Source organism: Mauremys reevesii, linkage group 12 (assembly GCF_016161935.1).
Source record: "Mauremys reevesii isolate NIE-2019 linkage group 12, ASM1616193v1, whole genome shotgun sequence".
Classification (NCBI taxonomy): Eukaryota; Metazoa; Chordata; order Testudines; family Geoemydidae; genus Mauremys; species Mauremys reevesii.
The window spans coordinates 37,462,255-37,532,200 of NC_052634.1; the positions used below are offsets into that span (position 1 = coordinate 37,462,255).

At 54.2% G+C, this 69,946-nt stretch overlaps 1 long non-coding RNA gene and 8 other non-coding genes across 9 annotated transcripts in view; 3 read left to right on the forward strand and 6 right to left on the reverse strand.

Moving 5' to 3' along the window:
• Nucleotides 1–5,615: 5,615 nt before the first annotated feature.
• TRNAN-AUU lies at nt 5,616–5,689 on the reverse strand. The gene has a single exon. It is a non-coding gene; the product is annotated as a tRNA-Asn (tRNA).
• Nucleotides 5,690–25,011: 19,322 nt separating this feature from the next.
• Nucleotides 25,012–25,175, forward strand: LOC120376240. Its single transcript, XR_005587144.1, has one exon. It is a non-coding gene; the product is annotated as a U1 spliceosomal RNA (small nuclear RNA).
• Nucleotides 25,176–27,104: 1,929 nt separating this feature from the next.
• On the reverse strand, nt 27,105–27,220 carry LOC120375990. Its single transcript, XR_005586917.1, has one exon. It is a non-coding gene; the product is annotated as a U5 spliceosomal RNA (small nuclear RNA).
• A 3,701-nt stretch (nt 27,221–30,921) lies between these two features.
• LOC120376193 lies at nt 30,922–31,085 on the forward strand. The gene has a single exon (XR_005587100.1). It is a non-coding gene; the product is annotated as a U1 spliceosomal RNA (small nuclear RNA).
• Nucleotides 31,086–48,097: 17,012 nt separating this feature from the next.
• TRNAK-UUU lies at nt 48,098–48,170 on the reverse strand. Its single transcript has one exon. It is a non-coding gene; the product is annotated as a tRNA-Lys (tRNA).
• Nucleotides 48,171–49,417: 1,247 nt separating this feature from the next.
• On the reverse strand, nt 49,418–49,490 carry TRNAM-CAU. The gene has a single exon. It is a non-coding gene; the product is annotated as a tRNA-Met (tRNA).
• Nucleotides 49,491–52,536: 3,046 nt separating this feature from the next.
• On the reverse strand, nt 52,537–52,608 carry TRNAA-UGC. The gene has a single exon. It is a non-coding gene; the product is annotated as a tRNA-Ala (tRNA).
• A 1,218-nt stretch (nt 52,609–53,826) lies between these two features.
• TRNAE-UUC lies at nt 53,827–53,898 on the reverse strand. Its single transcript has one exon. It is a non-coding gene; the product is annotated as a tRNA-Glu (tRNA).
• A 14,406-nt stretch (nt 53,899–68,304) lies between these two features.
• Nucleotides 68,305–69,946, forward strand: part of LOC120375610 — a 3,338-nt gene continuing 1,696 nt past the window's right edge. Inside the window, exon 1 of the long non-coding RNA XR_005586665.1 lies at nt 68,305–68,360. This is a non-coding gene — a long non-coding RNA (uncharacterized LOC120375610). The remainder of the gene's footprint in view (nt 68,361–69,946) is intronic.

Below are 69,946 nucleotides of genomic sequence, written 5' to 3' on the forward strand. Positions count from 1 at the left end.
GGTGCCCTAGGCGAGATTATGAAACTGGTGCCCCTGTGCCTGATCTGCTCTTAGCAACACAAATATAAGCATACAGTATTGGAAAACTTGCCACATTCACGTTATTAAAACCAGTTTAACTTAATGAAGCACGCTGTAATGCTGATGCACTAGCACTAAAGAAGTAGCACTATAGAAAAAATTCTGATTTGACAGAATGATGCAAATAATATAATTTTTTTAATTTGTCTAATTTTTATTGGAAATTTATATGAAGAGGTATTGAACCAAAATTTGTTTTTAATTAAAAGCAATCTTTCTGGCTTTTTTGGCTGCAAAATCAGTTTAATAAGCTGGGTTTCCAAACAGTGGGAAAATATAACCCTAGTTTTACTGCTAGGTAAAGCACAAAGTGACCAAAATGAAGTCAGCACAGAATCATCTCATCTAGATTAAGGTAGCACAGAAATGTTACAGAAGTCCTATTGTGCCTTATTTTGTTTGGAAAGACATTGGCAATAGCAGCACATTCACATGATAAAATACATGATCAATCACTGCCTCTAAAGTTCCATCAAAAACTGACATTTTCACAGCTCTAGCATGATCTGCTGTACAGATTCTTCACAAGGAAGTGTCCCTGGCCTTTTTAACTCATAATGAATTTACTTTATGAAAGTTGGAGAAAACATTGTGAAAACGTAAAACATTGGCTGCCCAACTTCTGGGCTGGCAAAAGCTATACAGACTCACAGGGAGAAAAAAAAGCAGGAGAATCTTAGTACAACATATGGTCAGTCTATACCAGGGGTCGGCAACCTTTCAGAAGTGGTGTGCCAAGTTCACTGTAACTTAAGTTTTCTCGTGCCAGTAATACATTTTAACGTTTGTAGAAGGTCTCTCTCTATGTGTATATTATATAAATAAACTATTGTTATTATCTGAGGTCCTGGGCACTGGTCCTGCTCAGCCCGCTGCCAGCTGAGTAAATGGAACCCCAGACCGGGTGCAGGCTGAGCGGGGCTGGTGGCTGGAACCCTAGACAAGGATCCCAGGCCCTGCTCAGCCCGCTGCTGGTCTGGGGTTCTGACCACCAACTCCTGCCAGCCAGGATCCCGGCTGCCAACCCCCCTCAGCCCGCTACCAGCCTGGGATTCTGCTCACCCAGGCTGGCAGGAGGCAGAGTGGGGCCGGTGGCTGGGCTCCTGACCGGCAAGGGGCCGGCAGCCGGAACCCCAGAGTAGCAGTCGGCTGAGTGCTGCCGGCACCCCAGACTGGCAGCAGACTGAGCCACTCAACCCCCCCACCGGCCCTGCTCAGCCCGCCACCAGCCCACTCAGCCCGCTGCCGGCTGAGTGAATGGAACAGGGGGTGGGGGTGGGGGGGTAAAAGGAGCCTATATAAGAAAAAGACCCCCAAATTGGGCCTGGTCCTATAAAATAGGGATATCTGCTCACCCTACCCCAACCCCCTGTCCTGATTTTTCACACATCTGGCTAACCCCATCCCAGCCCCGTGTGACATTCCAATCCTGGCTCACTGCCCAGGAAGTGAGTTACTTTCACTGTCATTCCTCAGCAGCCAGCCAGCCAGCCTCCTCCCCCACACCTACCCCCCAGCACCTCACCCAACCCAGCCCTGACGGAGGGGAGGGAGGAGAGAGAGAGGGATGCTCCTGAGGAGGAGGGAGAAAGGAGGGGGTGCTCCATGGGGCAGGGGGGGAGAAGAATGGATGTTATGGGGGACAACAAAGGATACTGGTTCCAGAGCTGCAGAGCCTGCCTCACCTCACCTCAGCCGGGGGGAAAGAGTCACACTCACAGATGAACTCCTTCCCCAACCCCTACCCCAGCCCCTTCCCAGAGACCCCAGCAGCCAATCCCCTCCCTCAGACTGTGCTGCATTCGGCTCTCTCTAGGACAAAGCAGCCCTGCTCTTACATGCTGTAAGAGCCCTGCTCTTCCCATCTGTCCGGGCTCCCAGCAGAGCGGTGCCCCCAGACCTAGTGGTGCCCTAGGCAGCTGCCTATAGCTAATGATGGCCCTGGAGACATGAGAGAGAGATCAGGCTAGAGCAGAAAGTGGTTGGGGGGGGGGTGAAGGGTTTGAAATGCAAGGAGAAGAAAAATCTTTCTCCTGCTCCCTCTCATCAGAGCATCTAAAAACCAGATGAGAGATACCTCTCCCCCACTGCAACATCAACTCTGGTGGGCTTGGGCTGAGGGAGAATCTTCTCTCCCCAGCAGCTCCAGCTCACCTGGGCTGGGCCATGGACATCTGCCCCCACAGATCTGGTACGCCTGGCCTGGGACAGGGGAGGGGCTCCTCTCCTCTCCATTGGGGACATGGCGGGATGAGAGATGTGACAGGGCTTTACAGGAAATCATTATTTGCCTGATTCATGTGCCAGTCCTAGTCCTTGCTGACCCAAACGAATGGTTTATCCTGCATGCTGATGCCAGTTTGGAGGGTCTGGGAGCACTCTCCTACCAGGAAGTGGAAGGTAAATGTAAATCTGTGGCCTTTGCCAGCTGAGGACTGTCTGATAGCGAAACTCGCTATCCCATCCACCAGCTGCAGTTCTTGGCCTTGAAATGGGCCATGACTGAGAAATTTCCAGACTACTTGTCCGGTGCTCAGTTTCAGCTATGGACAGAGAACAATCCACTGACTTCTGTGTTAACAAGGGCTAAGCTGGAAGCTACAGGGCAGAGATGGGTGGCTACTTTTGCTAGCCATAACTTCAGCATTCAATACCAATGAGTTGGTATAACAGGGAGTGTGATGTATCAGGACCACCAATTCTTGGCTGGGGGGGAGGGTGTAAGCAGGGTCAGAATGAACTCTACCCTGCCATCTGTTGGTGATGTGATGCAAAGGCATTTAGTTGCTGATGTGCATGGTCACACCCACCCCGCATTGCATGATGGGGGTGCTTGTCCAAATGGTGATTTTGGCTGCTGTGGGATCTCCAAACTCTTTCTTATTAGGGCAAGAGTAATTAAGTGTAGTAATCCTGGTGACATGAATCAAGAACAGTAGAACGGTACTTAGCAGTTCTTGATTTCAGAACTCACCCAAACCAACATAAACATCTTTAGACAAGGCACATGGGTTCCAAACAATAGCAAGTTAAAAGAAATTGAAAATCAATATTTGTATTTTGCACCATGGGATTCTTTAGCAATCTCTAAACACATATTTTATGGTTTTCTTCTCTTTAGTTTAAAAATAGAATTAATTATTATTCTTTTTAAATAATGTGTTATAGCATACACTGAAAATCTTCAATGCAGAAGCAGGAATTTTAGTTATACTTAAACAGGTTGTCTTTGATGGTACTTAAAAGCTAAAGTTGGTAGAAATATACCGCTGCATAAGAACCTGGTAAAAAAGTTTTGCTGGAAGAGTTAGCAGAGCGAGAGTGTTAGTCACAGGTCAGTGGGTGGGTTTAGGGAAACACTGGACTCTTGGACCGGAGCGGGGGCAGGGGGGGCACACGACTTCTGTGGCATATGCACCACCTCTGCAACTGACGTTTGCTACCTCACTCCCTCACAACACACCTTTTACCTCAGAACTAAAATTACACCGTGAAAGAGATCTAACGGCATAAGCTTAGGGTGAGCAACTGCAGCACTCACAACAATTTGAAGAGATTCAAAACCACCTCTGCCTCTGTCTTTCCACACCAGGGACAGCAGAAAGGAGATCAGCAGTACCTGCAAGACACCAACAAACATCCATTTCTACCTCCCTCCACGAGCGGCCGTTAGGAACCCATACCCCTAAATGGTGAGTACTTTTGAGGAGAGGGTGACGCTCTCAGGCCTCAAATGCCAGGTACAGTTACTCTGTCCTTGATCCAAAATCAACAGGAAAATACACTGGATTACTCCTGCCCCAATAACAAAGAGACTGGGGATATCGCAGCAGCTGAAATGACCATTTGGACAAGCACTCCCATCATGCAATCCGGGGTGGGTGTAACCATGCAAATGACATCAGCCCCAAAAGGCCTTGACAACACATCACCAACAGATGGCAGGGCAGACTTCATACTGACCCTGCTTCAACTAGATTGTGGCAAAGATTCCAAAACACCGAACGTTAAAATCACCAAACGCGGGTCAATCCATCCTTATCGTCGTAACCGCTCGTTATATTCCACACCCGAACGTAGCCCTCATATGGACAACATACCCTCCTAACTCAGTATCTGTACGTTAACCTTTTACCCCCCAGTCAGGGCTATTGTAGATTATGTATTCCTTATGCCACCCGATCTTAAACTGAATTTTGCATCCCTTGGGTAAGCTGTACGTTGTTCCCTGAGCACCAGAAACTTCTATGCCAAAACTCTGTACCGTACACGTTTTTTTTCTTTGAACGTCATCTTAATAAAAAGTTGACTTTTGTTTGAGATCCCGGCTCCTGTTCCTTTGCAAGGCGTGTGCGTTTGCTCCGGGTTTTAGTCTGCTAATTCAGCGGGGGGGCGATTGAGCCAGACGCGCTTGCCTGCTGCAGACACGGATCCAAGGCTGAACCTTGTCCCCCACAAGCTTGAAAGCTTAACTGAAAACTGTTTAAGAAGTGCTCCCATCTCCGGCACTCAGCTACCCAGCTCCCAATGGGGTCCAAACCCCAAATAGATCCCTTTTACCCTGTAGAAGCTGTAAAATCCTGTGACCAGGGCAGCTGCCTAGCAGCCTGCGCATCTGCCTGCCAGCACGAGAGCTCGTAAGGCACTAATCCGGATAGTGGCAGCTAGGTGGCAGGGGGCAGGTGTAAAGAGCCAGCAGAGTGGTGCAGCAGGAGCATGCTGGGCCCATAACCCAGAGGTCGATGGATCGAAACCATCCTCTGCTACGCGTGCGCTTGTTTCTTTTCCCTCTGGGCCTTCAAGCGAGCCGGTGACCAGCAGAGCACCAAGAGCCTAGGCCATGAGGCAAGAGGTGGCTGAGGCGAAGCGGCGGCCTGCCAGGGAGCTCCCTGGCACCTCTGGCTGCCTGGGCTGAAGGCAAGAGGCAGGCCTAGGCGTGGCGAGGGCCTCCTGTCCAGGAATGAGGCTGCAGTGCTTCCTGGTCCCCTTTTCCCACCCACACCAGGAGGCGGCTGCTGCGGGAGAACACGAGGGAGGCTCTGGGGGCGCTAGGCAGCGCTGTGTGTGTGGCTGTCAGGGGAAAGAGCCGAGGCTCCGGACTCGACCTGCCATTGACTCGCGTGGCTCTGCGCGGCCGTCAGCCGGGGCGGGCCAGGCTGCGGACGTGACTCAGGCTTGGGCCGCATGGCCGTGCTTTCCTGACGAGGCATGAGGCAGGCCAAGAGCTTTGCACAGCGTACAGGGAAGTGGGAGGGAGACGTCTTTGAGCCGGCGTGTCTCCTCCGCTTCTCCCTTGCCGCTTGGGCGGAGGCGGGAAGGGAGCGAAATGTTCCCGGCTGAAAGTTTTTGTGCTCGGCCTTGAGGATTAAGCCTGAGCCTCCGGCACGGCTGCTGGCAGATGGGTTTCTGAATGGCATCCAGCCCGCTCTTTGGACCACCAGCTGAAAGCACTGAGGCCAAGAGGCAGCAAAATGGGACCTTTGAGGCTCCCCCACAGGCCTCGGGGAAGCAAGGAAGCAGCACGGGCTTAGCATCGTCCCCGGGTGGGTTCGAACCACCATCCTTTCGGTTAATAGCCAAACGCGCTGACCCATTGCGCCACAGAGACACAGAGGGGCAAGGCTGTATTGAGCACAAAAGCCGGGCATCAGCTCAGGGTACGGTATAGCACATGCATACAGTGGATAGACAAGCAACAGCAAGGAACTGGACTGGTATGGAGGGGTTTTTGCCCCACTTGCCCCCCCCGGGGTGTCCCTGCCTAAAAGTGGTGGCCACCAGAGCCCAAGCAGTAGCCCCACCCCTTCCACTTGAGGCCACGCCCCTGCACCACCCCCTCCCCAAGGCCCCGCTCCTACACTGCCTCATACCCCAAGATCCTTCCTCCCGCTCACTGCTCTCCACCCCCTCCCCGCCCTTACAGTCATTACAAAGTGGCAAGGCAGAGCCCTCCCATTTTTTAAAGTCCTGGGGTGTTGTTCCCCCCTGTTCAGGCACCCCTGGGGCCCTGCACTTCACACAGCTCTCCCTGATTTCAGCTGTTAGTGAGGGAGCCTCACTGCTAGCGCAGACTGGGCAGTTTCTTGCATGAGAGACACTGTCGCAAAGCAGGACTAATGCTTAGAGCTGGTTATCAGCGATTTCAGATCTGTTGGGCTGCAGCAAGACTCTCCATTGAGTCTTAACCAGCTCTGTTATTACACAGGGAAGAACAAAAGGGTCAAATGGTGCCTGGAACCCTTAAGAAGGATCCACCCCACCGAGTACAACACTTGTCGCTACCTGCTCTCAGCCCCACTGAGAATGTTTTGGGGTCACTCCTTGCCTGTATCAACCTAGGGGTTTTAGAGAGTCACAGCAGGTGCTCCAGTGGTGCAATTGTTTAGCGCACAGTACTTATAGGGCAGTGCTGAGAGGAGTTATGCTGAGGTTGTGAGTTCAAACCTCACCTAAAGCACTGGTTTTCATTAACCAAGTGGCATCACCCCCTCATTTGGCCCTGTGGAATGTAGACTTCCAGCCCTGGGGACACTGAGGAGGGGAGGAGTCAAAAATGCCCCCTTCATTTATTACCTCCTCTCCAGAGCGCAGATGAGAATCTACCATCCTTTCTCCCCCACCAGCCCCTGTGCCAGGATCCCTCAAGCAGAGCCTGGAGTCCTGCCCATCCTTGACCCCTGAGCCTGGAGTGAGAGGAGCAAGGAGCTATTGTTACAGGGCTTTCCCTTCCCCCGCCCACTTCCCTGGCTCTTGTCACGCAGGCAGCAAGCAGCAAAAGACCAGAAGTCGGAAGCGCAGACAAAGGGATGTTTACAAGTTTCCAAGCAGGCAGATTCCGATGCCCTTCACACCAGTCGGGCTTATCTCTATAGACCGACAGAGTCTGTTCCCCAGTGTCCCCTTTCCCAGCTCTGACACCACAGAGCATTTACCCCACATCCCTACAGACAATTCTTTCCTGGGTGTCTGGCTGCTGAGTCCTGCCCACATGCTAAGGGTTTAGCTGATCGCCATATTTGGGGTCGGGAAGGAATTTTCCTCCAGGGCAGGTTGGCAGAGACCCTTGGGTGGTTTCACCTTCCTCTGCAGCATGGGGCACGGGTCACTTGCTGGAGGATTCTCTGCACCTTGAAGTCTTTAAACAACAAGTTGAGGACTTCAACAGCTCAGACATAGGCCAGGGGTTTGTTACAGGAGTGGGTGGGTGAGAGTCTGTGGCCTGCGTTGTGCAGGAGGTCGGACTAGACGATCACAATGGTCCCTTCTGACCTTAAAGTCGATGAGTCTATGAGCTCTGACACTGCAGAGTGTTTACCCCACATCCCCCTTCCCAGCTGTGACACTGCAAAGCCTTGTCTGTGTCCCTGTTCCCTATTCCCATCCCCCCGTTAGCATGATTCCAATTTCCTCTTCCACTTCCTGTCTGACCCCAGTTTATACAGTAATATTCTCAGCTAGACCTTAACCAGTCATTGTAACTAACCAATTCTAACCTATTGTAACAGAATTCTCTAACCAATTACATCCCACTCCCCTAATTAATTTACACCCAGCAAAATTAATTCTGCAGCAGACAGAAACAATTAGCGAACCAGACAGATTGACAATAGAAAAGTGGGGGCCAGAAAGCTAAACCCTACAGAAATGAGGGTTTCACAACCACAACCATTGAGAAGGGATTTCTTGCCAGACCGGATGCTCCCTTAAGATCTGTTTCATTATCTGGTGTTGATGGGCACTATCGGGACAGGATCGTCTTCCTAACAGCCCAACCCCACCTTAGTTCAGTGTGACGGGTTTGGGAGGTGAGGATGGGACCGTTCGCTTCCCAGCTTATGGCTGCCCCTGCTGCTTAGCCAAAGGCCTTCGCCTACAAACAAGGCTCAGACTCTCCGAGGGAGAGAAGGCCCAGACGCAGGCAGACTGGGATTTTGGGTCTTTCTTTTATAGCCCTGTCACTAGCTAAGTGATAAAAATACACCTGAGTTCTTAAAGTCTAGGCCTGTACAGGCAGCCTGAATATCTCTAGTCTAACAGCCATCGGTCCCTGTGGGAAAATGATCTATTCAGGGTTGTCCCTAGACATTTTGGTGCCCTACACGGCACCCCCGTCCCCCAGCCCGAGCTGGCAGAGCGGAGCAGGCTGGGGCCAGGTCACTCCACTTCCCGCTGCCCGGTAATTGCAGGGCAGGCCCGACCCCACACTCACGGGGCGTCGGGAAGTGGAGTGATCCGGCCCCAGCCTGCTGCACTCTGCTCCCAGCCTTGGAAGTTGGGGGGGGTGGGGTGGAACCACCCCCCAGCACTCACCAGTGGCGCGGCTGGGAGCTGGTGGAGCAGAGCAGCCTGGGGCCAGGTCGTTCCGCTTCCCACCGCCCGGTGAGTGCCGGGTGCGCCTGATCCCTCCTGCAGTCCACCAGGATGTAGCTCAGGGGAAGGGGTGGGATGGGGTGGGGCAGGAGCAGGGGCAGCTTTCCTGGCCGTCTCAGCCAGCCGGGGGATCGGGTTCGCCGCTGGAGCAGTACACAGCTGCGTGGGGCACCAGGAAATTTGGGGCAATTTGGTGCCTCCACATCCCTTAACCAGGCAGTGTCCCTGTAGTGTGGACTGTCTGCATAGGTCCTTTCTCAATCTTTCTCACCCTCTTGTCTGGAGTCTCCTGTGTCTCTGCTGTCTAAGCACAGACTAACTCTGGCTGTTCAGAGGAGGGGAGGCCCATGCCTATGCGTGGCCAGCAGACAGCGACAAAGACCCCCAGCCAGCCTGCTCCCTGCCATGCCAAACACCCACTGAAGGCCACCCATAGACCAGCATGCGGGGGCGGCTGCTGATGCTCTGTGGCCAACATCAGAAGACGGTAGGAAAGCAGGGAGAGCCCCCTTGGTGGGACCTCTCACCGTTTCCACTCTCCATGCTCACTTTTGCAGTGGGGCAGGAGATTTTACCCCAAGAGGCTTTTCCCCAGCTGGTGAGAAGCAGAGAAACACCCAGGCTCCCAAGGTGCTATGTAGCAAGTACCCTCCAGCACAGGGACAGGCGCACACTTGGAAGAGGGAAACTACTCCACACTCTAGCCCGGGCAGCCGCCCAGTTTCTTTGGCAAGTCAGGAAGGGGAAAGGCGAGACTGGAAGCACCTGGGGCTCATGCCCCAGCCTTTGTGACACCCAACCCCCAACTCCTTCCTGGGGCTCTAGCTGAAGCCTGAGCGGCCAAGAAGAGGTTCCAGCCCTGAAGTGAGCAGGACTTTCAGCACAACGGTAAAACTGCACAAACACAGCCACGAAGGGACTCGAACCCTCAATCGCCTGATCTGAAGTCAGACACCTTAGCCATTAGGCCATGTGATCACAAAGGCAAAAGGCCCTCCAGGCACTTCTTTGGAAAAGGCCGACACTGACGCATCCGACGAAGTGGGGATTCACCCACGGAAGCTCATGCTCCAATACGTCTGTTAGTCTATATGGTGCCACACGACTCTTTGCTGCTTTTGCAGACACTGTGTTTCTCAGGTCAGCTACTGAGGGGGGCCGAGACTCCCAGTGAGATGTGAGACTTAATTCTCTGGAGCCAGGTGCAGGGCTTTGGCAGGGAGGCTCTGGCATGAGGGACTGGGGTGCAGCGGACGGACCGGCTGTCTAGGTGTGGAGAGTTAGTCTCACTGAGGAGGAGGAGGAGGAGGAGGAATCCTGCTGACAGGCAGTGGCCAGGGCCGATGCAACCACTAGGCGAACTAGTCGGCCACCCAGGGTGCCAGATGGTTGGGGGCACCAAAAATCGCACTCAGGGGAGGCAGTGGAGTGGAGGTGAGCTGGGGCAGGGGGCTGGGAGGTGCGGGGGGAGGGCTGCCCACAGCAAGTAACTGGGGGGGGCGTGCAGGGGACCCGCTCCCTGTCGCAGCTCACGTCTGCCCCATCTTCTCCCCTGAGCACGCCGCCCCCGCTCTAATTCTCCTCCCCTCCCAGGCTTGCTGCACTAAACAGCTGATTGGCACTGCAAGCCTGGGAGGCGGGAGAAGTGGAGCAGCGCCGGCGAGCTCAGGGGAGAAGGTGGAGCGGAGGTGAGCTGGGGTGGGGAGCTGCTGCGGGGGGGGGCTGCCCGGCTCTTCCCCATGGCCCCCGCCCCTGCACTCACTGCATGGTAAGTGGAGTGACCCAGCCCCAGCCTGGTCCACTCCCCTGGCTCCCAGCCTGCCGCTGGAGGGCCTTTTCTCATGTGACCACATGGCCTAATGGATAAGAAACTGGGCGTCTGCCTGGGCTAGTGTGTAGAGCAGTTTCCCTCTTCCAAATGTGCACCTGTCCCTGTGCTGGAGGGGTTTGCTACATAGCACCTTGGGAGCCTGGGTGTTTCTCTGCTTCTCGCCAGCTGGGGAAAAGCCTCTTGGGGTAAAATCTCCTGCCCCACTGCCAAAGTCAGCACCTTGAGTGGGACCAGTCAGGGGCCCCACCAGGGGGACTGGCCCTGCTTTCCTACCATCTTCTCTTGTGATGCTGGCCGCAGAACGAATGCTGGTCTGTGGGTGGCCTTCAGTGGGTGTTTGGCATGGCAGGGAGCAGGCTGCCCGGGTGTCTCTGTGGCTGTCTGCTGGCCACGCATAGGCATGGTTCTCCCCTCCTCTAGCCCTGACCTCAGTTGCTCTGTGGCTTTTAAGCCTTCCCTTGGAGCTGTCAGCGCCAGCCGCCTCTGCTCCAGGTGCCCAGAGGAGGAGAGGGGCTGGGCGCCAGCCTGGGAAGCCTGGCCCTGGCCCTGCTTCGTTTAAATGCCATGTGGGCAAGAGGAAGAGCTGCAGCTACAGGGACCAAAGTTGTGGGCATCAGGTGAAGCAGGAAGAAACCCAACATCAGGTCAACCCGCAGGAATCTCTAGCCAGACGGTTAAGTTCTAGGACCCCAACCTATAGCGGCCCAGCTGGACCAGAGACCTATCTCCAGTGGGCAGCAGTGACCCAGGAGGAGGAGAAAAAAAAGATCACTCTAGTTCAGCCAGGGAGAAGGTAACCAAGCACATTGAGCTCCAAGGCTTTGCAGCAAACCAACATATTTCCAGGAGGTCCCATGGAGATTTGAACTCAAATTGTAGGATTCATGGGACCTGCTACCCCTTTCTTTTCTAGACCCCTGTGACTCTCAGCTGGCTGGTTTGCACTCTGCACTTATTGCTTCCCACCAGCGGCTTCCTCTCGCAGGACTCTCTCTCCTCCTCCAGCGACTGTGGTCCTGCTCTACCGGATTTGTGGGTCCTGCCCTGAGTCCCTGCATCCCCCTGCTTTGTCTCCATTCCCTGCAGGCCGCAAATATGTCAGGGGAGGCTGCCCCTCCCTTCACTCGGTGCTTCCGCTCATATCGGCCAGCTGCAGCCTCATCTCCTGGAACTCGGGCAGCTGTCGCTTGATCCGATCGTACAGTCACACGCTGACTGGCTCCCCTGCCTGGATGCTCTTGTGGAAATCCCACAGGTGACACTGCAGGACTTGGCACTGTTGGTTTCTTTAATGTTGTGGTGTTTCCCCAGCCACTGGAACAAAGCCGCCAACTCCTCCCTCACCGACTCCCACCAATCCCCCTGGTAACCACAGAGCCCTCTGATGCTTTCCCGTTCTGCCAACACCGCCAGGCCTCACCCCCTGCTCCTTTATCTTGCAAGCTCTGGATGTTCAGTTTCCAATATCCTCTGCCCTGGGTCAGGGACAGGGGCAGCTCCAGGCACCAGCGCAGCAAGCTGCGGGGGGCGGCCTGCCGATCGCAGTGAGGGTGGCAGTCAGGCTGCCTGCAGGAGGTCCCCTGGTAATGCGGATTAGGCGGCATGCCTGCGGGAGCTCCGCCAGTCCTGCGGCTTCAGCGGCAATTCGGTGGTGGTTACGCCGAAGGCACAGGACCGGCAGACCTCCCACAGGCATGCCGCCGAATCCGCCTTACCAGCGGACCTCCGGCAGGTGTTGGGATAGATCTGTATTACATTATATACTAATGTTAGATGTGTGTAGACAGTGTGACTAGAAAGGAGCAGTGTGACGGTGCTGCCCGTGGGAGCCAGCTGAGGTCACTCAATCAGGGTGAATGCAAACAAAATGGGGCAGACAAACCCCAAATGCTGGTGGTTATTCCAATACTTAGATTTACCAACCAGCACAAAACAGCTTCTGTAGCACCTCACTGGTTACTCAGAAGTCCAAACAACGCAGTTCCCTTAAAGTGCCCAGCCTCAGGCCTCCGTCCAGACACACACGTCAGATATGATGATGATTCCTGAAAATCTGATCTCATCATATAAAAGAAAAGGTTCTTCCAATCCCAAAGGATCAGCCACATACCCAGGTCCAATTATAACTTAGATCTTACCCAAAATACACGCTATAGCCAATTGTTATTAACTAAGCTAGAATTTATTAAAAAAGAAAAGAGAGAGAGAGAGTGTTGGTTAAAAGATCAATATACAGACAGACTTGAATTCAATTCTTGAGGTTCAGATGCATAGCAGAGGTGAGCTTGTAGTTGCCAAAAGTCCTTTTAGAAATAGTCCAGAGGGTACAGTCCAATGTCCATATTCAGGGTGACTCCAGTCAGTGACTTGGGATCTCAATCCTTATGGCTTAAGAGTTCCCTCTCTTGAAACCGAAAGCAGATCTGAGATGAAGCAGGATCATGTCCCAGGGTTCTTATATATTTCCAGCAGCCTTTCAGCCTGAGAAAACAATAGGCTTAACTCTTTCTCCCAAACATCCTGGCAATTAGCACAGGGTAATTTACCCATTAAATTACCCAGTTCAGATCCAGGTTAGCACAACCTTCAAAGAGACACAGAGACAATAATACTATTTCACTCAAGTATGATCATAAATGTTAATATTCCTTTTCTGATCTTTGAATTAAAACTACAGCAATAGCCAAGACTTGTTTGCTTACATCACAAGCCCTGAGCAAACATCTCCCCTTCTACCTCTAACAATGCAGACTTGCATTTCAAAGCTCTATTCATTTACAGATCTTCCTAACCAGCCCTCAAGGTTCACCCATGGGTCAGGTCAGTGGGTGAGGTGAGTTAATTAACTCTTTCTGGCCCTGTCACCTTTCAATGAAATATATTACACTCATAACGTCACAGGAGGTCAGGAATGGGATAGCAGGGGCTGCGGGTCGGGAATGAGGAACACCAGCAGAGCTGGAGGGAGCCCAGGGGGCTACGGATCAGGAGTGAGGGGCACTGTCAGAACTGGAGGGAGCCCAGGGGGCTGTGGGTCAGGAGTGAGGGGCACCAGCGGAGCTGTGAGTCTGGAGGTCAGGACTGGGATAGCAGGGGCTGCAGGTCGGCAGTGAGGGGCACCGTCAGAGCTGGAGGTAGCCCAGAGGGCTGCGGGTCAGGAGTGAGGGGAACCGGTAGAGCTGGGGGAAACCCAGGGGGCTGTGGGTCGGGAGTGAGGGGCACCAGCAGAGCTGTGAATCTGGAGGTCAGGGCTGGGATGGCAGAGGCTGCGGGTCGGGAGTGAGGGGCACCAGCAGAACTGTGAGTATGGAGGTCAGGACTGGGATAGCAGGGGCTGCGGGTCGGGAGTGAGGGGCACCACTAGAGCTGGGGGGAACCCAGGGGGCTACAGGTCGGGAGTGAGGGGCACCAGCAGAGCTGTGAGTCTGGAGGTCAGGACTGGGATGGCAGGGGCTGCGGGTCGGGAGTGAGGGGCACCAGCAGAGCTGTGAGTCTGGAGGTCAGGACTGGGATAGGAGGGGCTGCGGGTCAGGAGTGAGGGGCACCAGCAGATCTGTGAGTCTGGAGGTCAGGACTGGGATGGCAGGGGCTGCGGGTCTGGAGTGAGGGGCACCGTTAGAACTGGAGGGAGCGCAGGGGGCTGCGGGTCGGGAGTGAGGGGCACCAGCAGAGCTGTGAGTCTGGAGGTCAGGACTGGGATAGCAGGGGCTGCAGGTCGGCAGTGAGGGGCACCGGCAGAGCTGGAGGGAGCGCAGGGGGCTGCGGGTCAGGAGTGAGGGGCACCAGCAGAGCTGGAGGGAGTGCAGGGGGCTGCGGGTCGGGAGTGAGGGGCACCAGCAGAGCTGTGAGTCTGGAGGTCAGGACTGGGATGGCAGGGGCTGCAGGTCAGGAGTGAGGGGCACCAGCAGAGCTGTGAGTCTGGAGGTCAGGACTGGGATAGCAGGGGCTGCGGGTCGGGAGTGAGGGGCACCGGCAGAGCTGTGGGTCTGGAGGTCAGGACTGGGATAGCAGGGGCTGTGGGTCAGGAGTGAGGGGCACCGTCAGAGCTGGAGGTAGCGCAGGGGGCTGCGGGTCAGGAGTGAGGGGCACCAGCAGAGCTGTGAGTCTGGAGGTCAGGACTGGGATAGCAGAGGGTGCGGGATGGGAGTGAGGGGCACCGTCAGAGCTGGAGGTAGCGCAGGGGGCTGTGGGTCAGGAGTGAGGGGCACCAGCAGAGCTGTGAGTCTGGAGTTCAGGACTGGGATAGCAGGGGCTGCAGGTTGGGAGTGAGGGGCACCACTAGAGCTGGGGGGAACCCAGGGGGCTGCAGGTCGGGAGTGAGGGGCACCAGCAGAGCTGTGAGTCTGGAGGTCAGGACTGGGATGGCAGGGGCTGCGGGTCGGGAGTGAGGGGCACCGTTAGAACTGGAGGGAGTGCAGGGGGCTGCGGGTCGGGAGTGAGGGGCACCATCAGAGCTGGAGGTAGTCCAGGGGGCTGCGGGTCAGGAGTGAGGGGCACCAGGAGAGCTGTGAGTTTGGAGGTCAGGACTGGGATGGCAGGGGCTGCGGGTCGGGAGTGAGGCGCACCAGCAGAGCTGTGAGTCTGGAGGTCAGGACTGGGATGGCAGGGGCTGCGGGTCGGGAGTGAGGGGCACCGTTAGAACTGGAGGGAGCGCAGGGGGCTGCGGGTCAGGAGTGAGGGGCACCAGGAGAGCCGAGAGTTTGGAGGTCAGGACTGGGATGGCAGGGGCTGCGGATTGGGAGTGAGGGGCACCATCAGAGCTGGAGGGAGCGCAGGGGGCTGCGGGTCGTGAGTGAGCAGCACCAGCAGAGCTGTGAGTCTGGAGGTCACATCTGCAGGGAACAGTTCTGAACTTGGAGCACTTACAACTTGCAGAGTCTTTGTAGGGCATCCCAAATGTTTCCTGTATTCACAGACAGTTGTTGAGATGGTTCACCCAATTCCTCACCTGTGCACACAGCTCTCGGGAGCACTTTTTTTTCAGAGCCATAGAGGTCTGAGACCCACGGCTGTTCCCCTCATTCCAGCTGCGAGATCACATCCGGTTTGGAAACTGGAAACCCTGGGAAGGGAAAGAAAACAAGGGAGGTCAGTGGAATTTGTGGGATACTTGTCACAAGGAATATTCCATGGTTTTAACCCCAGCTCATTTTTAAGACGTAACACCCCAAGGCCGGCTTCCTTGGCTCAAAGTGGCAGAAGAGTTATTATTATAACTCATATTCATGACCTTAGTGCCTAAGATCCAATGAACCGTGGGCCCGTTGTGCTGGGCACAGCACAAACTCAGAATAGAAGATGGCCCATGCCCTGAAGAATTAACAGTCTAACTAGACAAGACAGACACAGATGAGGGAAGAGGTGGAACCCAGCAGCAGAGTGAACATGTGAAGGCAGAGGGACAGATCTGATGAACACAGGTATAGAACTTGAGACTATTGTATTTAATGTTATGACTAGGGCCAGTGTTTTCCGGAAATTGCTGCTATTACTGCATTTCCCCCTGAAATTACTCTTCATTTCTGGAATCATCCTTCGTATCCAGAATAGCTGAACAGAAGGTGGTTGGGGATGCAGGGTCACAAACCCCACATTTCTGCCTGGAGACCCCTGACTCCTCCCCAGGGCACGGGGCAGAGGCTGGGGGCTGGCTGCTTTTGAGACTTGCTGCCAATTTCTTCCCTCCTCATACAAGTCTGGGCTCAGAAAAAACACTGGAGCTTCCCCTTGGGAGACGGGGCACTTGGCAGTGGGACGCTGGGCACCCTCATCGTGCTGCAGCGCAGACGGTGCTCGCACCTGCTCTCGGCTGCGTCCACAGCACCTCTCCCCTGCTCCTCTCCCCTGCACACAGCTGGTTCATGCCCTGTCTCCCCAGCACACAGCCGGCTCTAGGCTCTCAATGCCCAGTGTCTGGGCCCCACCTTCCCCACACAGCTGGCTCCTGTCCCCTCCCCCAATGCACTTTCCGGCTGTAAAGGATTATATATTGCTCATGCTTGTCAATTACTCTGTTTTCGCTGCCAGCAAACACTGGCCCTACTTATGACTGTTATCTGTATCTTTGAGCCAGCCCTTGAAAGCACGAATACATCACAGACTGTGGTGCTGAGATGGGCCAGATGATAGCGGGGAGGGCTGGGATGGGTTTCCTGTGCAATCTGGTGTCACTAAGGCTGGATCTCAAGGCTGGTTATGCAGAACTCCATCTTCTGAAGCTTTGCCCAGCACAGAAAGGGGCAGTGACTGATTTTACCTCTTTCGGGAGACTGAATATGACAGACTTTTTGGGGAGAAACAGTTGAGTTTGAGCTGACTGAGAAGGGCCTTTTTGGGCTACAAACTGACATGACCTGAGAACCCAGACGTAAGCTTTTAAAGAAGGTTTTTAATACACTTTGGAATGATCGGGGATTCCCAAGAGGACTGATGGTAAATAAACATTTTGATGCTTTTCTTGCTTTATATCTTTTCCCCATAAGGCACAATGCCACTGTCATGGATCCACAGGATCTGTGCAATGCCCTGGCTTTTAAACTGTCCTTGGGAGGTGCCCCTTGAGTGCACTAGACCCCCAAGGGCTCCCACTCTTCCACAAGGACAGGCCATGTAGCTTCAGCACCTGAGACTGAGCCTCTGGCTTCAACACTCCTATTTCAACCTGTGAGCTCTGCCAGCAGGTCCAGCCGAACTACACTCCTGTTCAGTGACTGTTCCTCAGTCAATGCACAGAGCAAGTTTGTGCTGTGACACTGGGCAGACTTTTAAAACATAGCAGGGTTCATTAGTCAACTGAAACACAGCACTGAACGTCTTTAGATTAGCACAGAGAAGCAAAGACGACGATACAGTCCATACTGGCCAATGCCCTTGAGCCAGGCTGCTGTAGAAAACAGTTTGGTTTCCTTTCACTGAGCCTGTCCATTTGTCTTTGCTCCAGTAGAGCTCCCTGCATCTGCAAACCCAGTTCTTCCTGCTCCCAAAAACATAACGAGTCCATGTGTGTTTCACTCAGCCAAGCTGAGACCCTCCCATGGACAGGTGACAATTATTCCCTTGTCTCTGTCAGGTATTCCACTGATGTAGGTTGGTCCCAGCCAGTCCTTAATGACCCATTCATATCACCCCGTGACAGTTCCGTGACAAAACACCTCATGTCTCCTGCTCTTTATAATCATAGCAATACCAACCACAGAGGGAAACTGAGGTGTGTATTGGCATCACCAAAATTCCTGCCTCTCTCACACACACACTGCTCACAGCCCTTGGAGAGAAAGCAAAGCACGGGAACTGGAGGTTAGTCCAGTGAACACAGTGGAGGACAAGCTGCAATCCTCACACCCTGGTCAAACAGGAGAAGCATGTGGGTCCCCACCCATAGAGAGGGGCTGGCTAGAGGCCTGATACCCGAGAGGCCATTGCTTGAGCAGACCATGGAGGCAGGTCAAAGGCTTCGCTACCCCAGAACAGTGGCATCGCAAAAGCACATTTTGGGGAATTAGGAAATCTAGTGACTCAGGTGTAATGGGAGGGAGAATTAAACTCCCCAGTGTGTGGAGAAGGCTGGGGAATTAAACACTAAAATTCAGGAGCAACAGCCCCTAATTCTTCCGAAAAGAAGGAAGTTTGGGGTGGGCTTTAGCAATTAGGTTGCACCACATTCATAGATTGGAATTATTAATTAATAAGTGATGTAAATCATGAGTATTAATGCTTGATGCTTATGGACTTCCCAAAGGCCACGTATGGGTTGGGGCAGCTATTGACATTCTTGTAATCAGAGAAAAGGAGCAGATATGGTATATAGCCATCCTATTACCATAAGGAAGTGGATAAAATTCCTCTCCTAGTTACCAGGTTTGCATTTTGTCGGGTCACTGAGACAGTGTAAACTGAAGCAGGGCTCCCTTCTGATGGGCTCCCTTGCCCGTCGATCTTTCTTTCCAATGGTGTCCGTATCTTGTAAGTATGCACAGTGCAAAACCCTCTTTACTGTACTTACCTTAGTTTAATCGTTACGTGTATTGAGCCTGGCCTATGATTTCAGTTATAACTGTCTGGATTAAATCACGTTTCTGTGTTTCACCAAATTCCATCTTCTCAATTAACTCTGAGTAGCCATGTACAAGGGCAAGTTGTGCCCCAACCTGTAATCTTATAGGTGTAGAAACTGTCCAGGCTACACCACCGCCCTGTGACATCATCAGCCAAGCGCCCATTGGTGCCAGGGAAGTGGCCCTGGTGTGGGAGGGAGGATGCAGCAAGGACTCAGGGTCGGAGGCCGGGGTCACTGTGCATTGAGATGGGGAGGTCATATGGGGAGGGGGGGTAATGAGTGGGAGAGGGAGGTCAAGAGTTATAATAATAATAATATTGGGGGGGGATGTATAATGAAGTGAAACTGAACAGAAAGGAAACTGGAGTGGAGGCTCTAAAGCAACAAGGTTTGGGTAGGGATTCGGGGTTAAAGGTCTGGGATCCCCCAGAGCTCTGGATCCCCAAACCTCTCCTCCCTCCCACTGACCCACCCAGCCCACTTCCCGGGTGCCCTTCCCCCACACTCCCCTCCCCTTCTTCCCATTACTCTCAGCTGGCACCACCTCCCGGCACCTTGGGAACTTCTTGTGTTCCCTCCTCGTCTCTCACAACCTCCTCCCTCCCTGCTGCTTCTTAGCTCTAACCCTGCACACACCCTCCCCATGTCCTGGCACCCCAGAATTATCTACTCCTCCCTTCTCCTCCTCTCCCATGGCTCTGTTCTCCCTTCACCTGTGGGGTCCTGAATGGCGACATTATACACTCTCGTATCAAAAGAGGAGCTCACCTGACTGTCACACAAGCCAGGCATGAGTCACACACCTATTAACTCAATTTAGAATTCTACAGGAGGCGTATTTTCTTCCTAAAATGAGGAAACGGCATGAAAGCTACAGTGATTAATGTAGTTCTTAAGGTATCCTATAAGGATACATTAAATGCAATTTTAAAATGACTGTTGGCACCAAAAAGGCAAATGTCCAAAAATTATTCTAGTGGGTGGGAGATAAGGCAAAAAAAAGGAGGGCAAGGGAACTTGTCAAAACTTGTATGACAAATCAAGGTATAAAGTTATCACTGCTCAGGTTTTTTAGAGCCCCCACAGCTTCTAATACCCCAGGGGACAGGACTCCTCACCCAGCAAGACCACCGTCTCATAGTTCTCCTGCATGACGTCTCTGTAGAGGGCTCTCTGAGCAGGGTCCAGCAGAGCCCACTCTTCCCTGGTGAAATACACAGCCACCTCCTCGAAGGTCACCGGCCCCTGAAAGAGCGAGAGTCCAACACTCAGTATCTACTGCACCACTCACAACCCCACCACTCACGGGGGAGAGGAGCCAATCAAAGGGAAGCTCTGGGTGGCTCACAGGCAGGAGTCCCACCCCCACCCTGCTCAGAGCAGCCAGGAAACACCAGGGGGAGGGGACGAAGCGAGAGCCCCTTGTCTCTCCCAGCAGATCCATCACCCCGCAACTAGCCACAGCCGGACACAGGGGATGGAGCCCCTAGCAGGGCGCAGGGAGAGCTCGCTGGCAGAGAGCCCAGCGCTGTTCTCATTGTGAAGAGTTGGACAGGACCAGACTTAGTGGGGGGCAGACGACATGACGGTCCAGGGGGGCCTTGCTGAGGGGGTTCCTCCAGCAGGGGTGTCCTGTCTCTCCTCCCCCCACTTCTCTTCAGCTGTCTGCCCCTGCAGCTCTTCCTGCAGCCCTGCCCCCTCCCCCCCCCACTTGGAGCTGCCCCTGCCAAGCTGCTCCCAGGAGCCTCCCGTGTGCTGTGCGGGGGGCGGGGGGGGGAGTTTGCTGATGTCAGGGTGGCCCCACCCTCCTGCCTCTGCCCAGTCTCTGCTGAGCTGAGCAGGGGGGACAAGAGTCTGTGCTGCTGCCTCTGGGTCAGGAGTGGGAGCCGCTGGCCCCTGCTGCTGTGTGAACGAGCCTTCGGACTAGTGAGTGCCGCTGGGCTGGGAGTGACAGCGGGTGTGTCTCTCCCCCGCCGCCCCCCACACACTCACCCCACAATAGACACTTCAATTACTGTTATTACTTCTTTTTACTTCCTGTCAAAATGCGCAAAGTGCACATAGTCTCTGTAATTTTATTCTTTCACATTCGGTCAGGATGACAGTGCTGGTATTTTAGCTTTCTAACTGGTCTGTGCATTTCAAAATTTTATTTCTGTCTTATGCTTAAATTCAATTCTTTGAGTAATGAGTTCTAAAATGCCTCACCTGTCCTGGCTGGAGTAATTATCATTATTACTGTTATTACCGTATTGTGCTTTGTCATTCATTATTTAAAATGGTACAGTCAAATAACAGACTCTACATTTTGCATGTACTTACCTTAGCAGGGCTCATTTAAAAAAAAATTAGCTAAACTCAAAACTTTAGACACTGTGCAGATGAAGATCATTTATCTTCAGATTGTATTTTTAAATCTGTCTGTAAAGTAACTTAAAATGTCTATGAAAATAAATACAGTTCCAAGTAGGATACTAATAGCAATGATGGAGTGAAATGTTAGTGAGTCACCTACATGATAGTGACCAGTTAACACAAATGCCAAAATAACTAGAGAAATAAATTCCCATTCGTAAAAAAGAGAAAAAAACTTTAATCCCCTATGTAAACTAAGTAAATATGTTTTCAGTGGAATGAAAAACAATTGACTAAAATAGAGGAGATAATGGCAGTAACATGGAGCGTGTCTGTTAGAGAAAGTAAGCAGATTTTATTTATTTTTATTTATCTCTACTAAAGATGGGGTAAAAAGAATCAACCTTGTGTTTCTGATACCTGCATTAAAGCTCCAGAACTGATACCTCAAGGCTTGGGATAGGGAATATCTTGCTGTATTGTCTCCTGATTGTTCTAAATTTACTTTTAAATTTAATATGTGGCTGTATTAAGATTATGGGAAAAGAGGTACCAAGTGGTAACAGGGTGAACAATTAGCAGGAAGATTAATTTTAAATAAATTTTTTTTTGTAAAGGCACCTCTGTTTCCAAATGTGCCTTAACCACAGGATACAGGTTGTGTGTCAATGCTAATGAGGTATAATCAGAATCTCATTGTAAAAAGGGGGTGCCCAGAGCAGGAAAATTGAGCTCCCTGTGGGAAATTCCAGCAGGAACCATCCCTCTACTGATGATCAATCCATGAGAGACACCTCAAACCCTAATACTATTGAACAGGATGTGAGTAGAACTAGAGTTGTAACTTTTGCACAAGTCTTTATAGAATGTCTATGTGCCTTGGGTATTCATAACCTTAACTGTAACCTCAAAAAAACTTGTAAAACCGACTAGGCCTATACCTGTGAATGTCTGTGTGGTCACTACCCTTGGTCTGTGTGTGTTCCTAGAGACTGTGCATTTGAAGCAAGTAGCAGAGGCGACTTTCACTCTGTTAAGCTTGAAACTGTCGCCACCAGAGCCGACCCCACGGCGGTGTAATACCACATTACAAACTGCACTTTACATAAAAGGCTGCACAATACACCACACACCAGGCCACCCTCACTTCTGCGCTGCTGCTGGCGGTGGCATGGCCTTCAGAGCTGGGCGCTCGGCCAGCACCCGCTGCTATCAGGCCGCCCTGCCAGTGCTGAATTTGTGCCATGGCTGAGCTCTGGCACCTCTTTCAATACAAATTAAGCACTAGAGAGAGGCACCGGGGCCTGGACGTGACGGTGGGGAGCCCGTGAGGGCCAGGGGGGATGGGGGGCACCAAAATACAAGTTCACCCAGGGTGCCATTTTCTCTAAGGCCAGCCCTGGAGCTGGGTATGGGGGAGGGGCACATCCCCTCAGGCCGTGGTTCTCAAGCAGGGGTCCCTGGACCTCTGGGGGGCTGCGAGCTGGTTTCAGGGGCTCCTCCAAGCAGGGCCAGTGTTAGACTCGCTTGGGCCCAGGGCAGAAAGCCCAAACCTCCCTGCCTGGGGCCATGAGCCCTGCCACCAGGGGCTGAAGCCAAAGCTGGAGCAATTAGCTCTGTGGGGGGCCCTGTCACATGGGGCCCCAGGCAATGCCCCTGTTTGCTACCCCCTAACACCAGCCCTGGCTTTTCTGTGCAGAAAACCAGGCGTATGCAGGGCAGTGGGGGTTTTATAACATGTTGAGGGGCCTCAGAAAGAAAACAGTTGAGAACCCCTGACTAAGCCTCATTGGTGGGTGCCCCTCTACATCTCACAGCAGCCGCTGGTTAGTCGGTGAGGCTCCAGCCCTGGGATTCTGCTCCCTTTACCTAGCCCCACCTAGGTGTGTTCTTTGCTCTTCCACAAATCAGAGCATTTCCACCTTCTAACCTCATGGGTCTGTTCCTAGAATGGAAGCCACATATTACCCAGATCCCAACAGGTTTGCTACACCCTGGCTTCCTCCCATTCTCCACCCTGTGAATTTCCTGCCCCGCTCCAACCTCTAAACCAGACTGCCCAAGCCTCCCACCTCCTGTGTATCTGCTGTCACTCTCCCTCCAGCAGGAACCCACCAATAACCCCCAATAATCCCTACCTGAACGGGATCCTCTGCAGCCATTTCCCTTCCCTGTCCCATAGGAGGATGGGATGAACCGGGAGACGTGGGCGTCATTCTGCAGCCTGGCAGGATGAGAAGGGCAGTTGTGGAGGTTTCAGAACTGGCTTTAGTTCATTTCACATCGCAATTCCCCCAGGCCCTTTCCCTGCAGACAGACATGCTAGACTCTGCCATGCTGGGAAATGCTCGATCTCTTTATTACAGTGTAGACTTGACCCCTCCTGCCAGGGGTAAATCCACAGACGTTTTTCAGCCTCTGCAGTAATAAAGTCTCTGAACAAAATGCTAGAAAGGAGCAGAACCAAAGGGGCTGGGCAGGCTCCATAGGGGACACTGGTTCCTCCTTCCCCACCGGTGCCCCAGCCATGCCCTGTGGCTGGCAGAGAACGGCCACCCCATCTCCACCCCAGAGGGAGCTGTGTCTCAGGGCTCCCCCAAACAGCACCCAGGAACCCCCATCCCTTTTGGGGAATGACTCAGGGCAACAATTTCCCACCCAAACAAAGACGAATTGCTGCTGATGAAATGGGGGGTTGGGCGAAGCCCCCCAAATATGAGGAGAATTTAAATTGACATTTGAAAATTATAGAAAAAAAATCAGGAAAAATAAGAGACTAGAGAGTCAACAATTTTAGGAAAAACGAGGGAATCTCCTTGGGTTTGACGGTCCTGTGTGGTGAGGGGAGAGAAAAGGGGGAGAACCAGAGAGACTTGTTACCAGTACTGGGGAGGGAAGTGGCACAGACAGGAGAAGGATGCAGGTATCTCCCCCCCGATTCACACACACTCTCCCCCTGGACTTTCCCGGCTGCACAGAGACCGTTCAACCCCCACCTGCCCCACTGCCCTTCCCCCGCCTGCAGCTCCGGCTTCTCCCCGCCAGCCACACAACGGGGAACCCCGGGCCCCAGGCTCTGTCCCCACCTGGAGCCCAGCGGGGCCGGGGGCAGCTCCTGCTGCAGCTGAGAACAGCGGCTCCGCTCCGGCTCCGGCGGCTCCAGCGCTGCTGGCAGCACGTGGCCACCAGGGAGCAGCTGCTGAGCCCGGGCACCCGCGTCACACTGTTCCAGAGCCCCGCCCCCAGGAGCTGCCCCGCCCCCGGCCTGTGCCAGAGCCCCGCCCCCAGGAACTGCCCCGCCCACAGCCTGAGCCAGAGCCCCGCCCCCAGGAGCTGCCCCGCCCCCGGGCTGTGCCAGAGCCCCGCCCGGAGGAGCCGCCCCGCCCGCGGGCTGTGCCAGAGCCCGCCCCACGAGCTGCCCCGCCCCCGGGCTGTGCCAGAGCCCCGCCCCAGGAGCTGCTCCGCCCCCGCCTGTGCCAGAGCCCCGCCCCCAGGAGCGGCCCCGCCCCCGTCTGTGCCAGAGCCCCGCCCCCCGGAGCTGCCCCGCCCCCAGGCTGTGCCAGAGCCCCGCCCCCAGGAGCTGCCCAATGTCCCAACTCTGGGCTTAGTTCTCCTGCCTCCTTGTTCCCAGCACCCACCGCTCCCAGCTGCTCCCTTCCTCTGTCTGCAAACACACCCCGCCCCCGGGCCGGCTGCAGCGCTCGCTGGGGCTGTCTCCAGTGGCTGAAGTTGCCTCCCTCTCTGCTTTACCTGGGGCGGGGGGGAGAGACAAAGAGAGGAGATGGTCCCAGGGTGTGAAAGCAAAATTAGGGGACAGGGAAAGAAGGACTGTTTGGAAAGGTGGGTTTTTTGCGAGGGGAGGGGAGGTCATTCCTGTATTGGACCAACTGCCGGTGGGGGGAGAGCGAGAGAGAGAGAAGCGAAATGCAAGCTGCGCTCTTTCCCCAGCAGCAGGTGGGCCACGTCGTCTCTCTGCTGGCCTGGCTTCCCGGGACGGGACCCGGCTACCACTACAGGGCAGGCAAGAGCGGCGGCCCGGGCGGGCAGGGGGAGGGGCCCGAGCGGAGGGGCGGAGCCGCGTGGGCGGGTATGCAGATCTGTGTGCGAGCAGAGCATTGTGGGAGCGGACGCAGGCTGCCAGGCAGGGCCCGACTTTGGCACCGGGAGCTCGGCGTGGAGAAGGGAGGGGCTCCGGGGGACGCGTCGGGGCAGCTGTCGGCAGTGGGGGCCGGTGTGGGCGAGGCCGGCGGTCGGTCCGCCCCGTGTGTTATAAGTGCGGGGCGAGCGAGGGCGGGCGGCGGCCGGGCAGCAGGAACTCATACTTATCTGGCAGGGGAGATGCCATGATCACAAAGGTGGTTTTCCCAGGATGAGGCTCATCCATTGCACTGCGGGTGTGCTGACCCCTGCGATTTCCCCAAATGCGGGAAACTCAACTGCATAATTTGTGGTAGTGGGGGACTGCATTCGCGCTCTCCCCTGGTGATTGATTTGAACAACAGACAACTGACAGTGGCTTGTTTAGGCTTAGTGCACTGCAAAGCAGATTCTCTGGAAAGCAGTTGTTATTCTGGGCCTTTGGGAGTGCTCTTTTCCACAGGCCCTGTACTTCTAGGTATCTTTGTCACACGTTCCTCCTTGTAAGCAAAGCTCAGCTCTGAAACTTTACTTGGGTCTCTCTGTGTTCTTGGCTTTCCCTGGTCTTTTGCAGCTGATCTGCTCTCTAGTCTGCTTTTGGGGGGCTTGGACCGGTGCCTTCCTTGGCTTTAAGGGGAGCTGCCTGGCTGCCTGCTCTGCTTCTTTCCCTGCTTGTAGCTTCTTGCCCGGCCCTTCTTCTCGGGCTCTTCCTCCTTTGATGGGAGGACGGCCTGTCCAAAACGCCTGTCCCACCTGGTCTCCTCGTCCAACAGGCAGCCTCGCCCCCTGCCCTGGGGCCGCTTTGGCTTTCGCTGTCTGTTCCTGTCTCTTGGTGGCCACCCTGTCTGTGCTACGGAGACTAGGCTGTCACAACCCCATGCTGGAGGAGGGCTTTCCGTCGCTTGAGGCCCACCCACCGCCTCCCCGAATGCCCTTTAGCTACGCTGCGGGTTAGGGCGGCGTGGCCGTGTCGCCCAGCAGCGGGTTTTCCCTTTTGCACACCTCTGACGGACGGAGCTGTTTTGACTTAACTGTTCAGTACGCACCGACCCTCGGGCCTGGGCTGCACGGGGAACGTAAATCGGCGCGGCTACATCAGTCCGCGCCTTGGTTGGAAGAATTCTTCCGTCCACCTAGCTCCCGCCTTTCGGGGAGGTGGATGGCCGGCACCAACGAGGAAAACCCTCTCCAGGACCCTTCTCCGGGAACAGTGCCCTTCCGTTTGGGGAGATTATGCTGCTTTAAAAAAGAGAAATTGTTTAACTGCCTTTCTCTGAGGCAAGGTTGACTTTGTATTGCTTCCCTCGTGGCTCCTTATAGCAGTTGTGTTCTGAAATCTTTAGGGTTTGACTTCATTTATGATGAAATCTTGCTGTAACTTTATTCTAATTTTCAATGAGTAACTAGACCTGAGCTGTTTGGCGTGTTAGTGGAGGATTGTTTAAAAACCTGGGATTCCACTTTCGGCTGCCTTTCCATTACATTTCCTCTGAAAGCCCACCGAAAGCCTCCACGTCCCACATAACTCTCTCAAACCTGCAGTCATCAGGCATACAGAAGATGCTTACAGTTTCACTCCATACGAGTCCAGTTCCTTGCTGTTTCCTGTCTAACCACTGCACACATATGGTATCCCCTCCCTACCCGGAGCTGCTTCCTGGCTTTTCCGCTCAGGACAGGAAAACGAGAATGGAGAGGTAAGCTGTGCAGGGAACTCTTCCTCAGCTCACTCCACCCCAAGGGCCTTTCGAGGTCTTCTTCGGACTTCAGGTTTCATTTGATTTCCAAGGTTTATGGGCTCATTAATTAGCCATCTCTCCTAATGCAGGGATCCTACGGGTCAGACCAAAGATCGATGGCCCAAAAGAGCTAAGAAACAGAAATAAAGGTGAGAGCTAGGCGTTACATTCAGATGAGAATCCAGAATCTGACTGTGCCCTGGCATGTTCAACGCTGCCGAACAGAAGGAGCTCGTCAGGTCCCTCTGCTAGCACCCAAATCTGGTGGCTAGTCGGTCTGCTGGGAAATAAGGAAAAGGAAAAGAATTAAAGGAGTCAGGCAATAACAAGGAAATGAAAAGGTTTGTTGAACGGGTTCTGTCTGATTGACTGTCTTCCCAGCTACCCGTCCAAGTTAAAGACCTAGCCCAGTATCCTGTCTGCTGACAGCAGCCAATGCCAGGTGCCCCTACTATACTTTTTCATACTATAGAAAAGCTTCAGCCAGTGACACCAGCTCAGGAAGCACTCTTCTGTTTTTCTCACAGCAGACAACAGCCTTGCCAAAGCAAAGCCTTAAAAAATTGGCTACAAACTCATCAACATTCCTCTCCACGGAAATCTTTAGTAAAAGGCGAAAGATTTATACGAACTGAAGAGAAAGCAGAGTACGTAGAACTCGTGGCAGAGGCGCTGCCGGGGCAACCGCCTACGCTCCCAAAAGTCAGGGTGACGACTCTCCCAGCCCGCTACACCGCTAGCTTTCAGAGGAAATGGAATTGAACCGATTGGCAGCCCGAGTTGGATCATCGAAACCGGGGACACAGGGAGCAAAACCAGCCCTCGACCAGGGACTCGCCCGCTGCACGCAATGCACTGTGGCTATGCAAATAAGATGCTCCGGCCGTCTCCGGCGCTCAAAGGAGTCTTTTCTCCGGGCTGCCTCTGCTCCTTCCCGGCTGGGCGGAGATTGGGATGGGGCAGCTGCTCTCCTGAGACAGTCCCGCTGATGCCCAGGCGCATGGAGGACGGAGCCCGGACGAGAAGCCAGAGGGCACTTGGCCCACAGCTAAAACCCGAGCAAACGCACACACTTTGCAAAGTAACAGGAGCCGGATCTCGCACATGAGATTCTATCTGCCGGCCGGGTGCGACCCGCGTTGTACCTGCCGCTTGGTCTGCCTCTGCTGCAAAGTAGCTCGCCTCGCTCAGATCCTTGGGGTTCGCTGAGCTGCAGCTCACCTTGATACACGGGAACAGCTTCAAATCATGGACTATCAGGGTTGGAAGGGACCTCAGGAGGTCATCTAGTCCAACCCAATCCCCAACTAAATCATCCCAGCCAGGGCTTTGTCAAGGCTGACCTTAAAAACCTCTCAGGAAGGAGATTCCACCACCTCCCTAAGGAACCCATTCCAGTGCTTCACCACCCTCCTAGTGAAAAAGGGTTTTCCTAAGATCCAACCTCAACCTTCACCACAACTTGGGACCATTGCTCCTCGTTCTGTCATCTGGTGCCCCTGAGAACAGTCTAGATCCATCCTCTTTGGAACCCCCTTTCAGGTAGTTGAAAGCAGCGATCAACTCCCCCCTCATTCTTCTCTTCTGCAGACTAAACCATCCCAGTTCCCTCAGCCTCTCCTCATAAATCATGTCTTCCAGCCCCCTAATCACTTTTGTTGCCCTATGCTGGACTCTTTTCAGTTTTTCCACATCCTTCTTGCAGTGTGGGGCCCAAATCCGGACACGGTACTCCAGATGAGGCCTCACCAACGTCGAAGAGAAGGGAACGACCACATCCCTCGATCTGCTGGCAATGCCCCTACGTATACAGTCCAAAATGCCGTTAGCCTTCTTGGCAACAAGGGCACGCTGTCGACTCATATCCAGCTTCTCGTCCACTGTAACCCCTAGGTCCTTTTCTGCAGAACTGCTGCCTAGCCATTCGGTCCCTAGTCTGGAGCAGTGCACGGGATTCTTCCGTCCTAAGTGCAGGACCGGGCACTTGTCCTTGTTGAACCTCATCAGGTTTCTTTCAGCCCAATCCTCCAATTTGTCTAGGTCCCTCTGTAGCCTATCCGTACCCTCCAGCGTATCGACCGCTCCTCCCAGTTTAGCGTCATCTGCAAACTTGCTGAGAGTGCAGTCCACACCATCCTCCAGATCCTTAACGAAGATATTGTACACAACCGGTCCCAGGACCGAGCCTTGGGGCACGCCGCTTGAGACCGGCTGCCAATTAGACGTGGAGCCATTGATCACTACCCGTTGAGCCCGAGGACCTAGCCAGCTTATAGTCCACCTTATAGTCCATTCATCCAGCCCAAACTTCTTGAACTTGCCGACAAGAATACTGTGGGAGACCGTATCAAAAACTTTGCTAAAGTCAAGGAAGAACACATCCATTGCTTTTCCCTCATCCACAGACCCAGTTCTCTCCTCACAGAAGGCAATTAGGTTAGTCAGGCGTGACTTGCCCTTGCTGAATCCATGCTGACCGCTCCTGATCACTTGCCTTTCCTCTAAGTGCTTCAGAATTGATTCCTTGAGGACCTGCTCCATGATTTTTCCAGGGACTGAGGTGAGGCTGACTGGCCTGTAGTTCCCCGGATCCTCCTTCTTTCTTCCCTCTTTTAAAGATGGGCACTACATTAGCCTTTTCCCAGTCATTTGGGACCTCCCCCAATGGCCATGAATTTTCAAAGATAATGACCAGTGGCTCTGCAATCACACCCGCCAACTCCTTTAGCACCCTCGGAATCAGCGCATCCGGCCCCATGGATTTGTGCTCATCCAGCTTTTCTAAATAGTCCCGAAGCACTTCTTTCTCCACAGAGGGCTGGTCACCTCCTCTCCATGCTGTGCTGCCCAGAGCAGCAGTCTGGGAGCTGATTTTGTTCGTGAAGACAAAATCACGAAGGGGGAGGGTGGGGAAGCATTGAGTACATTAGCTTTTTCCACATCCTCTGTCACAAGGTCGCCTCCCTCATTCTGTAAGGGGCCCACACTTTCCTTGACTTTCTTCTTGTTGCTAACATCCCTGAAGAAACCCTTCTTGTTACTCTTAACATCTCTTGCTAGCTGCAACTCCAAGCGTGAGTTGCCCTTCCTGATTTCACTCCTGCGTGCCTGAGCAATATTTTTATACTCCTCCTGGTCATTTGTCCAATCTTCCACTTCTTCAAACGGCGCTGCCTGCCAGTGCACTCAGCCTCACTTGGCAGGTAACAAAGGGATCGAGTGGCCGTCCAGTTTCTGGAGAGTGGCTGACAACACCCGACCTTCTGCCCTGAGGAGAAACTGACGTGAGACAAGGCAGGGGAGGTCATTCTTGTATTGGACCAACTTCCGGTGGGGAGAGAGCGAGAGAGAAGCGAAATGCAAGCTGCACTCTTTCCCTAGCAGCAGGTGGGCCACGTCGTCTCTCCGATGGCCTGGCTTCCCGGGACGGGACCCGCTACAACTTAGATAATTTTTTACCTCAAGGTTCCCAAGACACAGAGAAGGTTTTCATCTCGAGGCCAAAAGACCAAAAACATCAAGACACTTGATCACGGCCTTGGATAGGCCAAGATTTAAAAGTTTATTAGAAAATATTTGAAAATGAACGATACAGAGAGTTGAAATGTCAGCTATTGGTCATCGGGGGTGACATACAGAGTATAGGGCAATTTTAGTTTGAAATGTTTATTAGAAAATGTTTAAGAACAGATACAATTTAGATAATGCTTTCCCAGCCAGACGGGGTACAGAGAGTTTGTAACATCAGTTACTGGTCATCAGGGGTGACATACAGAGTATAGGGGGATGCTAGTACTTTGGTATTGGACAGCACATAACTTTTATACAGTGTGCAATGTCCCCAATGTGGGGTATACTGTGGGTGAGTTCAAGATACCTTCAGCAAGCAGTGAGGGTACATCACGCATACAACAGTTAAAGACAGTCATAGGTATAAATAAGCAAGCCAGGTAATGGGGATAGAATGACCCTCACATGGCAAAGTTAAGGTCTGTCGCACTCGATCTGAGCACTACACCCCATCTGAGCTCAAAGAGCTGAGCACGCAAGAGCGGCGGCCTGGGCGGGCAGGGGGAGGGGCCCGAGCGGAGGGGCGGAGCCGCGTGGGCGGGTATGCAGATCTGTGTGCGAGCAGAGAATCGTGGGAGCGGACGCAGGCTGCCAGGCAGGGCCCGACTTTGGCACCGGGAGCTCGGGGTGGGGAAGGGACGGTCTCCGGGGGCCGCGTCGGGGCAGCTGTCGGCAGTGGGGGCCGGTGTGGGCGAGGCCGTCGGTGGGGGCGCGGCGGTCCGCCCCGTGTGTTATAAGTGTGGGGCGAGCGAGGGCGGGCGGCGGCCGGGCAGCAGGAACTCATACTTACCTGGCAGGGGAGATACCATGATCACGAAGGTGGTTTTCCCAGGCTGAGGCTCATCCATTGCACTGCGGGTGTGCTGACCCCTGTGATTTCCCCAAATGTGGGAAACTCAACTGCATAATTTGTGGTAGTGGGGGACTGCGTTCGCACTCTCCCCTGCTGATTGGTTTGAACAACAGACAACTGACAGTGGGCTGTTTAGGCTTATTGCACTGCAAAGCAGATTCTTAGGAAAGCAGTTGTTATTCTGGGCCTTTGGGAGTGCTCTTTTCCACAGGCCCTGTACTTCTAGGTATCTTTGTCACACGTTCCTCCTTGTAAGCAAAGCTCAGCTCTGAAACTTTACTTGGGTCTCTCTGTGTTCTTGGCTTTGCCTGGTCTTTTGCAGCTGATCTGCTTTCTAGTCTGCTTTTGGGGGGCTTGGACCGGTGCCTTCCTTGGCTCTATGGGGACCTGCCTGCCTGCTCTGCTTCTTTCCCTGCTTGTAGCTTCTTGCCCGGCCCTTCTTCTCGGGCTCTTCCTCCTTTGACGGGAGGACGGCCTGTCCAAAACGCCTGTCCCACCTGGTCTCCTCGTCCAACAGGCAGCTTCGCCCCCTGCCCTGGGGCCGCTTTGGCTTTCGCTGTCTGTTCCTGTCTCTTGGTGGCCACCCTGTCTGTGCTACGGAGACTAGGCTGTCACAACCCCATGCTGGAGGAGGGCTTTCCGTCGCTTGAGGCCCACCCACCGCCTGCCCGAATGCCCTTTAGCTCCGCTGCGGGTTAGGGCGGCGTGGCCGTCGCCCAGGAGCGGTTTTCCTTTGCACACCTCTGACGGACGGAGCTGTTTTGACTTAACTGTTCAGCACGCACCGACCCTCGGGCCTGGGCTGCACGGGAACGAATCGGGCGCGCTACATCAGTCCGCGCCTTGGTCGGAAGAATTCTTCCGTCCACCTAGCTCCCGCCTTCGGGGAGGTGGATGGCCGGCACCAACGAGGAAAACCCTCTCCAGGACCCTTCTCCGGGAACAGTGCCCTTCCGTTTGGGGAGATTATGCTGCTTTAAAAAAGAGAAATTGTTTAACTGCCTTTCTCTGAGGCAAGGTTGACTTTGTATTGCTTCCCTCGTGGCTCCTTATAGCAGTTGTGTTCTGAAATCTTTAGGGTTTGACTTCATTTATGCTGAAATCTTGCTGTAACTTTATTCTAATTTTGAATCCTTGCAGCCAATGAGACGCTTCGGGGGCGGTGTCTGGGGTCAGCAGTACACGGAGGCCTCCCATCCCGCCCTGCCTTGGAGGCTCCGGTAAGTGCTGCATCCCTGACCCCCTCCCAGAGCCTGCACTGCCAGCCCCTCCCCACATACCTCTTCCCACCCTCCACACACCCCTGCCCCAACTCTCTCCCACAGCCTGCACTCTCTCCTCCATACCCCAGCCCCCAAACTCCTCCCACAGCCTGCACCCCTCCTCCTTCCCACACCCCCCTCCTGCCTGCCCCCAATCTCCCGCCCAGAGCCTGCAACCCCACCCCTCCTCCTGTTCCTGCTACCCCCTGCCCCAGCCCAGAGCCTGCACCCTGCACCCAAACTCCATCCCAGAGCCTGCAGCCCAGAACCCCTCCCCCACCCAAACTCCCTTCCAGAGACCAGCCTCTTACCCCTCTGCACCCAAACTCACCCCAGAGCCTGCACCCCAATCCCCAGCCCCAACCCAGGTCCTGCACCCTAGATCTCCTCCCCCACCCAAACTTCCTCCCAGAGCCTTAGGCAGGTGGAGGGTGGAGTTTTGGGGGATGGGGTCTGGGCAGTATGAGTGACATTATTGGCCCACTGGGAGGACTGTCACTGGCCCTAAGGTAAATTGTGGTTGAGACCCTGCTTTAAGGGATTGGAGCAACGCTGGAGAGACTGACGGGCAGGGAGCTGGGGAGCTGTGTGTGCCCCAAGGAGAGTTGTTGTTGTGCTCTGGTGGCACAGAGCGGGGGTGGGGAGTTGAAAAATCAGGTCTCTTTAGCATTTTGGTTTCTTCATAACCACATATTGTTAAAATTTCTTGGGAGTGTTTTCTAAGCTACAGATGTGAGTTTCTTTGTCTTGCTGGAGGATTGTTTTAAAAGCTGAGATTCTTCTGTTTGCTGTGAGTCTTTTCAACAATATGAGGGATGAATGCTTTCCAGACTGAGGGTCTGTTTGGGAGATGGTTGGTTGGGGGCGGGGGTTGTGTATGTGGGGGAACACAGATTGGCAATATTTGAGGTCACATGTATATCAATAACTGGATGAGTTACACAGACTTCTCCCCACCCAGCCTACGTTCCATGTATCTTGACTGAGCCTGTCGCCCACCATCCCAGAGCAGAAGCCTGAAGCCTGAGCCCCACCGCACGTGGGAAGGTGGGGAACTCCCACTGGTTGCCGGCTCCTGCAGTGTTTATGACTCCGGAAGGGGGTAGGGCCCAGCCCCTGCAGGCAGCCCGGGGGAAGAGCTGCTGCTTTGCTGCCCCCGATTCCCCCTCAATTACAGCCCAGGAGGCTCTGGCCACAATAAAAGCCCCTGGTGGCCACATTTGAGAAATGCTGGAGCCTCACAGTAAACAAATCCCAGCAGGTTTGTCACACCCTGTCCCCCACCCTGGGGATTTCCTGCCCTCTCCCACCCAGACCAACCTTCCTGGAAGTTCCCACCCCCTATGTATTTACTGCCCTTTCTCCCCGCCAAGGGAACCCGCCAGCAACTCCCTGATAACCCCTCCCTCAACTGGCTCCACCGCAGCCATTTCCCTTCCCCGGCCCCTGGGAGGACGGAATGAGCTGGAGCAAAACATGGATGTTGCGCTGCAGCCTGTTAGGGCAAAAAGGGCAACTGGGAACATGTCAGAACAGGAAATAATTTCCCAGCACAATTCCCCCCAGGCTCTTTCCCTGCACACGGATATTCCAGTCAATCTTCGGTGGGTGGCATCTGACTCAGATGAGGAATATGAAGGTACTTTGGATCGTTATGGGTTTTCAGGTGGGGTGCCCCCTGCTGGGTTGGGCTCCAGGGGAGGTTTGGCATCTTAAGGGACTGGGGTGGGGGGATTGCTTGGAGGAGGTTTGAGGACCAACGGCGAAGGGGAAGTTGGACACTGGCCAGAATACCAGGAGACAAGGCAGGTGAGGTGATACCTGTTACTGGACCAGCTTTGGAGCCACACAGGGTGGTCTTCATGCAGGGGAAAGGTGCTCAGAGCATCACAGTTCAATAGAAGGTGGAACGCTCTGCCCCGAACACCAGACATTCCCCTACTTCCTGGAACGGGGGGGATGTCCCCATTGTCCTGTAAACAGCCCCAACATGTACCCCAGAGGTGGCTGCATCTTAGCACCAAGACACCAGTGGTCACTGCTCCAGAGGAGATGGTACATACAGGCCACTGCCCTACGTGGCCCCACAAGTCACTGCCCCAAGAGGTGAGGTACACACAGGCTACTACTCAAACTGGGCACCTGGGGTCACTGCAGCAATGGTTGGGGGGGATACATGCAGGGAACTGCTGCACATGGCCACCAGGGGGCACTGCTGCAATGGTGGTGGTGGTGTGGGGGGATGATAAACAGGCCACTGCCACAATGGTGTGGGGAGAGGGGGAGGGAGATACCAATAGGGCACTGCCACACCAAGGCACCACAGGGAGGTCACTGCTCCAATTAGTAGAGATACACATGGGGTAGGGCCCCAAGTGGGGGCCCTACCCCAGAGAGAGAGGGGGCTGGGGAGAGAAGAGGAAATCAAAGGCCACTGCCTCACTTAGCCACCAGGGGTCACTACCTAAATAGGGGGGGGCACACACACAGGGCACTGCCCCACCTGACCAGCAGGGGTCACTGCCCCAATTGGGGGATATACAGAGGGTATTGCCCCACGGGGATGCCAGGGATCAGTGCCTGCCATACCTGGCTCAGGGGTAGAAGGGATAGGGTGACCAGATGTACCGATTTTATAGGGTGCCTTTTTCTTATATAGGTGCCTATTACCCTCCACCCCGTCCTGATTCTTCACACTTTCTATCTGGTCACCCTGCAGGAGGGGGGGAGGGAGGGGGCTACACATAGGGCACTGCCATACTTGGCCACCAGTGCACATCCCTAGTGGGGGAGTGACACACACCAGGACCAGGGCTCACTGCCACTGAGGGGTTGGAAGATACCCAGGGCACTGCCTGACACGGCCACCCAGGCACACTGCCACCTTGGGGGAGGTGAAGAACACACCTCAGGCTCTGACTCCTCTGGCTACCAGTGCTCACTGGCCCAATGCAGGGGTTGGGGGGAGTAAATACACACAGGGGGCTGCCCCACCTGGGCAACATGAGTCACCGAGATGAGAGTGGGATACGCAGAGGGCACTGCCCCAATGGCTGATATACATACAGGGCCCTGCCTCACCTACCCACCAGCGCTCACAGGCGCAATGGCAGTGGTGGGGTCACATAGGTAACTGCCCTCAGTGGCCACCAGGGGTCGCTGCAGCAATGCTAGGGGGGATACATGCCAGGCATTGCTGCCCCTCACCACCAGGAGTCACTGCTCCTACAAGAAGGCACCTACAGGACACTCCCGTGCCTGGCCAGCAGGGGTCACTATCAGTGGGGAGGGGCTATGGGGAAGCAGAGAAAGAGCAACTAACTGCTGTGGGGAAAATCGTCATCTACAGGGGAGAAAGAATGGACTCCGCTAGGACATCGCACCAACTCCGGCCAGGCTGGATACCAGCAATTCGGGGCTGGAGCAGCTCCAGCTAGAGGCTGGGCGGAGGCAGGTGACCTCGGTCTCTGTGCTGAGCAGGCAGCGAGGAGGGACAGGGAACCCCCCTGCCAGGGTCTTGCTGCCCAAGGAGGGGGAGATCTGTGGCAGTTTTGGAGTAGCTGGTTCAGCAGCCGTGAGCCGCACGCTTGTCCCTGCCTGAGCTCTCCAGGAGCACATAACACACAGGTGCGCACTGCATGTAGGCACCAGTGTAACGACAGGGCCAGACTCTGCTGAGTGCTGCCTGTGAGAGACAGCGGCAGAGTCAGACGGGCAGATGGGGGCAGGAGATGACAGGGCCAGCGGCCATGAGCTGAACCCATCAAAAGTCCAGCCTGTGACCTCACCATCTGTCCCTGCAGCTCTCCATCTGTCCCGCTGTCCGTCAAACTCTCAACCTCCATCCATCCCCAATGTATGCCACCCCCCCACCACCCATCTGCCTCACACACACATCTATTTCCTCATGCATCCTGCTGTCCCTCTGATTGGCCCTGCAGTGCCCAGCACAAGGAGGCATAGTGGACCCTGAGCGAGGCTTTTGGGTGATGCAGTAATGGAGCTAGCGGGTGATAAGGGGGGTTCTGGGCATCTCTAATCCTGTGCCCAAAGCCATGACTGCGAGCCCACTCCTCTCAGTCTCAGACCCCACAGCCCCAAAGACATGACCGGCCACTCATGCTGTGACCCAGTTACAGCAATGAGGTCTCCCTGAAGATAGGGGGTGGGAGGAGCAACCCCCTTATCCTGGCAGGCAGGACACATCCTTCCCAGTATGGCAGAGACCTTGCCCGTGGGCAGATAGACCCAGCTGAGCCCATAGGGGACTGGGGGAGGGGGAGCAGAGGAAGAGGATGAAGGCAACTGAACATGACAGGTGTCCATGAAAGGAGAGAGAGAGTTTGAGTGTAAGTTGGCCAACACAGAGAGAGAAACCTTGGAGAAAGAAAGAAACTCAGAACAGGGAGTCACCCTCATGGATCCAACCTTCTGCTAGGGAGCACACACCACTCCTGGCCAGAGAGATGATCAGCCCCTACGAATGGCAACATCATCTCCCTTGAAGCCACAGCTAGTCCAGAAACCCACACCCAGGTAACGGGACGTCCCTGCCTGGAGCCAGGGGGGCTGTGACCAGAGCCCTTCCCAAACCAGATACTTCTCTCACCAATAGAGACAGCTACTCTCATCCCAGCTGGGCAGGTCTTGCCTGGCATCAACAGGATTCACCTGGTCACTGTTCTCGCTCACTTTCCATCTCACCTCGGGGCTGGACTCCGTCCCCGCGACTTCTTTTCCCTTGGTAGGAAACACAACACAAGAGGAAAAGAAAAAGCAATGGTGGCGAGGCTCCTCTTCTCGCTACTCCCGCACCCAGGGCTCCGGCTTCAACCCTCCTCCCAGTCTGCCATCACAGCTACAATCAGAAATCTGAGCCCGGGGCTCACACCTGGTTGTCTCCCCAATCCTTGGCCCTGTCCAGCATGTCTCCCTCCACAGAAGTCACCTGGCCTCATCTTAGACTCCATCTTCATATTGCTCTTCTCCTTCCCAGAGCTCCTGCTCTGCTCCTCAGACCTGTCTGTGCTCAGCTCTGCAGGCAGAGGGGAAGGGGCATGATGGGAACACACACCCCATTCCAGACACCATGCAGCATCCACAGGGCTACCAAACCACGTCACCTTCGGCCAAAACCACCCCCCACCCCGAGGGAGCAAAAACCCTTTGTGAGCTCAGCACACACAAGCCAGGAAAAGATTAACACCCACCCCCAGCCCAGCCAGAGTGGGAGCTTCCCCCACTTCCCGGCCACAGGCCCACAGGGCTCATGGATGGAGGAGTTTGGGGGGCTGTGGGGGTCCCTGAAGGACTAGCTCAGCGTGTGAATGAGGGACTGGGGTGTATGTGGGGCCGGACTGTGGGTTGGGGTGTCCAGGGGGACCCCAGGGAAGGGACTAGGGGGATTAGGGACAGAGGAGGGTGGGGTTACTGAGGTGCATTGTGGGAATGTGGGATTTAGAGAGCCCAGAGTGGATGGGTGGGGGCGGGTTGGAGGACCCCACAGTGGCTGAAAAGGGGAACCCGGCAGGTTGGGGGCAGCAGAGATTGGAGATGAGGAACCCCCCACCCTGGGGATGGACTGGGGGAGTGGGGGGATGGGAGAGTGGGGCCCAGCCATGGGGAAATGGGCTGGAGGCAATAAGGGGCGGGGCGCTGAGGGGGCGAGAGGAGGAGGTAGGGGTCGGGGCGCTGAGGAGTGCGGGGGCGAAGGGACAGGCCGGGCAGAGCAGACAGGGTGGGGAGGGGACGCCGGGGCGGGGCTGGCGGAGGGTCACAGCGGGGGCACTGCAGGGGCAGGTTGGGGGGGGCTGAGGGGCCCCGCGGCCCCAGGCTGCCGCTTGTGGGGCTGCTCCCCGGCAGCTCAGCCCCCCCTCCCCGCTGCCGCCCCCCAGGCCCAGCTGGGGGGGGGGTGAAGCCCTTTCACTCCGCGCTGCCTCTGCCCTGCGCCCCCCCCCAACGGCCGCAGCGCGCGACCCGGGGGGCGGGGGGCAGCGAAGCCTCGTGGCGAGGGAACCGGAGCCTCCCACCACGCGTGTGTGAGAGAGAGAGAGAGAACTACGCTTCCCAGTGTGCACCGGGAGGGGGGGCGTTGCCTGAGCAATTTCCGTCACTTCCGCTCTGAGACGAGCCAGGAACTACAGCTCCCAGCCTGCCCCGGGCGCCTCCGTCCTCTCCAGCCCCGGTAAGGGCGGGTCCCTGGGTCAACCTGACACCGCCCCCCCAACGCAACTCCTCGTCCCCGCGCAGGAACGTGCTGCCCCCCTCATTTCCCCAAAGCCATGCCCCTGCCCCCCGCTGTGCCCCTCTCCAAAGCCCTGTCCCCTTCCCCCGAGGTCCGGCCCTCACTCTGCCCCTAACCCCGAGGTCCCCCCTCACATCGCCTGTTCCCCCTAATCCCCGCCCCTTTCCCTGAAGTCCTGCCCCGCCCCGCCCCTTCCTGCAAGGCACCACCCTCGTATTGCCCCTTTTCCCCAATACCTCACCCTCGCTCTGCCCCTTCCCCCGAGTCCCCACTCCCACATTGCCCCCCAATACACCCCTCCCCTGCACCCTTTCCCCAAGGACCCACCCCCACATGGCCCCTTCCCTCGAGTTCCCACCCTTGAGCTTCCCTTTCTCCCTCAGACCCTGCCCCTGCCCCACCCCTTCCCCCCGAGACCCCACCCAATGGACACAGGGGAACAGGTGAAAAGACAAAAGAAGCAAGAGATGAAGAGAAAGGAGGGAGGGGTGGAGGAAAAGGTGAAACAAAAAGGACAAACCCTAATGTCCCCAGTGATTCTATGGGATAAAATCCTAAGTGTGGAATAAAATTCTGCCTCCTTAAACTCGTGTTTTTCATGCCTAGAATTCAACTGTCACCAGATGGATCAGACTGAACAGGTTTCAAACCTCGAGGAGGCTCTTACCTTCTAAACAGGGACGGCTGTTTTCTAGTAAAATCACTAAAAGGGAAGGAGAAAATTCGAAAGAGGTTCCTCCTGGCACTCACGTCCGTGAACCCGAATACTCTCTCAGTCCTCAAAGAGAGACCTGGAGAAGGAGACTTGCTGAAGCAAAGCCAGAGGGGTCTCTGAGGTTCCCCTGGCCCCTCACCCCTGTCCTGCCTGGCTGATGTCAGCATCTCTCTGTGAGGTCACCACCTCCCCACCACCTTTGACCAATAGTCTGAGGTCCTGCAAAAGGTCTTTCTGATGTCACTGCCGCACCCCTCCCTTGCTGTGCTAATGTCCTGCCCCTGGCCAGGCACTTTGGAGGTTTGAGCTACTCCCTGTGGATCACCCCACTCAAGGAGCGTTCGTTCTAGGCAGCAAGCCGGCTAGACAGGAAAACATCAGACGCTGCTCCCAATGCTACACTCAGTTTTTCAGAAAGTAGTCAACTTTATGGCCAGAAGAGACCATTCGAGCATCTAATCTGACCCCCTGCATATCACAGGCCTCCTGTATGACACAATAGCTACTTTTGGGGCAAACACATTCCAGAAAGGCATCTAGTCTTCATGAAATGACATCAGGAGGTGGAGAATCCACCACTTTCCTTGGTAGATTGTTCCTGCGGTGAATCATCCTTGCTGTTGAATATTTGTGTCTTATTTGTAATATGAATTTGTCTCTTTTCACCTTCCAGCCACTGGGTCTTGTTATTCCTTTCTCTGCTAGATTAAAGAGTCCTTTAATACACAACCTTTTCTCTCCTTTAAGGCCCTTCAACCCTTCAATGAAGTCACCTTTCTATCTTCTTTTGAAGTGGTGGCTAAACAGGTTGAGCTCTTTCAATAGCTCACTAGAAGGCATTTTTTCCAGCCCTCAGAACATTTGTCATCAGACTCCTGAACTTCAGCTGGATGTGGTTCTTGTTCTTCTGCACAGCATAGCTCCTGGAGAAGAGGGTTCTGCAAATGTACATTCGTATGATACGTTTGTTTAATTGATGAAAACATAAACTTGACACTTAGAGGACTGGAACTGATTTCAGCTGATGAACAGCTTTGCTAGGTTTTTATGCATTTGGACAGTGAAATGTTGAGTGTTTACATTCATATCAAGCACCCCCGTATAGTGGAGCTCCTGAACAGAATGGAGAATGGAAATGAAAATGTTTTCCTTTTTAAAAAAAAAGAAAGAAGGTTATAAGAGAACACGGGGGCTTGAACTGAGGACTACTTGAGATGCAGTCAAGCACTCTACCACTGAGTTATACCCCCATGACAACAGGAGTATGGAACTGTCATTTCCAGGACTTTGAAGGAGAAACCCTGATTCATTGAGCTCCTTTGCCATTCCCAGACCACAGGTGGTTTTAAAAATGAGGTTTGATTAAACTTCTTAAATGTGGCAAACACCACAGCTTGCACACCCACCGATATAGCTTCTCCCACTGACATAGCTGCCACCTCTTGGGAAGTGGATTAACTACACCCATAGGAAACTCTCTCCCCTCAGCATAGAGCAGTGGTTCTCAAACTGTGAGTCAGGACCCCAAAGTGGGTCATAACCCTGTTTAATGGGGTTGCCAGGGCTGGCATTAGACTTGTTGGTGCCTGGGGCTGAAACCAAAAGTCTGAGCCCCACCACCCAGGGCTGAATCCCTCAAGCTCTGGTTTTGCCCTCCCCTAACTGGGGCAGGGCTTAGGCTTTGTCTCCTCTGCCTGTGCTCAGTGTAGAGGGGCTTGGTGCGTCTTTCTAGGGTCATGTAGTAAGGTTTTTTTGGCAGAAGGGGGTTGCAGTGAAAGGAAGTTTGAGAAACCCTGGCATAGAGCCTCTGAGTATGTCTAGACTTGGCTCCCTGTGGCAGATCAGACACTGGAAGTACAGCCATGGAGACACCACACACCAGCCTTGCCTAGCAGGCAAGAAACAAACCTCCACAGACAAGTGGCTGTTGTTTTCTAACCCATCTCCCTAAGCCCTCAGCCACCACCACTTAACAAAAGGGCTTTTCTACACTATGGTTCTGGTCTCACTGAAGGGTCATTTCCAATTGTTTGCTCAGACCAGCATTAGGGAAAATGGTGCCCTGGGCAAAGCTTGTACTTTCGCACTTCCCCATTGCCCCTGGACGATCCCCACTCCCCCTTTACCGCTAGCTCCTGCACTCCCAACCCTTGCACCTCCTTCACCCCTAACTCCTGCCCCCTCCTGTGCCCCCTTTGCCCTTAACTCCCTGGGCCAACAACCATTGCCCCTCTCCTGCAGCCCCTTCACATGGCTCCAGTGCTGGGGGCCCCGCACTTGTTCTCCCTTTCCCTGGGCTTTGGCATCACTAGCCCCTGCTTAGCCAGTAGGGTTCAGTGGTCCCCAAAAAGTGGGACATGACTCCTAGGGGGACACAGAAGAACATTCATGGAGTCAATGAAATCAATTGAGCTTCTTCGGTCTCTTGCTGCAGACATTTCCCTTGTTTTTAAAGGCAAAAATCCTGATCTTTCCAACGGGAGCTGCTGCTTCAATGTTCAGTTTGGGGAGGGATTTGGCTGCACTCAGAGATCTGCCCGTGGGTTACAATCTGCGATCCGAAGGGTCAAACGCAAACAGCGTTTAGATGGGACCGTTAGTGCCGCCCCCGTGTGGCCAAAGATTAGAACTGACCAGCAGAGTTTACAGCTGGAGCCTGGGACACTCCTGAACAAACTGGGCACGAAGCCTCTCGCGTGGGATCCTCGCTGTGCAGCAGGAGGCGGAAGGAAGCTGATTGTCAGGGCTCAGGGCTGCACCCTGCCATGCTGAGCCGGTGTCTGTGCTAAGCTCGGCATCAATCAGGTGATTCTGGGAAGTTCGGGGTCCCCGGGCTCCCACAGGAGGGTGAAGCAGGTCACCCCTGGAGCAGGGTAAAGCTGCAGGGTGACAGTGGGGTTGCTGCCCCTGTGAACAGCTGCTGTAGCACCGCCTGGGCAGGACAGGGAGAGCCAGTTATACCCCCCCCCCAGCCTGTATCGGGGGATGGGGGCACTCACACGCTGGGGACCCACCCACCAGAGATCTACAAGGCGGGAAAGTGGCACCCACACACCCAGGATGTTGTAGGGGGGGACAAGGGCATCCACACTCCGGGATCCTCTGCAGAGGGACGGACACCCACACACCCAGGATTCTGTATGGGGGGCAGAGGTACCCGGACACCTGGGTGGGGGAAGGGGGCACCGAAACATCCGGGATCTTACCTGGGAGGACAGCGGCGCCTGCAGCTCGACATGAGACGGGGGCAGGGGAAGCAGGAGCATTTCCCAGTTCCAGGCTGTCCCCGTCTGGCCAAGGCACAGAGCTCACAAGCAGAGATTAAAGCTCCAGCTACGAGGCCACAAAAGAAGCCGGGCCCCATGGCTGGTGCCTGTGATCCCAGCACCTGGGGAGGCAGTGGCCAGTGGAACGCTTGCCCTCAGGAGTTCTGGGCTGCAGGGGGCTGTGCCGATCAGGTGTCCACACTAAATTCAGCATCAATATGGTGATCCCGGGGAAGCTTGGGGTCTCCAGGTTGCCTAAGGAGGGGTGAACCGGCCCAGATCGGAAATGGAGCAAGTCAAAACTCCTGTGCTGGTCAGTAGTGGGATTGCACCTGTGAATAGCCCCTGCAGCGTAGCCTGGGCAAGACAGTGAGACATGGTCTCTTTTTAGACCTACCCCCCTCCCCCGCAGAGCCTGGATGGGGGGATGGGAGCACCCACACGCTGGGGATTCTGACTTGGGGGAGGGATGCCGCCCTGCAACACGGATCTTGAAAAGAGGAACAGCGACACCCACACACCACAGAGCCTGGATGGGGGCAGGGGAACCACACACGGGAGCTAATTCATGGGGTGGGGGACACACCCATATGCTCCGTTGCACCATTCTTAATGAGCAGAACGGGGGCATCCGCACAACACAGATCCTTAACGGGCGGGGGGACACCCACACACTCCACTATTAACCAGGAGGGACAGGGGAACCAGACACCCCCGGTAGTGTGGAGAACACCCACAGCCACCGGATCCCTCATGGCGGGTAAGACAGAGGGGATTGTAATGGGGCCCAGCGCACCCACGCACCAGGGATTGTTAAGGGTTGAAGGGACAGGGACACCCACACACACTGAGATCACGTCCTTGGAGGAACGCAAACCCTCCACAGAAGGACCTGGTCTGTTCCATGATGGCAGCCCAGCCTGGGTGAGTCAAAGTCTCTTTTTATACAGCCACGCCCCAGAGATCCTGACTAGGGGAGAGAGACACCCACCCACCAGAGATCCTTAATGGTCTAGGGTGCACCAACACACCAGGGATTCTTATGGCTGGGAGGAATGGAGACAGCCAGACACACTGATATCACATCCTCCAAGGAGCCTGGGCCAGACAGGGAGACACAGTCCCCCTTTACATATCTGCCAGACAACCTTCCTCCCACTCCCTCCACACAATGGTCTTATTTGGAGGTGAAGCCAGGGAAACCACATGGAGGATTCTTAGCTGGGGAACTAGGGAGACCCACTTACCACCAGAGATTCTTAAGGGCAGGAGGAACAGGGATTCCCACCTCTGTGGCATGGGGGTGGGTCGCCTGCTGGGATCATCTGGGCATATTTCACCTCGTCAGCTCCCTGCCATTGCCTTGGGGGCCCCTTGTTCGCTGCCTCTGGCACCCAGTTTAGCCTCCTTCCTGAGGGCTGAAACGCTTTGATCTATCTAAGGTCTGTGGGATCAGTGTGTGTCATGGTGTAATTCTGTGTTATTCGGGGGTCAGACTAGCTGAGCTAATGGCCCCTTCTGCCCTTAAACGCCATGAAAACATTTCCCTGGTTTCTCCTTGCGCCTGACAGACACCACGGTGAGGGGCTCAAGAGAAGCTCCTGGACACAGCGCTCTGGCTCTTACGTTACTTGGGGACGTCAGCGCTTTCCTAGCAAAGCGGCTGCTAAAGCGCTGGATTTGGGGAACGGTTCGGCTCCGATTCAGAGATCTGCCTGCGGGGTGTGAACCTGCCACGAGGAGCGGGAAACGCAACCAGCAACGGGAGGCGTTGGCTGAGCTCCAGGCTGGCCCCGTGTGGCCAAAGTTTAGAACTGAGCAGGGGAGTTTAAAGCTGGCGCTGGGAGGGACCTGAACACGTGGGGCACGAAGGCCCCTGCGTGTAACGCTTGTTGGGTGGGCAGCTGAGTGTAGCTGATTGCCGGAGTTCAGGGCTGCACCCCGGGGTGCTGAGCAGGTGTCTGTGCTCAGGTTGGCCTCGCTATGCTGGTTTCTGGGAAGTTTGGGGCCACCAGTTCCCCCTAGAGAGAGGGGAGCCAGCCCAGGAAAGGAGGCTGGCAAAACTCTGGTACCAATTGGCAGTGGGACTGCCCCTGTGAAGAGCCATTACAGCCCCACCAGGGAGAGCCGGTCTCTCTTTATGCAGCCCCCCCCCCCCGCATTCCTCAGGACGAGGGTTGTGCTCAAAGATCTGTGCCCCGTGTTTTCACCTCCATGTGAAGCGCACAGTGCAAATAACCCTCAGCGCATCAGCTCAGTTCCAGGCCCCACTTCCGCCCGCTCAGAGCGCAGAGCTCCCAGGCTGAGCCTGAAATTGGAAGCGGGAGACGCTATAACCAGCCGGGCTCTGTGGCTGGTGCCTGTGATCCCAGCTTCTGGGGAGGCTGAGGCCAGTGGATCGCTTGAGCTCAGGAGTTCTGGGCTGCATGGGGCTGTGCCGGTCGGATGTCCACACTAAGTTCGGCATCAATATGGTGATTCCAGGGAAGCTTGGGGTCCCCAGGTTGCCTAAGGAGAGGTGAACCGTCCCCGGTCGGAAACGGAGCAGGTCAAAACTCCCGTGCTGATCAGTAGGGGGTCGCACCTGTGAATAGCCCCTGCAGTGTAGCCTGGGCAAGACAGTGCGACCTGGTCTCTTTTTATACAGACACCCCCCGCAGAGCCTGCAGGGGGGATGGGAGCACCCACACGCTGGGGATTCTGACTTCGGGGGGAGGGACGCACCCAAGCAACACAGATCTTGAAAAGGGGAACAGAGACACCCACAGATCCTGGATGGGGGCAGGCAGGGGAAACCACACACTGGAGCTAGTTCATGGGGTGGGGGACAGAGACACCCACCAGAGATCCTGGATGGGAGCACCCACATGATGGGGATCTTGAACTGGGAGCAGGGAAGCACCATGTACCAGAGTTTCTGAAGGGGGAACAGGGACACCCACACACCAGGTGTCTTGCAGCAAGAGCTGCGGTCTTGATTTACACAGGGCAGTGATGGGGAATTAACCACGTACCTTGCGGAGCTTGTTCCACTAGATGATTAGCCTCATTGTCAGGGCCGGCTTCAGGAAGTGCGGGGCCCAATTCGAACAGTTTCGATGGGGCCGGGGCAGGGACGACTAAAACCAAAAAACCCTTAAAAAAACCCCTTTCATTTCTTCCATGTATTATTTACTTTCCATAACTATATAAATAATAACAAAATTATCTATTACATACATTGCATCATATATTAATTAGCTGATTTGCACTTTCATATTAGGAAAATAATTTGTTTTGATAGTTCTCCAACTGATTTTCTTCACTGTTTATTTTATTAAAATTTATAAATATTTCTTTATTAATATAAAATTTCCCCCTCCTTCCCCCCCCCAGCGCCGCCCGGTCCCGTGGAAACAAACCCTCCTTCCCCAGCTGCGCCCCATCGAAACAAGGTTCAGGGGTGGGGGCAGGAAGACACGGCACACATGGGGTGACCAGATCACAGCAGTAAAATAAGACCTGCCCCCTCCCTGCTCAGCCCCACCATCACACCCCTCTTCACCCCCTAGCCCCCCCGCTGGCTTGCTGCATCCCTCCTAGTCAGTACCTACCCACCACTCGCCACCGTTCACCTTCTCCCACCCCTGCCAGAGGCTATGGTGAGGGGCACCAGAGGAGGAAGGAAGCCACATGTGATGGCAGTCCCCTCCCCTCCCCCCCAAGCACCCAGCACCCCATCTCCGGCCCCCAAACTCTGTCCCTCCACACTCCCTCCCAGAGCCTGCACCCCTCCACCCTTCCTGCACCCCACCCCGTGCCCCAACCCAGAGCCTGCACCCAGCACCCAAACTCCGTCCCACTCAGCCTGGGCAGGGATTTCAACCGGACCCCCCCCCCCCGCTAAATTCACCCCTGTTTTGCAACCACTCTGCACCAAGAGCACCTTCCTTCCCTGCCCTAGCTGCTGGATGGCTAGAAAGCTGAGCTGGGCATTTGATTGATCTGGAATATTATCATGCCCCCCCTCAAAAAAACCTTAATATCCCCACAGCTTTGGGGGAGGGGAATAGCCTCCCCCCGAAAGCTGGTCTAATTTATTGTTGCAGGGCAAACGAAGGAGCCATAGTTTAATGGAAATATTCAGCCCCTACAGAGATCTTGCAGCAGGGAAAGCAGAGTTGATGGGAGGGAACTGGTCTGGATAGGAGCCTCCGTCCTCTTTCTTTGCAAAATAATTTGGAGAGGGTTATCAGATCATGCCGTGCCTCAGTTTCCCCTCTTGCCAGGAAGGGGGCGGGGGAGAGAAGTCTCAGCCTGCCGTGTTGCAGACCTTTCGCATTCTCCCCTCTTGATGTATTTGGTTTCCTCCTCCAAACCTCCCTCTCTCTCTCACCTGGAGTTCACAGCACTAAGTACCGGCTCGGGGCTTTTTTCCTGGGTTACATGATCCCGGCTTTAGTTTTGAACCAGACACAGGCAGGCACCAACTCACCCTCAAACAGCAACACCACAAAAACCACAAAACCAGCCCAATATTACAACCCTGCGGGGAATCACAGGGTCAGACACTCACGGCTGGAAGCCCCAGCAGCTGCTCAGGTGAGTGAGGTCACGGCAGAGATTCCTGTCTCCCACCGGGCAGGAAGCTCCCTGGGCGTCTCCTCCAGGTGAGTGCTGGGGGTGGGGGAGGGGAAGGAAGGCTGCAAAGCACATGTGCCTCCTCCCCTCCCCCTCCCCCTCCCCCCTCCTGACCTGCAACACCCAGGCGGCTGCCTCTGCCTCAGCCGGCCAGGGTCTCTCGTTGCCTAGCAACAACAGCTGCTGCTTCCGGGAGACGCTGCCGGCGCGGGGCCCTCTCAGGCGCGGGGCCCAATTCGGGGGAATCGGGCAAATCGGCCTAAAGCCGGCCCTGCTTGCAGCCCTCCTCTTCCACCCTGACTGATGGGGGGAGCATTGAGCCTCCCTCCCTTAGGCCCGTCAGCATCCCTGGGGACCACCAACACCGCCTGAGTGACTTTGGGCCAGTAGGTCAACCAATAGGGCTGCCTCCCAGGCCAGGCTGCAGCCCAGCTTCAGGACTGAGAGGAAATGGAGCTCGCATCCCTCCCTACAGGACTCCAGGCACGGCCAGGCTTCTGGATCAAACGTCCCCTCTTGTGCTCAAGTCACAACAGCTAGCGGGTGAAAGACAGGCTTTCATGGCCTTTGAGAGAGCAAGACAGAGCCTTGGAAGACCCAGCAGGGTTTGTGGCACAGGAATTGTCCTCAGATCCCACCAAGACTTCAGCTCAGATTGCAGGATTCAAAGTCCCGAGTGCTGCCCTTACACCATGGGACCAATAGGGAACCCCCAGACCTCTGCTGAGCTCTGGTGTGGATGACCCTGTGGGGGCAGCCCTGCCTTTGCTCACCAAGTTGTCATGCAGCAGTTTGCTGCACCTCCCAGAGGCCTTTCTTAATCCAGACTGTGAAAGGCCACTGGGCATGTGAGGAAGTTTTCCCTTCAGTCCCAGGCAGTACATGGCCCTTCCTAGTAAAAGGTGAATTCCTGGGGGAAAAAGGTGATTCAAATAACATCCTGGAGAGATGCCTTCATCAGTTCTGGGGGAAATATCCAACAGGGAGAGGTTACTTTTCACCTGACCAGGGACTTGAACCCTGGACCCTCAGATTAAAAGTCTGATGCTTTACCAACTGAGCTAGTCAGGCTCATGTTTCAAAGAAGCAAATTCCATGCAGAAGAGAAACTAATCAAGAAAATGAGAGCAGGAAACAATACAGAAAACCTGCTACTCTGGCTCTCTTAGCAGTCCTAGCCCCAGCCTGCTCCTCCATCCGGTGCCCTGAGGCCTTATTCTTTTTTTAGTTAACTATCAAATCCAGGAGAAAACACGGTTATACAAAGCAAAACGAAATCACAAACAGAAATGTCATTGGAAATACAGAAATAAAAAAGGAAAATGCAATTCCCATCACTTTATTGTTTCTGGGCCATTCCTGTATCGAGAGCACCCGCGAAGGTCCCTGTGTGCTTACGAGAAACCTGGAGGAACTCATACCACAGCCTGAACATGAAACTCAACTGCTGCCAGGTGCTGCAGTAAAACCCTTTCCCAGCTGTGACGTTGCACTCCATTGGGTTTTATGAAAATATGCTAATGAGTGTGAATATAAAGTGACTGGACTATGCTTCATGCAAAAGGTCTCTTGTAAGGTATCATTACAAAGCTTATAATCTACTGTGTGTGTTCATCCTATTTGTATGAACCGATCATTCTTGGATCTGAAACTAGAAATATGAACTATAACTCTGAGGTCCTGTTGTAATGATGCAAAGTGAGGGCCATTAATAGTGGTTTGGACTCTTGATGGCTCCGATCAACCAGGACAATTGACTGGAGATGGCTCTGTCCTGCACCATCTGTGAGTCAGGCCAGGAAGAATGAAGGCTTGGGGGTCTCACGGGACATGTGACCATGTCACCTGGTACAGGAATCCATCTTAAACCTGGGGCTCTTCCCCAAGAGAGAGACAAGAATTCCTGCCTTGTACCAAAGCTGTATAAGGGGGTAGAACTGAACAAACATGGCTGCAGTCATGAGACATCCCCTAGCTACCACCTGAGCTGGAACACGGACTATACGAGGTGAAAAGATTGGGCCCAGACATAAAATAAGTCTAGTCTGCAAAAGAAGCTTATTGGAAGATCTCTGAGGGTGAGATTTGATCTGTATTGAGTTTCATACTGTATTAGGCTTGGGCTTGCTTTTTTTTTGTTTTATTTTGCTCTGTGAAAAATACAAGGTCCATAGAGAAGGAAAAGAAAATGCCCTAGAAAAGTCTGTGTGTGTGTGTGTGTGTGTGAGATGGGTGGGAGGGTGTCTAGAAACCACTTTCCTCTAGTTTCTTTTCTCTGATTTCCTGTAGAAAATCTGAAGCAGGGAGCAAAAACCCATTGCCTTCTCTGAGGCTTGAACTCAGGACCTTCAGATTATGAGACTGACACGCTGCCAACTGCGCTAAGAAGGCTTGGAAAAGTTTTAGGCTCAGTGTTTATAGGACCCTCCTACAGCCATGACTGGGGCAGGGAAGGAGCCAGGGATGTGCTGGAAGAAGCAGGGAGCTCTGGTGACCAGAGACTTTTCGTGGCAGCTTTCACAGCAGCAAAGAAATCAATTCAGGCTGCCAGTGAACAATCTACTGGAACTAATGGCAGCACAGGGGGGATGTTTCCAAGCTATGCACCTACTTCCATATTTTAGAACTTACTCTCCTTTTCCTAGTAGGGCACTTTCCATGCAAATTAAGCAAAGCAAGTTGGGGAAACTACACAGGTAATAAAAACCAGTGCTCCAAATAAGGCTTGAATTCATAATCCCAGCAGTAGCCCCCTCTGCGCTAACCAGTTGCACCAGTGCAGGTGCTTTTCAGGCCTTGGCTACACTTGCAAATTTGCAGCGCTGCAGCAGGGTGTGAAAACACACCCTCTCCAGCGCTGCAAATTGCGGCGCTGCAAAGCGCCAGTGTGGTCAAAGCCCCAGCGCTGGGAGCGCGGCTCCCAGCACTGTATGTTATTCCCCACAGGGAGGTGGAGTACGGACAGCGCTGGGAGAGCTTTCTCCCAGCGCTGGCGCTTTGACTACACTTAGCGCTTCAAAGCGCTGCCACGGCAGCGCTTTGAAGTGCAAGTGTAGCCAAAGCCTTAGGCAAAGCTGGGAAGCAGGCAGTTATCAGTCTCTGTGATTCACACCTTTGCCTGGTAATTGAAAGGCTGATGCATCAAACCTAATTCAAGATGCGGCTTTTCAGCCATGAGACTCGAGGACATTTTGACAGAAAGAAAATCTCCTCTGTTTTGGTTTAGCCCCATTTGACTCCTTCTGCCCGTCTTCTCCCCCTCCCTCCAGTCTCTTTCCTTCCCCACTGGGGCCGTGCAGAGAGGAGCCCCAGTCAGTCTCTGTCACAGAGTCTGTATCCCATAAAGGGAGGGAGGGGTTTCTCCAAAACATTGATAATGTGGGGGGAGGGGTGGGCACAGTTAGGGGGAGAAAGGATGGAGAATTAACACTGGGGCCCAGAGAGATTCCCCCAGATTGGGGAGATCCCCTGCTGCCCCCCATCAGCCAGCTGTGGGAAGAACAACTTGGGATTGCTTGGGGAAGCCACCTTTAAAAACACAAGTGTAACATGCTAGTTACATTTTAATAAGACCAAAGCCTCCTCAATCCCAGGGTCACGATCACTGGAATGATTTTGCCTTGATATTTTACCAGCCGCAGACACAAAGCAAGTCAAATTACAGTTTCCATTCGGAGTCAGTGCACACACAAGAATCCGGAGGCTTTTAATTCCTTAGGTTCTGCTGCCATTTCATTTCTGTCCTGTTCCAAGATTTATCATTGTGCAAAGCAACGTTAGGCCCTTGGGAGTGTCCCCCTCAGTGCTGCCTGCCACCCTTGGGCAATTTAAAAGGGCCCGGAGACCCCCGCCACCACCACCAGCAGCACAAGGGGGCTAAGGCAGTTTCCTGCCCGCCTTCACTCCATGTGGCACGTCACTCCCGGAAACGGCTGGCACGTCCCTGGTGTGGGGGAGGTCTCCGTGCACTGCCCCGCCCTGAGTGCCAACTCTGCCAACTGTGGCAATGGGAGCTGCAAGGATGAAGTCTGCGGGCAGCCATGCACAGAGACACCCCTGGCCCTCCCGCTTAGGGGCTGCTGCCAGAGGAGGGTGCAGGTTGCTTTTGGGAGATGCCCGAGGTAAATGCTGCACCCATCACCCGCTCCTGCACCCCCAACCCCAACCCAGACCCCACACCTGCACCCAAACTCCCTCCAAGAGCCTGCCCCCCACACACCCTGCTGCAGCACAACCCCCTGACTGAGCCCAGGCCCTGCACCCAAACTCTTTCCCAGACTCCAAACCCTCTCCCTCCCACACCCAAACTCCCTCCCAGAGCCTTAGGCAGGTGTAGGGGGGTGGGGGTGGGGCAGGACTTGGTCCCATTCTGGGCACCACCAAAAATTGTACAAACCTGCCGCCCCTGTCCAGCCCAACCTTCTGCTGATGCACCTCAGCCCACACCCATGCAGGGTTTGAAGCTTCCATTGCTTAAACTCCAGGACACTGAGGGGTTTCAGCTCCCCTTTGCCCAGAGGGAACCTTCACCCAACTCCCAGACAGGTTCTTGTCCATGGGATCACTGTAGGGGGGCTGTGTCCCTCGGTGTATTTTCTCTCTCTGTGACAGGCCAGGGTGCAATAACTGGGGCATCTGAGCACCCAGGACCTTCTGTGGGGCTGCCATTCCCCTTCCCCTTCTGTGGTCTCATCAGTCATTGACTCCAGCCTCTTTTCTACCCATCGTCAGCATCATCCGAAGCAAACTGCACTCACCTCAAAAAGACAGAGAGTCCTGTGGCACCTTACAGACTAACAGACGTTTTGGAGCATGAGCTTTCATGGGTGAATCCCCACTTTGTCAGATGAATGTCATGGAAATTTCCAGGGGCACATATAAATATGCAGGCAAGAATCAGTCTTCTAGCAGCTGAGGTGTGAGCATTAAGGGAGGAGGAATTGCTTTCGTAGTTGGCTAGCCGGGCACAGAATTCCCACTCCATTCATCTGATGAAGTGGGGATTCACCCACGAAAGCTTATGCTCCTGTACGTCTGTTAGTCTATAAGGTGCCACAGGACTCTGTCTCTTTTTACAGATCCAGACTAACACAGCTACCCCTGTGATACTCAAAAAGACAGTGTCCCCTGTTGGGTGTAAATCACTGACCTCTCTCCTCTCTGAGCACTGACTGCCCCTCTGTTTCCTGGCCTCTCAGTCTGTGCAGATGGGACCTTTCCCTCCAGTGCTGGAGGATTCGCCCTTCTCATCTACCCTTGTCCCAAGCAGCACAGCGGGTGGGAATCTTAAATGTACCAAGGTGACTTAGGAGCAGAACCCCACCCCCATGCAATTGGCACTTGCCCCTTACTGAGCAGGATTGAAACTGGTGCAGGGAGACTGGTGGGCCACATCCCCTCTGGGCATGAGCAAAGCACCAGGGTGAAAAAATGAACTTGGAGATGCTGGGGATTGAACCCAGGGCCTCATACATGCAAAGCATGTGCTCTACCACTGAGCTACATCCCCACACAGGTTAGGTAAACTATGGGTTACACTCAGAGCCCTCCTGTTTCCACTGCATCCAGTGACCTATAAGCCTCACGAGAAGCCCTTTCCCCTCTCTGAGGGCCAGACCTGCTCTCCCACAGCTTACTTGCTCATAGGGGTCACTTTTCAGCAGGGCCAGATTCTATGTGTGGGGCAGAGAGAGTTTGTGCTCTGGACTCAGGGTGCAGAGATACACTCAGCCCTCTCCCCGGCATTGGGTGGGGGGTGCTGCCACCCTGTGCTGCAAGGTCATGATGGGGGATGCTGTGAGCAGCTCAACACCTCACCCTGGCGGCAGAAGTGGGGTGGGGAGCTCCAGGTGTTTCCACCTGCCTGTGAAGTCCAGCTTTCCCCAGCACATTCACTGCAGTGCAATTGGGTCACTGTTTCCATGGCTGAACAGCAAAGAATCACTCCCAGTTTCCCTTCTATCAGCAGCAGGATTAGCCTGTGTCAGTGATTAATGAGGTGGATCTTGTGGTAGATTGTTATTCATTCCCCACCTTGACAATTCACACAGTCCCTTTCCTACTCAAATCTCCAGCAGCTCGGTGATCCTGGTAGCAGGGGTTGGGTCCTGAGATTTTCAGGGTTCTTTCCCCCTCCCCCTCCACCTGGAGTGAACTCAGCTTTTCCCCCATCCCAGACAATCCATGAAATAACAACAGGGGCATAAAGAAAGAGGGGAGGGAACATCTCACGGCCAGGGCTGGATGTGCCCAGGGCCCCCTGCTTGTCCATTGTTTCCCTGGAATTTGGCCCCCTGCTTTGCACAAGGGACAGAGAAAGATCTTGCTGTTCCTGTGTCTGTGCAAGGAAAATTGTGCTTCCCTAGGAAAGAGAGGCGGGAAATGGCTCCATGATGGGACAATATCCTCAGGATTAAGACCTAAGGACTCAGGCTGAGAACTGATTCAACTCCACTCGTCTGGGATTTAAGAAATTGTCTTTCATGGAGCAGGGCCAGATCCAGCGTTTTTGCTGCCCCAAGCAGAGGGAAAAATAAAAAAGCTGCAAGTCCTCCCCTCCAAACTGCTGCTGAAGCCTCCTCTTTCCATTGACCACCCCAGGGACCTGCTTGCTGCCTTGAGCCAGCCATGGAGACACTGGGAAGATGGGGGGAATCAGGAGAATCCCATGGATTTGTTTACATTGCAAGTGAAGAATAACTGAAGCATTTCTGGTTTAAAGTCACTTTTCCCTGACTGGGAATTGAACCCAGGTCTTGGCAGTGAAAGTGCCAAATCCTAACCACTAGACCACCAGGGAAGTGATGATGGTGCTGTTCTTCTCACTTATACTACACTTTCTTAGGCTACTTTCTAGCCACTTTCTGAAACTGCTCCATTGTCCATTCCCTGAGGGGCTAAGAGCAGAGAGTGCAGGAATCCCTGTGCTCAGGGTCACAACCTCAGCCCAACCCAAGCCACTGAAACAAACTCAAATCATGCTTCCTCCAGCAGGATCACAGAGACACACAAAAAAACCCATGAGGAACAATCCTCCTCTGCCTTCATTTAACCCATTGCAACCCTCTCAGCAGCCGACTCTTGCAGGAAGGACACTGAGCTGATAGGAGCTCTGGCATAGAGACCATGGGAGGGGTGTTGCTCCCCCTGGGTGTCAGCTGATCACATTCTGATTCCATGTAACGGGGTTCTGAGCTTTGCCATCTTGTGAGTTCTGAGTGCTGAGCCCCCCAGACCCTTCTGCTGGGAGCATGGGGATTGCACAATAGCTGCAAGCCCTTTTCCCGTCTCCTTGTTCTCCTCAGCTTCCCCAGACCTTCCCCACAAATGGTTGTATCATATGATGGAGGGATCTAAGGACCTGCAGGTTTCCCTCACCCACCTTTTAAAGCAAACAGTGATTCCCTTCTCTGACACTCCTGGGCCAGGCTTCTTTTAAGTTTTTCCTCAGGGGACCTGATTCCCTTTGAAAATGTGTGTGTGGGGGGAACTGGCTTGTCTACCCCCTTTCTGGGAGCTGAGAAGCTTTTTCAGACTCTCCCCTACTAGATGAGTCCAACAGCACCTCCTCTTGGTGGGAGAATCCTAAATTCCACCCTCCCACCCTGGTTACTCTGACCAGCTGATGGCGACAGCATGCTAAATCAACCCCAGCTCTCTGGGCTAGAGAGCAGCATCTAACCAGCCTTGTGACAGGGCCGGTTTGCTCGCTGGAGACATAACAAACCAGGAAAGAAGGCAAATGTCAGACAGGGAACCTCAGCTCACAAATAAACACCCTTAGGCTCCTTCTACACTGCGACTGGGCAGTTGACTGACTTCAAATCTAGCTAGCTCAGTTGGTGGAGAATGATGGTCTTTCAGGGTGTGAAAAACTCCAAAACCAGTATAATGAAGCTGACCTAAGCCGTGGTTAGATAGTGCTAAATGAAAGGAAAGAATGTTCTGTCAATGTAGCTATTACAGGGATGGAAAACCCCTCCACTCACTGTAGCAGCTGTCTACTCCCCAGTGCTAGAGCAGCATTTTAAGTGTAGCCAACCTCACAGTGAGACCAAATCTGCCTCTAGTTTGGCTCTGTGGACACTCAGGTACTACCAACATACTAATGCCTCCATAGTTGGCAGGATTCAAACCTGTGTGGGGAGAACCCAATGGATTTCTAGTCTATTACCTTAACCACTCAGCCACAAGTACTTAATGTACAGTTACTTCACTACACCATGATTCTGTTCTCACAGAATTGTCACTTCAAATGGCTCAGACCAGCTTCCCCAGCACACTCACGGCTGCATTAGTGTAAGTGTGTCCATGGCTGAACAGCAAGAGTTCCTGCCCATTTCCCTTCCAGCTGGAGCAGGATGAGAGTGTGTTTGTGGTTAATGACATTGCTATAGGTTGTTGTTCATTCTCCACACTGACAATTCAGACAGTCCCTTTCCTATTCGAATCTCCACCATATCATTCCAACAGCCGGGGTCAGGATTTCTCTGGGGCACTGAAATGTTTCAGGGGATTGGTGTGTGAACTCAGCCTTGCATTCCATCCCTGATGTTTCATGGACTAACAGCAGCAGCATAAAGAAAGAGCTGAGCCAATATCTCACTGTCAGAGGTGAAGGTGGCCACGTCCCCTCTGTCTGACCATCGCCATTGCAGGAGAGAAGGTTTCAATGGAATCGAATGCCCTGGCTCAGACAAGAGACACAGGGAGGTTTTGCTGTTCATGGATCTGTGCAAAGGAAATTGTGTCTCTGTGTGAAATTGAGGAGGGAAATGAAATGTTCACATGGTGGCCCAATGCCCTAACAAATGTGGGTGAAGGAGTCAGGCTGGAAAATGATTTTACAGGAGTTTGTATCAATTTATTGCCCTGATTAAAAGCTATGGCTAAAAGGCAGCCACTGTTGTTAATACTTGAACCTGTGTAGGGACACCCCAGTGGGCATCAAGTCCATTGCCTTCACCAGGGGCAGTCGATTATTTTATCAAGATCTAAATGTCTTGGTCAAGATATAGTCAATGTCTAGACTCCAGAGAAAATAATACACTGATGATAATAAGAAGAATTTAGAAATAATTTGCAGTCACTATGGGCATAACTATGATGATTGTCTCGTGTTTCACTCTTTATATCTGGCACCACCACTGCCTTTCCCTTTAGTCTTGTAGTTTACCAAGGGTAAAACTAAACATCTCTTCAGATACAAGGGAGTGTTTGTGTTCATTCCTGTTAGCTACACAGGGGTTTCATGTAGTTGCTTTCAATCCTCTGGCTCTGCCCTGATAAGTAACATTTCAGGGTGTCACTGAACTGAAGGAGGGAGATAATTTTTTGACAGATTACGCTGCCTCTTAAAGGTGTTTGTCTGGCTGGCAGCCCTGGTTCCCAGGACTCTCCTGAGGGAAGAAAGTTTCTGTGCAAAATACTAAAACTTTTAACAGAGAGGAGGGAAAGGCAATGGCCACATGATGGGGCCAGTATGTACCACAACATGGTTCTTTTATATGGGATGACTCTGAACATTGACTGATCTCCACTCCCTTGGATTTGAAGAGATGTTTAGTTGTGCACTTAGGAACCTAGAAGGCTGAAGCAATTTTATGGATGGTGACACTACGATTGAAGGGTTATTTAATGTTGTAGAAATTGTTAAAAACACTGAGCTTAAACTGGAACTGCCTGTTATTAAAAGCTGGTTTCCCCACGTCAGTTCCACAAGCTCTGCTAGAAACACCCTGGGTTCTCTCCTGCCTCGGTGGGAACTAGAGGGAATCGTCCCCTGCTGCTCTTGGCTCCAGGCTGGTTTTTCTGGGGAGGGGGCGTGGAATTGATTTGTTTGCTGTTGAGAAGGGAGCCAGGCCAGTTCTCAGGGAACGAGAACTCCCAGCATCTTCCCAGCCCAGCCCAGGCTGCTGCCCTGTCCCAGTCTCTGTTCCCCTGGGGGCCCTGCGTGTTTGACTCTAGAGCAGGCCGGGAGCAGCAGCTGAGGCAGAGGACAGCCTGGGCCGGGCAGATAAGAAGGAGTTTAGCAAGCAAAAAAGGTAAAATGGCAGTGGAGTATTACCTTGGACTCGACGGCTTTTCTCCATTGGTCTGTCTGCTCTGGGGCAGGGACAATAACACGTCCTGCTGCATTCGTTATTTCAAAGGGCGGTTTAGGATTTTCAGTCTCACACACGGTGCACAAAGCAGAACTCAAGCTTTGGCGTAAACTAAATAAGCTGCTCACAGATTCTGGCAGCCACAATGAGCATTTGGGTGAGAGCTCAGACCTGCCCCTGTCCCAGAGGAAGGGGGTCATCTGTGTGGGGACTGGACCACTGACCTACCTGCTCCTAACTCCCAAACTTTCAGTAACTCTATTGTCAGTGCCTGTGAGTGTTATTTAAACCATAAGAAAAACCACACTGGGCCAGACCAAAGGCCCATCTAGCTCTGAATCTTGTCTTCTGACAGTAGCCAATGGCAGGTGCCCCAACAACCAGGCACCACTGGGAGTTGAACCCAGGATCTCCTGTTTACAAAACAGACGCTTTAAGCCAGGGTGTCTGTGGGTAGCTATAACACAGTGTCTGCCCACACCTGACTCCTTGCCATTGCCACCGGGGCCTGACAAGTTTTGTTTTTGTTTGGTTCTGTAAAGCAGAGGAGCAGGTGAAGTTTTGCTCCCAAGGTCGGTGTGTGATTCTTTGCACAGGTCTATGCTGCAAAATTAGGTCGGTTTAACTACATTACTCAGGGGTGTAAAAAAATTTACCCCCTCCCCCCAAGCAATGCAATTCTATCAACCTAACCCATGTGTAGATAGCGCTGTGTCAACAGGAGGGCTTCTCCCATCAACAGAGCTTGGGGAGGGACTTGGTTAGTGACGACCCAGAGAACAGGTGGCCCATGACTCTTGCATGTCGGGAGGCTGGGCATGAGCGCTGGAAGCTCCCTAGAAGCTAGTCCACCTCTTGCTCGTTCCTCTCCTCCCTCCTCCTTACCTGCTGCTCGTGCCTCTACACCCTCTGCCCCAAGGTCTGCCCACCACCCACACCTCTCTGCCCCTCCTGTGACACCCGTCCTGCCTGCCACCCACACCTCTCTGCCCCTCCTATGGCACCCGTCCTGCCTGCCACCCACACCTCTCTGTCCCCTCCCCTGCCCAGCCCAGCCCAGCCCAGCCCACCCCACCGCTTGCACCTCTCTGCTCCCACCCTGAGACCCGCTGTGCCCACCTCTTTCTTCATGCTGCTGTTGTTATTCCATGAATTGTCAAGGATGGAATAAAAAGCTGAGTTTACTCCAGAGTGAGGAAAGAAAGGAGCCACCAACCCCCTGGCAAAGCTCAGTGCCCCAGAGAAAACCTGCCCCCTGCTATCGCAATCACTGATGTGCTGGGGATCTGGCGGGAAAGGGACTGTCTGAATTAAGGCAGGGCCCAGGGGATGGAGGCGGGGCAAGCGCTGGGGGTGGGCAGGGAAGTGACTCTGCACAAGCGGCCCCTCCTCAGCCCATCTCTGCTCCCCTGTGTCTGTGGCTCCCAGCGCTGCTGGCCCCACTGACATCCCCTCTCCCCCCCCCCCGGCTCTGGCTCCCCTCAGGAGTGGCCGATCCAGCTCCAGGAGAGCAGGTGCCCCCTGGGAACAGGACAGGGGCCAAGTGTCCCAGCCAGAGCGGGAAGGGGGCATCCCAGGAGTTCTCAGATGGGGGTTTACAGCCCCTCGTGGGGGGGGTGAGGTTATTATGTGGGCAGGGGCGGCTCTAGGCACCAGCAAAACAAGCTGGTGCCTAGGGCGGCCAAATCTAGGGGGCGGCAGGCTGCGCCGGCGGACCTGCGCAGTCATGCCTGCGGGAGGTCCACCGGGCCCGGGACGACGGACCTGCCGCAGGCATGACTGCGGAGGGCGCTCGTCCGCGGCTCGGCTGGACCTGCCGCAGGCATGACTGCGGCAGCTCAAGCGGAGCCGTGGGATCCGCGAACCGTCCGCAGCCGCGGGGGGTCCAGCCGGGCCACGCGGGACCAGCGGACCCTCTGCAGTCATGCCCGCGGGAGGTCCGCTGCTCCCGCGGCTCCGGGGCGCCTCCCGCGCATGACTGCTTGGGGCGGCCAAAACTGTAGAGCCGCCCCTGTATGTGGGGGTCACAAACCACCCAGCTCTGAAGGCAGCAGCAGTGAGGGTGGCAATGGAGCAAAGTCTGCTGTGAAAAGTGATATTGACAAATGTCTTCACACCCCCAGTGTTACACAGTAACTATTTTAAAAACCCTTTTCTGCTTATAACAATAATTCAATCGACGTGTGTTCTAGGATGAATTTAAAAGTGGTGAGAAAAGTTAAACTCATTTGAAAGAATTGGGTTATAAATTAAGCATTTAAAATAACGTTAAATATGAAAAAATGTGTTTTGAATTGATGGGGGGGAGGGGGTCGCACTCGGCACCTTGCTTTGTGCAAGGGGTCACCAGTTCCAAAAGTTTGAGCACCACTGGGTTACACAGGGAAAGAGCAAAGGGAGACCCTGAAACAGGCCTGCAGGGGAAATCCCCGGGGAGAGGGGTTCCCAGCTCACAGATCTTCCTCGCTCCAGTTACTGCCCCATCCCTGGGCTGTAGCTCCAGTGCCGAGGGCATCACAGATCCCCTCTCTGCCAACGGGGCTTGCACAGGTAGTTCCTTCTGCCAGGCCTCTGCCTCCCTGAATAACTGCGTAAATTCACTGGTGCTCCTCCCCTCCCCCTGCTTCTCTCTGTGACCCTTCTGCCAGTTGGAGTCGGCAGCAACATGGCCCAGGGTTCAATATCTTGGGGATCCTTTTTAACAACACAACACAGAACCCGCTCGAGCCCCCACCCAGTAACCTGGGACAATCCCACACCACCCCTGGGTGACTCTAGGGGCAGTACTTCCCCTGGCCAGCACCGAGTCTGAGGCTGCGTCTACACTACCAATGCCAACAAGGGGTTCCACTCGACAACGATTCACAGCAGTGCGGCCCGACGCACGGTCATTTTCATCCTCTGAGTCAGGAAACCCACAAAAGCCTCTTCTTTTGTGCTGGGGCAGGCAAAAATAAGGGGACACTAAATTATGCTGATTGCTAAAAGCAGGTTTAGGGGGTTGTGTATTTTTGAAAAAAAAATCAGTACTGATCCTTCTAACTAGCAGCATGAGATAAAGAAAAGAACCTGGACAAACCTTGTCAGTAACGGCTAATGTCGGTTTGTAGCTGGGGGAGCGAACAGTCTGAATGTGTGTGACCCGACCCCAGCCCCCACCCCCACATAGCGGTAGGGCTTGGCACTCTGTCTGTGCATTGGTGTGGTGGCTGAGTGGCTCACCAAGCAGCGACAATCCAAGCAGGTTCCCTGAGTCAGTTCTGCACCAAAAAAAAATAAAAATTCTGTGCACAATATTTTAGAATTCTGCAAATTTTATTTGCCAATAAATAAATAAATGTGGAGGCTCCAGCATGACAGTGGGGAGCAGAGGCTCCTGGATGCCCAGAGGTGGGATATCACCCTGCAGCCCCCTCTCCCCTCCAGGGAAACAGACTCTGTGGTGAGGTTGCACCTCTCTGCTGCCTACTCCAGGAGCCCCCAAAAGACTCCCCAGAACTGCTCATGAGGGGTGCATGACCACTCCTGTGGCTTCCCTATCAGAAAGTCAGATCAGCTGGCCCTGGGTGATTAGAAAGGCCCTGGGGGCTCCTGCCACTACTACCGGCAGCACCGTGGGGCTAAAGCGGATTCCTGCCCACCCTCGCTCTGCACGGCGCACCACTCCCAGAAGCACCTGGCACGTCCCTGCGGGGTGTGTCTCTCACACGCTGCCCCTGCCCCAAGCACCAACTCTGCCATTGGAACTGTGGCAATGGGAGCTGCAGGGGTGGTGCCTGTGGGCAGTGGCCCCAGGAGATCCCCCCCGGCCTCCTCCATGTAGAAGTTGCTGCCAGATGTGGGTGCGGGTCACTTTCAGGAGCTTCCCAAGATAAGGTGCCACACCCCAACACTCTGCCCCAGCCCAGATCCTGCACACACCCGAACTCCCTCCCTGAGTCTGCCACTGCCCCCCCACACCCCAACCCCTGCCCCAGCCCAGAGCCTGCACCTCATGCACCCAAATTCCCTCCCAGAGCATGCACCCCCTCCTGCATCCAAACTGCCTCCCCTGCCCTGCCCAGAACCTGCACCTCATGTCCCCAAACTCCCTCCCAGAGCCTTAGGCAGAGATGGGGGGGGGGGGGGGCGGGGAAGGGGCAGGACTTGGACCCGTTCTGGGCATGACCAAAAGTTATATAAACCTGGCAACCCTGAGCTGGAGCCCTAGTCACTGCCCATCTCTCGCCCTCCAGGAGGGGACTCTGTGGGGCAGGGCTCTGCCGGGGCTTTCTTCCTTCCTTTAATCACCGTGGAAGGGTGAACAGGGAGAGAATTTGTTCTTCTTTTCTGAACACACGCAGGCAGCTGGATTATTTCCAGGGCTGTAATAAAAACCAAACTAGCAGAGGATGGTTTCGATCCATCGACCTCTGGGTTATGGGCCCAGCACGCTCCCGCTGCACCACTCTGCTGTGGGGGAAGAGGGCTTCCTGCAGGATGTAGTCACAGTGCAGCTCCCGAGCTGTGCCCTGGCGAGCTGTGCCCAGGGGATTTAGACGCTTTAGCGGCAGGTGGTTGACACGCGCTGGGTCCCCCCCCAGCGCTGAACTGACCCGCGCTCGCTGCATTCTCCGCCGGGGGCTCCTTGGTCTGATGGTTCAGCAGCACCAGCCCCGCCCCCGCTTTTCCCCTGGGGAGACCCGGCCCCTCTCCTGCCCCCTCCGGGCTGAGGCGGGTCCCGCTTCCCCGCGGGTCCCAACCCCCCTGCGAGGGGCCGGGGGCGGGGCCAGGCCCGGGGAGGAGCCGCCCCTTCCTGCCCCCCCGGCCCGGCCCCCGCCCCTGTGTGCGGCAGCGGGGCCATGGCCGGGGCCGGGAGCGCAGCGCGGGGCTGCTCCAGCCCTGCAGCCCGCGGGGCAGCGCGGTGGGGCCGGGGGCAGCGCGGGGCGGGGACACGCGTGGGGCGGACACGCTCCTGCCGGGAGGGCCGGGCCCGGCTGCCTGGTTCGCCCCTGCCCGGGGTCCCCGCGCTCCCCGCGGCCGGAGCAGGGCTGCCCGGGGCTGCGGGGCGAGTGGCCCGGGCAGGGCGGAGCCCGGGAGCTGCAGGGGCCGGAGCGCGGCTCGGCTGCAGAGCTCAGCCCAGGCTGGGCCCAGGAGCGAGGGGAGGGGGAATCAGGGGGCGGATTTGGGGTGTCAGAGCCGGGCTGGGGCGGGGAGCGGCTGGGGGACTGTGGGGCTGCTGGGAGTTTGGGGTGTGGCGGGGGTCAGGGCTGGGGACTGTGGGGAGTTGGGAGTTTGGCGTGTGCTGGGGTCAGGGCTGTGGGGCTGCTGGGAGTTTGGGATGTGCTGGGGGGGTCAGGACTGTGGGGCTGCTGGGAGTTTGGGGTGCACTGGGGGGTCGGGGCTGGGGGGATGGGGGAGCTGGGAGTTTGGGGTGTGCTGGGGGATCAGGGCTGGGGGGGCCTGTGGGGCTGCTGGGAGTTTGGGGTGTGCTGGGGGATTAGGGCTGGGGGGGCCTGTGGGGCTGCTGGGAGTTTGGGGTGTGCTGGGGGGTCAGGGCTGGGGGTTGGGGATGTTCTGGGGGCTCCAGGTTCAGATCTGGCCCTGCGGGGGTTTTGGGGGCTGGTGCTGGGGAAAGTGGGGGACTGTCTGAAGTTGGCTGCTTGGGATGTGGGTGAGGCCCCGGGGAGCTGGGGGTTGGGCTGCACCCCGTCCCTGCAGCCTGGGGCCCTGCGTTTCCTCTGGAAAAGCTGCTCCCTGTTTCACCAGCTCCTCTCAGTCTGAGTCCCAGGGACCCTGCACAGGCGTCTGCAGGGCAGGACGGGCCCTGAAATCTGGCAGCTGGGAGGTTTGCAGCAGTTTCTAACCCTCTCTCCCCTGCTTCTTCCAGGAGGCACCACAAAAGCATCCGGCCCCTCTGGGAAAAGAGAGAGAAGCAGCCAAAGCAGAGGAGCAGCGGCAAAGCGAGGAGCTGCTGGTAGGTGCCCAGAGCCCCCCGCCACTGAGGTTTGCCTGGCATAAGAATGACCTGGTGAATGCAGGACCCACCCTGCCCGCCTCAGCCAGGGACCCATCCCCGCTGGAGCCCAGGGAGCCTGCAGGGTCAGACACGGGGGTAACATGATGCCCTTAGGACGCAGGAGGCTGCTGGGCAGCACAGGGTCAGTCTGTGTTAGCCCAGAGTCCCTGCCCACGGGCTGTCTGGATGTCACAGTGACCAGGGATCCTTTCTAGCTCCTGGGGGGGATGGGGAGGAAGGAGATGAAACGTGGGCTGTAGAGATGGAGGATTTGGCTCAGTGCAAGTTGATGAGGTTTCGGGGAGAAGTGTCCCTCCTGTAGGTGATGTACAGCTCACCCCGGCCCTGATCCCGCCTCCCTTCCTGGGATAAATGAACTTCCCATCCCCCACCACCAGAGATCTTGTGTTCTGGTAAATAACTCTGCCACCCGCCCCCAGGCGCATTTATGATTTTCCCCAGTTACCGAGCAGGTGAATTTCAGTGTTGATAAATGCAAAATAATGCACATTGGAAAAGATAATACCAAATGGACATAAAATGATGGGGTCTAAATTAGCTGTTACCACTCAAGAAAGAGATTTTGGAGTCACTGTGGATAGTTCTCTGGAAACATCCATGCAATGTGCAGCAGCAGTCAAAAAAGCAAACAGAATGTGGGGAATCATTAGGAAAGGGACAGACAATAAAACAGAAAATATCATATTGCCTGTATATACATCCATGGTATGTCCACACCTTGAATACTGCCTGCAAATCTGGTCACCCCATCTCAAAAAAAAAAAAAAAAAACCCACTGGAATTGGAAAAGGTTCAGAGAAGGCCAACAAAAATGATGAAGGGTCCGGAACAGCTTCCGTATGAGGAGAGATGAATAAGACTGAGGCTATGGCTACACGCCGCAGCTTTTAGCAACACGGCTGTGCCGCTACAGCCGTGCCGCTAACAGGCGCACAGAGTAGCTGCTGTTTGTTGGCAGGAGAGATGTGCCAGTGTAGACAAAGCCTGAGACTGTTCAGCTTGGACAAGAGACTACTTGGGGGGGGGGGGTGGATTTGGTAGAGGTCTATACAATCGTGACTTGTGTGGTGAAAGTAAATAAGGAAGTGTTATTTACTCCTCATAACACAAGAACTAGGGGTCACCCAGTGAAATGAATAGGCAGCAGGTTTAAAACAAACAAAAGGAAGTATTTCTTCACACAGCACATAGTCAACCTGTGGAACTCCTTGCCAGAGGATGTTGTGAAGGCCAAGACGCTAACAGGGTTCAAAAAAGAACTAGATAAGTTCATGGAGGACAGGTCCATTAGTGGCTATTAGCCAGGATGGGCAGGGATGGTGTCCCTGGCCTCTGTTTGCCAGAAGCTGGGAATGGGCAACAGGGGATGGATCACTTGATCCATGGGACACCTGGCATTGGCCGCTGTCAGAAGACAGGATACTGGGCTAGATGGACCTTTGGTCTGACCCAGTCTGGCCGTTCTTATGTTCTCTGTTCCCCTGTTACTGAGCCGCCCTCTCCCTGTTGCAGAAACAGACGGCAGCCGAGAGGCAGAAGATCGTCTGGGAGTGGCAGGAGCTGCGAGGGTTTCTGGAGGAGCAGGAGCAGCGGCTGCTGGCCCGGCTGGAGGAGCTAGAGAGAGCCATTGTCCAGAGAAGGGATGAGGGCGTCTGCAGCCTGTCCTGGGAGATTTCCCTGCTCAGCGAGAGGGGAGGAGAGAAGGGGCAGCAGCCGCTGAGCCAACCCCTGCAGGTCAGGCTGTCATTGCAAGGATCATACGCAGCGTTTCTATAGGCGCTTCTGAGCCCTGGACCCCAAAGCACTTTGCAGAGTGGGGTCAGGGGCATTGTCCCTCTGGGACAAATGGGGAAAGTGAGGCAGAGGGAGGGGCAGAGCCCTGCCCAAGGTCACCCAGTGAGTCTGGCAGCGGCGCCAGGGGTGGGCCCTGGGAGTCCTGGATGCTGCAGCCCCAAGACCTTCTCTCCTGGAAATGTCTCTCTGCATTTGCTCTTGGAGGGTGAAATCCCCTCCCCCACCATGCTGAGGTCCCGAGCCAGGCCCAAGGCCCCTCACACTGCAGGTTAATGGGTTTAGTGGGGCCAGGGGCCTTCTGGGTCTCTCGGCACTGGGGGGAATTTGATTCTCAATGCAGAGAAATATCTTCTGCCTGGAAAGTGCCCGGGGAGAAGATTCCCGCAGTGGCGACCTGCCCGCAGGGATTGCTGGGGCTGCGTAGGGGAAAGTCCCTGGTGGGGGGGTCTGCTGCTCTGGGAATGTAAACCTGAAATTCCCCTACTGCTCACGGCCTCAGTGGTGACCCCTGCAGAGCAGGAGGCCTCCCCACCCAGGGACACTCCCCCTGACGGCCTCCTCTTTCTCCCCCTCTTTAGGGTGCTGGGAGCGCTGGGGGCAGGTAAGTCCTGGGCTCCGTTTCGCTCCCCCTCATGGGCCGTTAGGTTTGATAACTGCGCTGAATAGGAAGCTGCCCCCTGCCCTGGGAGCGTGTGATTCTGGCTCCCCTAGTGGCTGACTCAGGTAGGAGAAGAGCCGGTTACTGTCTGATCGCTAAGGAGGTCACAGCAGGGCTGCTAGACCCAGGGCCGATGGGACGGACCAGGCCTGTCTCCTGGACTGATGTGGCTGCTTCACGTATTCCGAGGGTGCAGAATCTCAGCTTTCGCATTTGTTAAAGTGAGTTGCTGGCCCTCAGCACCTCCCCAGTGTAAACGGAGACAGCGTTGCCTTGCTGGGGCTGCCAGCAGCCTGAAGCCGTAGCTCTGAGAGCATGAACTCTCCTGTCCCCTGTTAATGTCATCGGGGTGTCAACTGAAATAGCAACACTTTGATGTCAACATTCAACGTTCCCTGGCTGATTACCTGAGCAGGTGGATCAGGGAGAGGGTGGGAGTGAAGCCTTTGTGGGGTGGGAACAGGGGGTTGCTGTAGGGAGGGAAGAACAGAGGAGAGACACAACGACAAGGAAGCGAGAGAGAAATGGAGAAAGGAGGGTGGGAGAGGCAGGAAACACAGGGAAGAACAAGCAGGGCCCTACAGGGTGTCCGGGAGGGGGCTGTTTTCCTCCTCAGTGACACTGAGTGTGACAGACAAAGACTTGGCAAAATACTAAGAACTAAAATTTTATTTCCGATGCGAAGGGCAGATTCTCCCCTTGTTCCTCGTACGTGGGTGTCCCATGGGGAGCAGTGGGTGTTCTGCTGTGAATGGAGCAGGGCACAGAGTCCTAACCTGATGCCCTGGCCACTGGCCGTAACGGACAGGGCAATGTGGCCCCCTCTGCGCATGAGCTGGACGCCCCAGGGTTACTGCTTCAGCTGAAGGGTTCGGGTGTTTTGGTGTTTAAGGGGCCAGGCTCATTCCCTGCTGGAGCCCTGAGCTCTGTCTGTGGCCACTGTCAGCATGTAGGACCTGCCCACTCTCTGCTCTGTGTCTCCTCCCTTTCCACATAATCCCAGTGCTGGTGCCCCTTGTTACTGCAGTAAACCAGCCTAGGGGGTGGCTCTGCCCCCCCCAGAACCAGAGCGTCCCTGAGAAAGCCCCTGAACAATGTCTCCGTTCCTTGCTCTGGTGTCTCCCCACTTCCCGTCTCTCTGGGGAGCACAGGGCTGAGGTGACTCACCATGACAACGACCATCTCAGGCTGCAAAGCTCAGATCCAGGTTTCCTGGAGTTTGGGGGTTGCTGGGCTCAGTCTGGGGATCAGGCCTATTTCTCACCCCTCCTTTCCCCAGCAGGGAGGATGGGACGTTTCGGAAGCCAGAGCCGTCGTTTGCGGAGCTGGAGAAGAGACTCAGCGATTTCTCTCTGCAAAGTGCCATGCTGCAGGAGGTGCTGCTGGGATTCAAAGGTGAATTGGAGTCTGGGGGTGGCGTCTCCTCTGGTTAGAGCGACCCGCGCCCTGGGGAGGAGTCGGGGACTCTAGTGATGTCACTGATCCTGGGCTCCATCTCACAGCCCAGCTCAGCGAGTCGCCCTTCCCCATGGAGCAGCCCTGTGGGGCTGGCTCTGTCTGCGGCGGCTGCATTATCGCCCTCTGGTCTCTGTCACCATCTCGTAGTTAACAGCAGTTCCATTAATAAGCAATGGGGATTTCTCCATGAATGTGAGGGCCTGAATTCTCACCTCTCCCATCTTCTCCTTCCCCTAGAGACGCTGCGACGGGGGCTGGGGAGCGACACAGGTATGTGTCTGTCTCTGACTGGCCATGGGGAGATTTCAGACCAATAACGATGTTAACGACAGGGGATTGCAGCCTCCAGCACCTGGAAGCTGTGTAACAATGGGAAGGGATGTTACTTTGTTCTTGCGCCACTATATTTTCAACTGATTGTCTCTTAAATATTTTAGCTCATCAGTATAACGCAAGTATTTAAAGTGTTTTGCAGGTTTTTTAGTACTCATTTTTTTTTACCTTTGCTTTCTTTAATTATTGCATTTTTAACTGACTACATTAATTTTAAGAATTTTATTTTGCAGTTTTAATTGCAGTAATATTAATAGTGTTTTTAATTAAGTTTACATAGTCTGATTTTAAAGCTTTTTTTTAAAGACCACTAAGGTCTTTGACAACTTTTCCTGTGTTTGAGTGGCTGCTTGATACTTTTTTTAAAAAAATACAAAGGCTGAGGGTTTTTTTAAACATATTTATTTGAAAGTTTGTTAGTATAGTTAATACAGACTTTTTTTGTTGTGACTCTAAATTGGTAATGTAGTCACATTTTTAACTTATAATTATTTTAGTGCACTATTTACCTCTTGTGACACAGGTTGTAGCTGATTTTTACACTTTAAATAAATAAAACAGCTATTAGCATCTAATTTGGTTAAAACAGCAATTCAATATATATATATATATATTTGCATAACCTGCACTTCTTTAAGAATGCAACGTTTGTTTGGTTCTTTTAATTAACGTTTTGCTCTAAATTTTTTTTTTTATGCTTACATTATGCCTTAAATTAATTTATATTTCTTGGAATGATTTTATTCATTTAAGATAGAATCTTAATTTTTTTTCTCCCCATACATTCCTAGCCATCCCAATGATGATTAATTTCTGGGAAACATCCTCAGCAGAATTATTTGAAGGTGTTGCACCCGAAAGTAAAGGCACAGAGGCAGTGGCTTGTGGGAAAGAGGGTAAGGTTCATTACTAATCCTGCTCTTAAAAAGAGGGGTCTTTTTAGAAAACTAGTTTAACATACAAGCACTAAGAGACTTTAAGAAAGTCACTAATCATGGGAGCAATTGGTCTCTTTGGAATGTATTTTAACTGACAAGCCCTTAGAGCCTTTCTGAGAAACAGGATAGAACTATGGTCAAAATGAAGTGCAAATTAATAAACGTGCATCATGAGAAGAGGAAGGAGCACAAATTAAAATATAATGAAAACAAAGCCTCTCAGAAAGGAAATATATCAGTTTAGTAGCAGTGTTGCCATGTCAGGGGTGAGGTGGGAGATGATTTTCTCTCCCCCCCCCCCCATCTCTATGTAGGTGGCATAGTTAATTTTTTATTATTTTGTTTACTAATTAAATCCATGTCCCTAAGGCCAAATTTGGCCTAGGTAACTTTGTTGCCACGTTTTCTTGTTTACCAAGCACAGAGCTTAGTACTGGCCCTGAATGACATCATTAGCCCCCTTTTGTTTGGACTAATTTAATTTTCTGTCGTTGGTCGTCTTGCACCTGTGCATGGCCTTCATGGCTGAAAAGAATTTAGCCTGCTTTTCAACAACTTGCTGCTATAGGTTATTGTAAGATCTTATGAACTTTTGTCTTCTTTTTACAGTGAAGTAAGGCAGAGAGTTCAAAACGTGGGTGTTACTGGAATTAACAGTTCCCAGGGTTGGTCCATATATGCCATTGCACTGGGCTCATTCACGCTTTGTCCGGGTACCATGTAGCACTCTCTTCCCATGCGTAGTCAATGCCGATACAAACGAATGATCTAGGCTGGTGTTTCTCAGCTGGTGGTTTGTGACCCCCGGGGGCTCAGGAAAGGCAGTCAGGAGGCTGAGAGATGTTGAGTGTTTCATTATGATCTAAAGCAAAGAAAATCTCCCTCCTGCACTCCCCTGTTCATTGTGGTCAGTGTTCTCTGCCAGCCTCTAGAAATATACAAGTTATATATAGACTCAGCAGGGATACATGTTTTATTTTTACTTTTTAAGTAAATGTTCAGGGGTCAGAAAAAAATTGACTGCCAATAAGTGGTACTTGCTTACTTATTTCAGCTGTGAAATGAGAGTTTGCAGCTGTGCACAGTAACCCTTTCATTGCCTGTATCCCAGCCAGCGAGACTGAAACCCCTGCGGTGGTTAGTAGAAATGGGGACGAGGCAGAAAGTTTTGATTCAAACTGGCACTGAGTGCTGTCAGCGATCGCAGGAGAGCAAAGGAACCCAGGGATCGTTGGTCACTAAGTCTCCCAGGCACAGGAAGGGATGGGGGGGAACAGAAGTCAGAAAATGAAGGAGAAATAAGTGAGGGATTGGGGGCGGAGGTCACAAGCTCCCAAACCTGCCCAAATCTGGTCATAGAGTCATAAAGTCTAAGGCCAGAAGGGACCCCTGGATCATCTGGTCTGACCTCCTGTCTAGCACTGGCTGCCAACACCCCCCAGCACCCGCCCACTAAACCCAACAGCTGGAGTGAGACCAAAGCCTTGCAGCCCCCAGGAGACTAGACTCTTACATGCCCCAGGCAGAGAATAGGAGGGACCGAG